This window comes from Hakea prostrata, chromosome 2 (genome assembly GCF_041222555.1).
Source record: "Hakea prostrata isolate BN-2017 chromosome 2, UWA_Hpros_2, whole genome shotgun sequence".
In the NCBI taxonomy this organism is placed as follows: domain Eukaryota; kingdom Viridiplantae; phylum Streptophyta; class Magnoliopsida; order Proteales; family Proteaceae; genus Hakea; species Hakea prostrata.
Window position 1 is genome coordinate 2,478,628 of NC_142601.1, and position 65,398 is coordinate 2,544,025.

The window sequence follows — 65,398 nt, forward strand, 5'->3', positions numbered from 1 at the left end:
ATAGGCATCGATCCATATAAGGGATTGAGGAACCCATCCTGAAGATAAGGATTGGGGCAAGCAAAGGGTAGCACTTTGTGGGTGTGAAAGTGGTGTGAGGTTTCCTGGAAATAGTGAAACTATTTTTCTCTCTAGTAGACGTAGGCATGGTTTTGCCGAACCACGTTAAACTCTCCTTGTGTGCTTTGCTTGTGTTCTTCTCCGTTCATGGTTATGCATCCATTATCCCTAACACTTTGTTTACCTGGCTAGTCCAACATGGGTTTAACTTTAGTGTTGCACACCATGCTGCCAACAGTCGAGATTGATTTCAATCCAGACCGTCCATCTCACTTTCAATCACGTGCGAGATGAACGATCAAGATTGAAATCTCAGTCGAGATTTCGATCTCGACAGTTGGTAGCAGATGTTGCGTATTAAATGCATAGCATTCAAGTCTCACTCGCAAACATGGGCTAATTCATATAAATTTGGGCTTCAATTCCCGAAGAATAAACTTTACAAATAAAGCCCGAGGATTGGCACTCCATTATTGTTATTTCATGTTGCTTACACGGAACTCAATTTCTACGGTAAAATGCTAAAATTGTTTGGAATTGCTCAACACCTGCAGCAACAGTCAAGATCGAGATTTTGATCTCAATCATCTATTTTCATAAAGTATTATCATACTTATGTGAAACGAATGATCAAAATCAAAATCGAAATCTCAACCTTTCGCAGCACTGAAGTCGACCTAGTGAAATGCTTACTCTTAATTCTTATCCACCACTAAAAGGGAAGGGAGGGACAGTTGAATTCAAAGCTTCACCAAAATTACGACTGGTTCCTTCTATAGAAATTAGAAAGTGAATCCAAACCCCACCACTTAAATTCTCTGGGAGTTTTTCTTTTTCTTTAATTTCTTCATGCTTGTCTCTTTCTTCCGTTTGGTCACCCATCACTTAGGTATACCATACGATGAAGTCAAGACCCAATCGAAGACCACAAAACCCACCCTCGAGTCTTGGTTTGGTGTCTGTGGTTACGCCGAGAGATGTGGACCTGAACCCTATAGTCAGCATCAAACCCACCCTCACACGCACACACGTAGATCTTGTAGGTTAAGAATTAGTAAGTAAAGTTGCAAGTACATGTTGGATAAGAGAATTCGGTCTACATGTGGTACAGGTTTTGTGAGACTTTGTGGTTTTTGTCTTTCTTTTCGGTTTTGGATTTTGACTTCACCAACACCTCCACCTACAACAACAACAACCATATTCTGAGAATAGATTTAAACTAAAATATATTTTCGATTAAGGGTGATTTAGGGCTAATAAGATGATTTAGGAATTTTATTTATAATTGCATACTAGGGTATTTGTGTTATTTGCAAATTCTCCCTCAAACAAGAAGCAAGAGATAAGGTTTATAATCAATTTTTGGATTATACATTACTCTAATAGTGGACACTCATTTCGCCTCATTTCTCGTCAAAACATAGGTTCCACATCAAAAGAATGTTACTTTCTCCTTTTAAAATGAAGACAAAACAATGTTTCTTATAATAACTAATTCTCATTGACTTAACTATAAAGAAGTAGTCTATGTCCGAAAATAAGGTTTGTATCAATGTTAAAGCTCCAAGTGTTTATATATCTACACTACGGAAGTAGTCTCTAGTTTTCATGTTTTTTTATTAGGCAAAAAATACGGTAATTATTCATATTCTTTATTTGGGGAGAAATAGATATACATGAAAAACACCAACGTGAGACACGATCATTGGGAGAAAATTTCTTTAATGTTAGTCCCCCACTTCATCTAGGTTTTAATTATTTTTTTGACATCCATTTAGGACACTTGGTACAATCTCAAAAACCTAAGATATGTCCAAAAAACAAAAAACCTTCTTATGTTTGAATTTCTTCATTTATTATCTTAAATTGTTATTGACTAGCATGTTCAACAACAATGTAACCAACATCCCCCCCACCTCCTCATAAATAAAAATAAAAAGAATACACCATGTAACATTGTCATAACAAAAGATAACACGACAATTTGTAGTATATATTAAAAGATAAACACGACAATTTGTAGTATTTATTGGTCTCAAATCTCAAAAACTTCTGGGTACATGTCAAGGCATGTCCACATTTGTCCGTGCATATTTTGGTACTCAAAAAATTTCTATTTCAACCTCATATGAAGTACTACATTATAGAAATAGATCTACAACTTAAATACTTATTAGATTGTTGGAATTCTTTTCTTCATTTATTGTGCTACTTTAGAGTTGTTTTAAGCATTTATATAATTTTATCTAGTAATTTTTATCAGGTTGTTTTTATATTTATGTTAATTTATTACACATTTTTTTTAAGTGTTGACCTATTATGTCTTTAAAAAATAATAATAATAATAATAATAATAATAATAATAATAATAATAATTAATTAAATCTCAATTTTCAAATGCCCATCTTCCTTAGACCTCCTGACCACTCCTTATAATTATTGTTTATCATATTCTTCAAGAACATTACATGCACCTATGACTTAATGGACCATCAACTTGTGTTTTGTTCTTATTTTCTCATCAAATTTATATTAAAATTTTGGGTATGATTTGCACGATGTCTCTTCCTAATAGGCTTCACATTAGTACACTTTAATTCTAATAATGAAGCATCTACACATAAGAGTTCAAATTCTGATCAACTACATGCAATCACGATTTACATGCAGAAGGATTCTTCTCACACATAATAATAGCTCAATATGAATTTTATCAAAACAAATTAGAATAATTTGAATTTAAATACCAAAACAAATTAGATCCATTTCGATTCAAATTTGTAATTCAGGTCAGATTATTTTTGTTGTTGAAATCGTCAGACCAAATGCAACAAAATCATATTAGCTTTTAAGGATTTAGTCAACATAGATGAGAGTGATGATACATTCTACTTCATTTTAATGATTTTAACTTTTGAAAAGAAGGCTGGTTAGAAAGAAGGGTTCAATGGTTGATTTCTTTTCGGGTTAGGGTAGTTCAGTAATTATATAAAAAGAAAAGGGTTTTCATAAAATAGTTTCCTATAAATAAATGAGACATTTTTGTTTTGTTTCAGAATAAATAGGACACTTCCGCACGGTTTTGGTAGGTTTTATTTGTTTATCAAAATCCTCTTGAACAAAGCAGGAAGGCTTCTTTTCGGAGGGATAAGAGAATCGATTGTTTCAATTTTCGTTTCTGTTACAAATTTTCTCATAATCAGAGAGTGAGAGAAAGAGTAGCAGGGCAAAAAAAAGCTTCCATTTGTAGGAAATCGGTCCCAGAGATTAGGATTTCTGAAGAAGAATGACTCGAAGAAGAAGAAGCAAAGATGTCCCCGAACAGAGAAACCAGTCAGGACCCATTCAAATCATGGAAGATTTTCACTTCCACGGCAGATAGAAGCGGCGGCGAGATTTCATGTTTGCTCATAAAAGCAGCCCTTTTCGTCTTTCTCTTCGCTTCGATCTATCTCGCCTTCTTTTCTGCTTTCACCAATCAGACAAGTTGGTTCAGATGCCCCGAATGCGACGGCTTCCTCCGGAATTTCGGTCGGAAAGCCAAAATTCCTGTGAAGCTCGTCGTCGACGACCACCACCAAGGAAACGAACCCACCAACATTTCTCACATTCAATTCGGAATTGGAGGTTCGGTTAAGTCATGGAAGGATCGCCGGCATTATAGCGAGTTATGGTGGAAACCCAACATCACACGTGGCTTCGTCTGGTTGGACCAGCCGTGGCCGGAGAACGAAACTTGGCTGGACTCTTCGCCGCCGTATCAAGTGTCGGAGGACTCGTCGAGATTCAAGTACACCAGTTGGTACGGCACCCGTTCCGCCGTTCGAATCGCTCGAATCGTTCTGGAGAGTTTCCGGTTAGGATTAGACAATGTGAGATGGTTCGTGATGGGAGATGATGATACGGTGTTTTTCGTGGAGAATCTGGTGACTGTGCTGTCCAAGTACGATCACCGTCAGATGTATTACATCGGAGGAAATTCGGAAAGTGTGGAGCAAGATGTGATTCACTCTTACGGCATGGCTTACGGTGGTGGTGGTTTTGCCATCAGTTACCCTCTCGCTGCTGAGCTCGTTAGGGTTCTTGACGGTTGCATTGACCGTTACGCCTCTTTCTACGGTTCTGATCAAAAGATTCAAGCTTGTTTGACTGAAATTGGTGTCCCTGTTACCAGGGAACCTGGTTTCCATCAGGTTTTTCCCTCTTTCCCCTCTCTTTCCCCTCTCTTTCTCTCTCTCTCTCTCTTATATAGGATAGGATTCTCGTCGGTTTCTGTTCGAAATTTCAGGTTCTTTTCTGTGATATGCGCTGCCTGCGTGTAGCATCTGCTTTTTCAAATCTCGTGCTAAACTCCGCTGGCATCATCTTATTGGCCGATGCTTTCCACGTGTCTGCAATTTTGAATTGAAATCTTGTACGAGATGATTGTGGGTGGCAGTGGAGGACACGTGGTTGGCATGCGAGACATAGTGATTTGGGAAGTGGGGGATATGGAACCCGGAAAATCTGAAATATCATTATGGCGAATCTAACTTTTATTAATTGATGATTCCAATCTAACGGTGTGTAAAAATGACAGGTTGATATTAGAGGAGATCCGTACGGTATACTAGCGGCGCACCCGATGGTGCCGTTGGTGTCGTTGCACCACTTGGACTACGTGAAGCCGTTGTTTCCAGAGGAGCAACTGATGAAGCTGAAAGACAAGAAGGGGAGAAGGAGTCAAGTAGAGTCATTGAAAAAGCTGAGAGAAGCTTACGAGGTGGACCCAGGGAGGACATTGCAACAGAGCATATGTTACGATCTGGAACGGAATTGGTCATTGTCTATCGGTTGGGGTTTCACGGCACAACTGTATCCGACATTGGTGACGGCGAAGGAATTGCAGACGACGATACAGACCTTTCAAACGTGGAGGAGCTGGAGTAGTGAGCCATTCACTTTCAACACCAGGAAATTGAGTTCCGATCAATGTGAACGACCACTGTTCTACTTCTTTGATGAGGTCGAACTGGAATCTGTTGATCGGACCTTAACCACTTACGACAGGTTCGTTTCCGATCCGAAACAGGAATGCACCAAACCCCACTACGCGTCCGTCTTGGGTGTGCAGTCCATCAAAGTTTTGGCTTCCAGATTGAATCCTAACCATTGGAAAAAGGTACGCTTCTCTTCCATCCTTTCTGCTACAATATATTCTCAAAACTACATCTGGTCGGGTCAAATTGGCTTTCCGTTTTTTTAGTCTTCTCCTTTTGGATTCCCATTTCGTTTTTTTCATGAATCGTGATGCTCATGTTCCTCCGGTAATCGCGGCTGCATTACAAGGGTGCTTTTGTAAATTACTACTTGATCAAGAGTTAGCTTAGAACTTAAGAGTTGGAACCCCCTAAGTGGTTCAATGTATTGTTGACCCACCAAATTTTAATTTCAAACCATTGTGCTGCCAAGTGTTGAAACTTCGACCGAGATTTCCATCTCAATCATTTAATTAAAACTTTGATACTCGATCTCGATCTCGATCGTTCATTGGCAAGATGGATGAATCGATATTTTGAGATTTCGATCATAACCATTGGCAGTAGGCGCTACATAATTAATACGTGGCATTTAAGTGTCGCCCTATTTTGCTAGGTTTTGTTAGATTTATTTTTCTGACTTAGTCTGCTACACAAAATTACACCCTACTAGTATAGCGAATTACCGTTATTGATAAGTTATAGAAAGAAACGGTTACCGGTCACCGACAACCATGTCCCACGCGCGCTTGAAGTGGAAGAAGTGCTACCCATATTGGGTTGGTTTGGTGGACGGTGACAGAATAAACACGTGTGCATAGGATGAAAAGTGGATGTTACCGTCGGGATTGACGGGTCCTTGTCAAGAATAGTGTGAAGTCACTGGTTCTTCCTCTATATTGTTGAAATGTTGGTGCGCTTTGCTTTTTATTTTTTATTATTTTTGTAATTCCTTTTAGTTGTTTGGTGTGTCTGTGTGGATGTTTTTATCTGTTGGTAAAGGTAGGCTAACCGGTCTTGACGAGCGTGAAAAATGAATATTTGTGAAACAGGCGCCACGAAGACAGTGCTGCGATATAATGAAGGTGGGGAACGTTCTGGAAGCGAGGATCAGAAGCTGTTATGCAGGAGAGTCTGTTACGCCACATTAAAAGGGAGGACATTATTGACCATTCACACTCACTCTGAATATCTGATGAAGTGATGATGTGTAAGGGACTCTACGACACGACAACAACAACAACACACAAAATATAGAACCCGTCAGAGGCTCCATTCCAAGCCCACAATCACACGTTCTCTGCCACTTTTTGTAAATATTTTTTCTTCTAATAACTTATATGACAGTAGAGTAGAGGGGGAACTTATGGCGAGCGAGAGAGAGAGAAATTCCGGGTTTTGATCCGAGTAGCATGACACGTGGAATCTCATGTGGATTCACATGTAGTAGCTTTTATTACCATTTTCTTTTACACGAAAATAAAAAAATAAACATAGCTTTTTATGTAATTTTTTTTTATTTTTAAACAAATGATTTTTAATATGTTTGAATGGTGGTATATATTATCACGCAGAATTTAATCTAGGGGTCTCAATTTGTAGGAGGTCAGAGTTCGAATCCCCTCGAGGCCAGGGACGAAGCCCCGCCTATATTAATTATATAAAAAGCGCCTTGAAGATGTAGTCGTGGTGCGCACAAGCTAGTCCGGATGAACTTCATTTCCACAAAAAAAAAAAAAAAAAAAAAATTCAAACTAGTCCAAACAAAACATTAATGGGAGATGGAGCTTGCATCAATCTGAGAATAAACTGCAACATGTTACAATTGGTTTTGTAGTTTTACGTTAAATACTTTTTGAATCATTATACTACCACTAGGTAGTTGGTATAGATAATTAGAAAAATTAAATATGAATTCAAATATTAAAAGTCATTTTACTACTTTAAGGGATAATTAGAAGGATTAAGTATGAATGTATTAAGTTTATTTAATTTTTTTGGTAAATTAAGTTTGTTTAAATTGAGTAAATATTTGTCCACTCTAGAGGTTTTTATTTTGCATATCAAACTAAGTACACATACAAAAAATAAACGATTTTCATAGAAGGGAAAAAAAAACTACATTCTCACATTACAGAACTTAATTTCAAGACAATCAATCATAACACAAAATAGAATTTAAAAGCGTTTTGGTTTAAGGATTTGTTTTTAGAGGCTATAGAGCCAGGAATGAGCTTGCAGTCTCTATGTTACTATTTACTATCTAAGTTCTTGATTTCTATAGGGTGTGTGGGTTTTTTACAACTTGGAATGACTTTTAATTTTTTTTAATAGAAATTGACTAATAGCAATTTTGCTTTGTATGGAATTTTGGCTTTATAGTAGGATGCTCAATTGTTTTGTTTTGTTCTTTTTCTTGCACACCACAAACCATAAGTCCAAACTATTAGCCAATCCGAGTCTAAGTCGTTAACTCAAACCGGTAGTAAGCCCGAACCCAAACTGCACCAAACCGAAACCAGCTCGAAACCGTTATTTTGCGAAGCCATATTTCGGCTAGGTGTTTTTTAACACGAAACAGTTAGACTCAACCCGAAACCACACCAAACTACACCGTTGACACCCCTAATCCAACCTTTAATATTTTCACCAAGAGGTGTTGATCTTACCAACCGTACAGTCTTGCAATTCTCTTTTTTAGACTCCTTATGTCAAAATCTCTACGTTCTCAATTTTTGCATGGTTTACAAATTCTGATTTTGTTTGAATAATCTGGCAAGGTTAAGTAATGCTTGACACTAGGGGCACAAGTTCGAACTCAATAGTTTAACCACGTTCAAACCCCCCTTAAGCCCAAACAAGAATCGGGTTTGCTAAGACCTTGTTGAGGAATCTGTACAAACACTTGAAAGGTTGTTGTACTCACGAACTTGATCAGAGCAAAAAAGTACCAGAGCTACTTTCATTAAGGTATTTAGACACCTTGATTTATGCAATACGGTTACCAAATGTGTCTTCACCCCAAGGTCAATTAGCCCAAACTTTTAAGATTGTACCTCAAAAAGATTACTTTAGGTGTAATCAGGTTGTTTTTACTGCTTAACAGAAAGACAACAGGGAATGAGAGAAGAAAATTCATTGTAAAAAATGAACTCGAAAATTGGTTTATATAGAACTCTAAAGGCTGTGGGTAAAAGGGTAAGGTCACCTCCATTTGTGAAGGTACCTATCAGTTGACCTCCCTAAGAAAAAGTGTCTCTCTAATGGCATCTCCACACTTCCACCCAGTGGGCTTTTCAAATTAGGGTCCATGACAAAATGGGCTTTTCGAATCAAGACCTATGACCCACGACCCAAGTCACATGAAAATTTTAATATTAATTAATATATAACTATACAACTTTGGTTGGGTCACACCAGAGTTTAGGCTTGCTTCACGTCGCACATCGGTTTGCATTGTACTGCATAAGTACAATCCTTAACCCCAAAGATGTATTACATAGGTGTTTACTATAAATAAACAAGATAAATAACTCCTTTCTTTTTGATGTGTGACTAAATTTTTGATTATAGAAATCATAAAATAAAAGACATTATTAAAAACATATATATTTAAATAAAAAATAATATACATAAATTTTAAACATTTTACAATAGGATGAATGCCTAGTCAAGGTAACTAAGGTTGGTTTGACTCGAACATTGAATTTAGCATTTTGTAAGTTATTCTTGATAAAAGTAAGACAATAATATAGAATTATACATTATTTATTTATTTTATGATGAGGATCAAGCTAAAGAGTCTTATGGGCATGACCCGACTCAATCCTGTCGGTTCAGGGTTAATATTGGAGTCAAACTAGGAAATTTTCCTTAGGACTTGAAAAGCCTAGCTCAATGCAACTTTTTTATTGGAAAATGGCTCTTTTTTGGGTAAAAAAATCATTTTATTCAACCTGACAAGAGGAGGAAGCAAAAGAACAAAAACGCAACCAAGAGAGGAGATAGGCAAAACAGTTTGAGTCAGAATATAGGGAAAAAGCAGCTTCATTACAACCCCACTTGAAAATTAGACCAAACCAGCCACATTTTTACTTAATTAATTCCCTTTGTAGTTTGTTTTTTCTCATTTTCAGTATCATTCCTCACCTTCAATGACAAAGGAAGTAGTTGAGGTACAGCTGGTATAGTGATGACAGCCTCAATCAAGAACGTCGTAAGTTTGAACCTTCATCCCTTCACCCCTTCACCTCTCCCCCTTCCAGACCAACTAATGTCTAATACCCAAACAAATTTCTATTTTAATTTTTCATGATGAGAATGTTATTCCAAGGTGGGCTTAATTGTCTGGTAACCATTGTTTAATGTCCATTAATATTTCCCCAAAATAAAAAAGTCTAATATCTATTAATGAAAATAAATTTTCAATTCTAAATTTGAATCCAACTCAATTTATTTTTTTGGGTGCAGTCCACCTCAATATGAGATCATGTAATATCAAAAACAAAACTCCTTTGTGAAGGATCATTTTACTGTTCTTTCGATAGCTAGACTGAAAGATCAAAAGCCCATATCTATGCTACTATTTCATCATCGCTGCAACCCCTAATTCTGACATCTACCATGTTCAAGTCAACAAACTGCTCAATATCACAGCATTCCCTTCTTCCAACCTGCAGAACAGTGATGCAAGAGTGATGAAGTTAACATATAGTGGATAATCCAATTGCATGCCTACCTCCATTAAAGGTAGCTAGAAGAGAAGGTTCTCTCACCCATTTAAGTCTCTTCACAGGAGAGAAGACCCGAATCTCTGAGATGGAGTCCACAGAATGATTCCCACTGGCCAAACAAGTTGGTAGGTTCCGGGGCCATCGCCGAGTATATCTTGTAATGACCTGGGTTCCATTTGTTCTTTCTATAGATGCAAGGAAGAAGACATGAGGAGCTTCACAAGGGTTGTTAGAGAGTGGTCTGGTGTTAAACATGAAAGCAGGTCTAGCTCTCTTAGACCAAGGTAAGAATGTCTGAAGTGGTCTCCGAAGAAAATATGGAGGGTGAATTTTCTCATAAATTTGAGCAGAGTAACCCCAAGAGATGGAGAAAGACCAGTTGTTCTTCTTGTGGTAACAGATGGTTTGTTGCAACAGACGGGAGGAATCAATTTTTGCGACTTTCATCAGGTGATTCAGAGATTGATGGCGATCCATGGATGGGAAGATGGGGTCAACTACATCAATGTGGTGGAGGGAGATCAATGGCTCCTGTGGATGAGCTGATAAAAATCCTGATATGTCTCCGAGCAGATCAATCTGTGATGAACAACAGATATCAATGAAATTCTGTTGATGAGAAGGTGATTACATAAATTAATCTACAAAGGTCTTCACACACACACACACACACATCCATCGAACCAAAACCCATAAAACTACTGAGAGTCATGAAGTGGAGACAACTCCTGAAGTACACAAAAGCAAGGAACCAAAACAAAACAGGGAACTAAACGTATAGCCTCAGAATACATGGCTCCACGCATAGATGGACAATCTGCTTCTGGGGTGGAGCCTGGATTTAACATTAAGAGAGACCAAGTACTGATATTTCATACAGAACACAATGAATTTTCTACTCATAATCTTTATCATTAGAAATTTTTACTAATCCGAGCCCAAGTACTGATATTCCACACATGAAAAGAGGGTTAGAGGAAAATTTTCAAAATTTTGAGAAGGGAGTGAGGGAAATTTCAAAGCTAAAGTTATGTGAAGTCATCAAGTACTTAAACAAAGCAATGTGACGCTGCAAACTATCAAGAAGGCACAGCACCTCAAGTACTTGAAGGTGGGAAGGAAGAAAAAGAAGAAGAAATGGTGCAGAGAAGAGAAAGCTTACCTGATGAAATCCTCTTTCATGAGTGAGTGAACCACCAATCTCAATGATACAGACCTCTAAGATATGATCACTGCCAAACAAGGTGGGATATCTCTTGATACACTCGTCTAAGTGAGTGACTAAAGCCTTTGCAAGTGGGTAACTCAAAGCATAGCCAGCTCCACCAAATGCCATTTCAAATGAGTTCACCTCATTTGCTGCAACGGATTCTGAGTTTGCCCCAATGTAATAGTAATTGTTGTGATCATACCGAGCAAGAAGCTCCACCAGATTGTCCACAAGAACTACTGTATCATCATCAACCATCACATACCATCTAAAACTTGCATTAGACTCCCTAAATGTCTCCAAGATCACACGGGTCATTCGAATCGCATGTGGCATCCCATGTTTGTCGAAACCTTTGAAAGCTCTTTTGGTGTCTGTGGAAACTCTGTAAGGGGGAGAAGATGGAGACCATGGGAAGAAGTCTGATGGAGTTCTATCCATCCAGACAAATCCCCTCGTTATGTTGGGCTGCCACCATGCTTCAATATAATGCCTTCTGGTTTTCCATGTACTCACACTACCTGCTACACCAAACACAACATGGCTAATGTTAGTAGCAGAAGCATTTGAAGAACTACGAAGAACATACGGATCCCATCTATGGCGTATTGAGGACGAGAAATTTGGAGACTGATTGACAAAGAAAATGTAGAATAAGAAGAAGGATAATCCCATAATTAACATTGGTTTCAATAGGACTCCAGATTTATCGAAGAGGGATTTCAATTTTGTCCAGACTTCACTAATTTCCACCATTCCTAAGGCCATTGTGTTTGATGGAAGATACTAAGAAGCCTACAGATCTGATTGAGTTAATTGTCTGAGCTGAGAAGTAAGGAATTCAGAAAAGTTTTAAGTAGCTGTATTCTTTCCAAAGTAGCAAATTTGGTTTAATGGCTACTTAGCTGTTTCTGATCTATAATAAAGTTAGGTTTTGCATTTAATACAGATGAGGACAAGCGTTTTACATGCCTCAGGCGAAGGCTTGAAACTGTAGAAAACATGCAGGTAAAGGCAATTCCATGGAGAGTATCCTGTCCATTATCAAGTTCTTCTCGTGACATACAAATCGTACAACTCATGCTAAGTTTTACGTTGCCCCCAGAAATTCTTGCTTTCATGGGGGGCCAAATCTAAATAATAACAAAAGAATTTAAAAGAAACCCAGAGGCTCCCACATGGATCACACTCAAATTTATGGTGAAAGAAGCGTCAAGGGAGGACATACAGCTCTTGTGACGGGGAGGTGATCCGGACTCCGAAGGTTGAACATCATTTCAGTACTTTCAGTTTTCACTTTGTCCATCTTGACTTTCCTCACTTTCCTCCTCTGCGGAACTTTATTATTCCTCATTTCCTTTGATGTCTTAGTTCTTCAAGAGCAGCACTAGACATTTCGAGGTCCACCCAAATCAAAGAAAAAGTGAAACAGTCAGCAAAAGGGTTTGTTTGGTATATAATCGAGATTTCACGGCTGAAGCGAGTACCCTTTGGAGGAAAACCAGGTTTGAACGAGTCATCTTTCCTAAAAATGTGAATCTATAGATTATGGGTATGAAATAGTCAAAAGGGTTTGTTTGGTTATATAAATCCAGAGATTTCACGGATTCTTGAATGCGAGATTTATACCCATTTGGATGTGAAAATCCATGGATTTATGAAATCTAGAGATTCATCTTTTTACACTAAAAATGTGAATCTATAGATTATGGGTATGGGGGTGAGATTTCACCTCTATTATAAAAGCACTAAACATTTGTGTATTCACAAAAATCAAGTCGACCAAATAGTTTTTCAGGATGAATTGATAGATTTCATTCCACAAATTCAGATTAAGCAAACAATTAATTTTATGAATTATGACTCCATAGATTTGAAATCTATAAATACTATATGTACCTGTATATGTGCTAAGAATGGGGGAAAAAAATAAATGAAAAGTGTTAAAAATGGAATGAAATTAATACACATTAACTTTGAGAGTAAATCATCTTGAAAAGAGGATTTATATACAAGATCATTTACCCTTTTTGTTTTTGTTTTTTGGTTTTTATTTTGAAGCCGAAGAATTTTTTGGGGGAATATTACTAATATAAAGAGGATTTATATACAAGATTAGTTACCTATTATACAACAATAAGGAGAAGAAGTCTGACTATATGGATTATTGTCTTCCAATCAGCCCTGTTTAATGCAGGAATTCAAGTCGACCAAATAGTTTTTCAGGATGAATTGATAGATTTAATTGTTAGCTATTATGTAAATAGGAATGTAGGAAATGAAATTACCACACACACTAAAAATGTAAAGAAATAAAAATGGATCGAAATATTCATTACCATAGACTGTAAATGATCTTGAAAAGAGGATTTATATATAAAACTAGTAACCTAGCTATTATAAAATGAAGAAGAAGAAGAAGAAGCCTTGTCCCAACTAGGAATGTATGGGCCGTTAACATGCATTAGTAGCCATCATAGCGATGGCATTGCTGCCTCAACTAAATAGGAATGAGAGATGAAGTGTTCCTTGTTCACGACAAATGTTCCAAAATATAAAACTGGATCCAAGAATTCCATTGACTGCAAAATTATCTTGAAAAGAAGATTTATATACTTAACTTTTTGGGCAATTGTGGCAAACATAGAATTACAACAAAGCTAGTAAGCGTTCTAGAGAGGAAGATGAAGGAAAATAAAGCCCTTGACCAATAGTAGCATGAGGTCCCTAAAGGGGGATTTTTTTTTTTGAGCCTTAAAGTCATGGGCAGATTGCCTCCGTCAACTAAAGAATGAGAGATGGTATTTTTGTTTAGTAGCCTTCCAAAATATAAAACAACTTTCAAGAAAGATGCAATATCATGTGTTAAATTTTTTTGTCATTGGGCAATTGTCTCAGTCAGAATTACAATAAGCTTAGCGCTTCTAGAGAAGAAGATGAGGGAAAATAAAGCCCTTGACCAATAGAAGCCTTGAGGTATCTAAGGAGGGATTTTTATTTGCTACAATTGCTGCAACCAGCTACGAGCCATTAAGATCTTGCCGTGTGTACAAAAATAAATCTGACGTTTGTGAGAGAAAATGCAAGGGTACATATGTAAATATGAGTTTTTGTTTTTACATTCAAAGGTTTAATATTTTCTAAATTTGCAAAATAAAATCCCTGGGCTCTACCCCCACTCAATCCCCCAATTTCCCTTGAGAGGCGGCTTAGGTTCAAGCCTGAGGCTCAAGGGGCTAACCAAGCCATACAATTCGACACTTTTTTAGGGCTCACAATCAATTCTAATCTTTCTAATATGGATCTAATCACGGAAAAAGAAAACTGATTCTAATACAAATCTAGATCCAGGGTGACTAAACCTTGATCTAGAATATTGGAGAATCTTGGTTGGGTAGTGCCACTACGTGATGGTTCTTGTGGTACCCACCATGGGATGGATGCCATATGAATTTTATTAAATTCTAGACACTCAAAACACAATGTGCTCTTATAACCAAAGTAAGTGAAAAAAGCCGGCTTCCTTTAAAGTAAAACCAAACCATTTTCTACCAAAAAAAAAAACCAAACCATGCTTTGAACGGCTTAAATTTAATAAAATTTTGCACCACCATGTCAGCGAAAGAACCCAAGCAAAATCAGATGATACCAAAAACCTTCTAAACTTTAGTTGATTTTAGATTTTTCAGTAGAAATCCCCTGGATTAGAAAACAGTGAAAAGAGAATTTTCAAGCCCCCAAGGCCCAAACTACCAAGAAAAAGGGATAAGCAGAACTGGTATGTCAATTTTAAACACACATTCATATCTAATTCACTTCCCAGTTCCTTGCGTCTGGTCTCTGATTCTCTGTTGTGGATAATCGCAAATGACATGTAAATCTCCCATTGGACAACACTTCGAGTCTCCTCATCCAGTGATCCCCAGTTACAATTTGCAAATGACATGTAAACCTCTCGTTTTCCTTGGCTGGAACTCCCGCAGACTTGGGTGAACAAGTAACAGAGCTGCTCTTTCCTTCCAAGTCTCATTGAATCATGGCTCCTACCCTCACCTCCAATTCATTCATTCTCAGAACAACACCTCGTTCCAGGTCGAGGGTCAATCTCAAGAACCCTAAATTCACCATACTTGCAGAGATCCAAACAGGAGGAGGAGGAGGCGGCGCTAAAAAGCTCGGAGACCTGCTGCAATTTCTCAATCTGGAAAAAATAGCTGATGTCAGGTCTCTGGTGCCAGTGGTTACTTCGAACCCTTCTTCTGCTCTCTCTTTTGGTAACAGGAGACGAAAGGATCCTGGCACTGTCTACGTTTCAGGTGCTACTGGTCAAGCTGGAGTTCGTATTGCACAAACCCTCCTCCGTCAAGGCTTCACTGTTAGAGCCGGTGTGCCTGAGCTTGCTGCCGCCCAAGACCTAGCTCGTGTTGCTTCACAATACCAAGTTAGTAGAATTGCTCTGTTTTGTTACCAGCTCTGTTTTTCATTACCAAAAAATGAAATTTTTAAACATTGATATCCCAAATCATGAATACAGATCATATCCCCACAAGAATCGAGACGGTTAAACGCAGTTCAATCCACCTATGAAGATGCTGAAAGCATCGCCAAGGCGATTGGTAACGCCAGCAAAGTGGTGGTGACTATTGGACCTAGAGAGAACGGTCCGGCGAAGGAGGTGACGACTTTCGACGCTTTGCAGGTCATTCGTGGAGCCAAGTTGGCCGGAGTTGGCCATGTCGCCATAGTATACGATGGTAGATCAATTTCGGGGCCATCGTCGACTTACAAAGTTTTGGACGGCATTTCATCGTTCTTCGGAAACATATTTTCCCCCCAGTCGCAGCCATTGACGGTGGCAGAGTTCTTGCAAGAGGTGGTTCAGACGGACGTTGCTTATACCCTAATCAAGACTAGCCTCACAGAGGATTTCTCCCCTGAGAGTTCCTACAATCTCGTCGTCTCACCCGAAGGGGTCTCCGGCGCCAACGACCTCAAAGTAATGTAATAAACATGGAATTTATAATCGTTTTTGCTTCTTTTTTTTCTTCTGTAAAATGTATATGCATCATCTCTGCTAATAGAGTAATGTTTGGTCCAGTAGGTAGCCAAGTCACAGATAGCATTGCTTATAGCTGATGTATTATCCAATACAGCCATGGCGGAGAATAAGGTAAAGTGTTGAGACACATGGGTTTGATTTCCACTTTCAAAGGATTGGATTGCTTGAGCTAATTCAGATTAGTTTTCAGGTGGTTCAAGTGTCTACAGATCCATCAGCGCCACAGAAATCCACAGCTGAGCTGTTGGGTGCGATACCTGAGGATGGAAGGAGGAAAGCGTATGCAGAAGCTTTGGCAAAGGCCAAGGCAGAGGAAGAGGCGATATTGGCGAGTGAAAAGGCACGAGAAGCTGCAGAGGCTGCAAAGAAGCTGCAAGATGAGGTGAAGAAGTTGTCGCAGCAGGAAGCAGTGGCGGCAAACCTTGCGAAAGAAGCACGACAGAAGGCAGAGGTTGCAGGGACTTCTGTGGATACCCTTTTGGGAAAGGCAAAGGATATCGGTTCTGGGTTGTCTTGGCAAAAGCTGAGTTCACAGTTGGCCTCGGCTGTTCAGAAAAAACCTGATGAGGATGAAATTGAGCAGAAGCCAAATGTGCAAATAGCCACCATCAGGGGACAGGCCAAAGCCCGAACCTTGCCGCCTCAGAAGGCGGTTCTCAAACCAAGAACCCCTAAACCACCTCCGCCATCAAAACCCAAGGTAGAGAAAACGGCTGAAGCGAAGCCAGAGGTGAGGAAGGTCTTTGGTGGGCTATTTCAGCAAGAGACCATCTATGTTGATGATTGAGATTTTCCCCCCTCTCTGAGAAATAAAAGTTCAGAACCATGGAAAAGCATCAGAATTCAGTCAGAATTAATCAAATCTTCCTGATTCTCATTGATTATTAAAGACCACTCACCAGAAGAGTTATGTATATGTTGCATATGATGATGGTAAAGAACCCAAAACCCTTACTCTCATTGATTTTTATTTTTTTTATTTTTTTTTGGCAAAAAAAAAACTTCAGGAGGATGAATTAGTTGATGTTGGCAGCAAAAAATTTCTGCTTTTTCCTTTTTTGGGGTAGGAGGTGAGCAGCAGAGTCATCAGGCTTCATAAGGCCAAACACAACATGAAATTGACCTGCTTTTTCATACACGAATTCAGCCTAAATCTTCTATCTCTAAAAAATCCCACAAATTTAATCTGAATATATAACTATACATAACATGATGGGGGTTGGTTTGATTAGGAGACAATTGACTAGGCTTCTCCTCAATCATCATAACAGAGCCGCAACAGACCTCCGATCCTCTCCTAAGTATTTGAGCTTTCAATCTATTACCAGGATTCCCTGGTCTATAGCATCACTATATTTGACTAGTCACTCTGGTTCAACATGAGAAGGAAAGTTTTGCCTCGCACATCCACACATTTTCCTTCTGCAAGTTCACTCAAAGTGGCAAATTGGTTATCACAGAAACCTACAGGGTGGAATATGATGCCAAGAAACATGAAAACAGAAAAAGTACTATTCTGGGATTCAGATGGGATGCAAAATCTGTTACTCTCTTCAGAAGCATCACTGCCATGCAATAGTGTTACATCAACTCCAATATTACCAAGTTAATTAAATCAGCACTGATGAAATGAGAAGAAGCATAGTCTCAACGTTGTCCATCAGCTAGTAAACATTGTTCCGGATGTTATAGCCCTTCAGATGCCTGCAATTTATTTTGATTAACTTGAACATATGCTATTTATTGGCTCTTCAGATTTTGCCCTCCACCTTCATGACAAGTAGACCGAGTACAAATTTGTATTGTATGCTCAAGGAATTGACAACAAGCCAAATTAGGTTAAAATCAAGTTGCGAAATTTCGCTGACATTTCAGGTGTCAATGGCTGGTGAAACCACCAAAACCCCCAAATATCGGCGGGCAGGGTTTCGGTGAAAAATTGCCCTTAGTTTTGAAGGGTATTTAGGGTGATTTTTGTCTAAATTTTGTTGTCTAGCCTAATTTGAGGCAAATAAACACACTGAGGGCATTATTTTCGCTAAAAACATTACCTAAACTAATGTTCCTGATCTACACATGCTCGGCTGTATGCGAGCAAAACTGAAAGTCTGGAAAACTCATAGACCAATGTAAAGATGCAAAGAGAACACAAGTACACAACTAGTGAAGAGAAGTACTAAAGTCTACAATTCATTATACAAATATACAATTAGTAAAGTTAGCCTTATTGGTACAAGATACAACAGAACTACAAAAGTATACCAATGTAGGCAAGTACATAGAGTCATCCAATCATCTCAAATCTCAATACCAAGTATTATGCCTAGGTGGATCCATCTCCTGACTCTCTGATGTCAAACCCATTGTGGAAAGCATCCTCTCCTACAATTACATACTCATTCCATCCCATCCCATTTGATACTGATAGTTGTTTAGGAAATAGGCAAAATTTGAATAAAAAAGTGGCTAAATTCAGTTATGTATCGCTGAATTTCTCACGATATGGCAAGAAATCAACAATATATGGCTGTAATCTCAAAAAAATGACATTTCGGTGATATATCTCCGAACTTTGGCATATCTCATATCGGTCTCTCTTTTCATGTCAGTACCTATCAACAAAGAGAAATATTGCCAACTTTCGGCGATGTTTCATCGACATTTCATACCATGGTTATGATTGGGTTGTTGCAGGTTCAAAACTTGGAAACATCCTCTCTTGAAAGCAGAAGTAAAAGTATATTTGCCTCTCCCAGACCTGCAGTAGCAGGAACTTGTGTACTGGGATGCACAAATTTGTTCCAGGGGCATTAACATCTTGATTTCAGTCTGATAATGTCACCAAAAGTTTATGAGCTCATCCAATCAAAGTCATCAATAAGGACAAAAGGACGGCTCAAAACTTTGATTTCCATATATATTTTGTTACTGGTGTTCTCAAACAACTCTAAAAGGAGACCAAAATGAAATTACTAATGATGCAAGGCTATAATGATCTAGACACACCTCAAATTGTAGAATTGCACCTTAAGAGTCAAGCTAGTCGGTTGTGTCTCAGTTCCATGACCCAAGTGTTGTGTGGGGACCTTCAGCAAGATTCTGGTGAAATAACCACAGCATAGTTTACTGCAAGCACTCATGTGAGTGAGGATTGGTGGCCATACATCCAACAAAATGCTTAGAGATGCAACTGCAACAGGATTTGCTAGGATCTACCAAAGAAATCAGAAATAGTACACATAAGCCATCGATTTGGAGATGGATATTTGATAGTTATGTCCAGTGCTTTTAATCCAAAGTTTAAATTCCAACTCACCCGCATCCCTCACACACACACACACACAACACAATCACTCCACACAAAAAAACATAAATAAAGCAAGCCTGGAAATGATGATCTAAGACTTAAAACAGATGCTAAAGTGGGAAACTCCAGGAGGATATCTTAAAATTTTGGGATTTTCAAGTATGGGAATTCCTAGGTATATCATCTTGAGAGTTTGAAGGACGCAAAGGGATTAAGAGCATGTAATGGAAATTGATTTCAGTATGACTGAAACTGAATACCAAGGTGTTGTAATGCCATTAACTATCATTATAGCCATGGTTTTTCTTCTTCACTGTTATCCAGTTTTCTTCTCATATAGACAACCACTGAATAATCCATTTATACCATGAAATCCGCCACCAGAGGTTAATCTAATCATAACTGTGGACATTCGAAGTATCATAATTATGTTCCTCTTTGGACTGACATTACTACTTGCAGTTGCTCCATATCTTACTCTTGACTAACATCACCTAGAAAATATGTCCGGGGATCATGCCTTGAATTGAGATTTCTAGGTGTGATATATACTGCTAAACTCTAAAATGCCCAAGTAATCTGCAATTAGGTCTCCAAACTTGGAAACTGACCACCTCTGATTACACTGGTTTTCCATAAGGGCTTTAAATGATTCTTGCTATTGGTATTATTGATGACCACTGGCTTGCATATGTGTCAAAAATGTTTGTGACAAGTCACAAGATAGACCTGAGCCACCCATGTTCATGATTTATCCTATCTAAACCATCTGTTTCTGCTCAAAGATAGAGGATGCACAATAAAGACAGAGAAGTTGAGGATGGAGCTGAACCATCCATTCATGGTTTTTCCCATATAAACCATCAGTTCCTGATCAGGGAGAAGAGAATACACAGGATGTTCCAGATACTCGAAGTTTTACACATGGTTAGTCTAAAACTTATCCTCTCAAACCAGCTATTAGACTTGACACCAACTGTCCACATCACAGAATGGGTGTCTCATGATGTTTGGAATAAGGTTACTGCCCCTATGATAATAAAATCATACCATTTTACTATATTTTCATTTTGGCGAATGAAAATTGTAATAAAATAAGAAGAATAATATATATATATATATATATATATATATATATATATATATATATATATATATATATATATATATATATATATATATATATATATGCAGAGCGATACCCAAAAAAGCTAAACAAAGATCCAACAAGGTAACACAAATCACACCATATTTGTTTCATATTATTTTGTATTCTATCAATTTTCTCATCATTGTTACTATTATTCATACATAGAATTTCCGGGAGTACTACATTGGCTTGATTTGTGGAAAAGTGACAGTAGGGCTGATGTGAACCAAATTCTAAGGTTTAGATATTGGAAATATTCCCTAGAATTAATCGCACTCCAGGACCCTCTCTCTTGGGAACCAGCAGTCTTCGAGGGCTGGGAATGCCTTCAGTGGTTGGTGTTTGGATGGTCTTTGGGTCGACAATTGACAGGGGTCAGCTATAGGCCTAGAAGCATTCAGCCAAGCTTAGGGTTAAAGGATTTTGGATTTTGAAGCTTGGAACCTTACTGTAATTTAATTTCCAGAATCAAATTTCAGTTCTAGGGTTTAGGAAATTAGGGTTCTTAAGAATTTAGGATTTCGAGGGTTTGGATCAGGCAAGAGTTTAGGTCAGCATGTCACCTGGGGTTTAATGAATCTAATCCTAAAAGGGTTCAAGGTTTAGATGAAAGGTTCAAGAGATTTAAGAAATTGAAAATTCTAGAATGAAGGAGGATGCAATTTGCAGAATTTTGGGGTTTTACTTTAGGGGAAGGGGTGGGTTGGGATCAAGTGTGAGTAAGGGGGTGGGAAAGCTAATCCTAAAAGGGTGAAGGGCTAGGAGTTAGGGTTTATTAGAAGATATAGTTATTCTAGGGTTATGTTTAAATCTCTTTTTCTGGGTTTACTAAGCTGCCACAGGTTAAAGGAGAGGAAAAGAAGAATAAAGGGCAAAGGGGAGGGCCTGGAACTAAGGTTAAGGGCTAAGGGAGGGTAGGGGTTTACATAGAAGTGAAGGGAGAGGGATCCTAAGGGTGCCGCAGGGTTGGGAAGGGGTTGAGGAAAGTCTGCGATAAATCATAAAATTCATGAAAGAAAGACTATTTACTACCATGTCACAAGAAAGAAAAAAAAATTCTTTGTTTCAATTTCCTCACTTAGTGCTTCAGGTTATCTTGGTAGGGTTCTCTCTTATTCTTCTTGTGGAATTGGGAAAGGGAGTTGGGAAAGTCAATGATGAATCATAAAATTCATGAAAGAAAGACTATTAACTACCATATCACAAGGAAAAAAATATCTCTAAGTTTCAGTTTCCTCACTTAGTGCTTCAGGTTATCTTGGTAGGGTTCTCTCTTATTCTTCTTGTGGAATTGGGAAAGGGAGTTGGGAAAGTCAATGATGAATCATAAAATTCATGAAAGAAAGACTATTAACTACCATATCACAAGGGAAAAATATCTCTAAGTTTCAGTTTCCTCACTTAGTGCTTCAGGTTATCTTGGTAGGGTTCTCTCTTATTCTTCTTTTGGTATTGGGAGAGGGGGTTTTTTTTTCCCATTTCTTTGGAAGTTGGGGATGTGAGGGTGTAGGCTTCTATATTTGGTTTACACTATCCATGTTGTCATCTTTATTATTTATTTATTAGTGAGGTCTTGGGTGGATTGTCCTTGGTTGAGGATGCAAATCATACATATCCTTGTCAACACAGTGAAATTTTAATTTGCTTCCTAAGATTGTTTATATGCCACTGGACATTAATTTGGTCTATATTAGTTTCACATCAAATGGTTTTTCTATTCATGATTCATTGAACTCACAACTTATGTAAGTCTACCACTACATCTGTCATCATAGTCCTTACTCTTAAATTGTCATCACAGTGATCAATTACAACTTTACAATTGAACCTCCCATTTTGACACCCTTTTTACCCTTTTAAGTGATTGAATACAACATTACAACTTAACCTCCCATTTTGACGCATCTTATTACCATTTCAAGGGATTGTCAAGTTCCAAGGTGTGCCTATGATACTGCTGGCTAATGGACAGATGTATTGCATAACACCAAAATTCTCTTGCTGATTTTGACAATTTTTTAACCTCATCCTTTATAAATCTGACTAGAAACAAAATTTAAATTGGATTTCGAAAGGAATTGCTTGTTCATTGATAATATTTTCATGGTTGGAAGTCCATCAGCAAGTGAAAATACTTGTAATGAAAACAAAATTAAAGTAATTTCTACTACTTAAAAGGATGGATATGCATAGTCTAGGCCTTGTATCTAGCATGGCCTCAAACAGAACTGATTGGAAGACAAGAATCCATGTGGCCTACCCCATTTAGTTGGGACAAAGCTTCTTGTTGTTGTTGTTGTGAATGATCGATATGCTATTAGCAGGTTAAATTTTCTGCTGAAACAGCATCGAATATATAACTAAGTGGGGCCTACAATAATGATTGAGCCTTATCCCAAGTAAATGGGGTAGCCTACAAGGATTATTACCCTTAGTCAGCTCTATGTGAAGTCATACTTGATTCAAGACCTAAGCTGTATTGTTAAGCTGTATTGAGCTTTGCCCTCACCACTTCTCCTAAGTTCATTTTTGGACTACATCTGGCTCTTTTAGTTCCTTCAATTATTCTGAATAGAATCACTTCTCAGTACATGATAACCCAAAGGTCTTCGATGAACATGGGCATGCCATCTGAACCAACTCTCTTGTAGCTTAACATCCACTTGGGCCACCCCTAAATCAGCTCTATCATGATCATTTTTATTTTGCTCTGCCTTGTTTTGCCACTCATCCATCTCAACATCCAATCTCTATTATTCTAAGAAACCTCATCAACAAATATCATACACCAAGAAACCTCATCTTAAATGCCTTTGGTTAGGCTATCCATGATAAAGGAGAACAATAAGTACTTCAAAACTTATCCTTGATATAACCCAATTGTAATTACCTTGCCATCCCCTCCCCCCCCCCAGTTGTTCTTATGCTTGTCACTACACCCTCACATATTTTTAATTATGTTCATACATCTACCTGAAAAACTTCTCCACTAGATCATATGGAAATCCTTCTAGGAATCTCTACATCTTTCCATGAGTACCATTAGTAAATAGCTTCTTTCAAGGATCTTCCTAGCATAAAACTGACTTGGGTTTTGGGATATTAGTTTATTGTCTCTTGTGAGTTTAAATAGCCCTCTTCTATATTTTCATAGCATGAGAATATAGAATCAAATAAACAACCATGATTTCTTCCAAAATAAATAAATAAATAACCATGATTGTTAACACCAATGAAACCATATCAAACCAATCACATCTCCATAAGCCTACATTCTAAAGCAAGCTTCTTAAGAGACTACCACCTAGATGAACTGAAACCTTCACTATATTCTCACATCCAGTAGAAAAGAATATTAAAAACAAAGCTTACAATATTTGCATGTTCACTCACTGGTTTTGGCATAACAAAGAATAACAAAAGAAGAAACCCAATTTTTTCATGTACTTTCAGATAAGTAGATTCAAGAGATCCAAATCTCCAACTTCAAATTTAGACAGTTCTTCCCTCATTCATCTTTTCTATAAATTACAGCAACAATTACTCACCCTGTTTCCCAACTTAATAGGGTCGGCTCCTCTTTTCTACAAAATATAATATAAAACAAGTTGACAACATAATTGAGAAAGAGGGCTAGGAAAAACACAAAAAGGAACATGTAGTAGTTTAATGAAACACAAAGTAGTATATATATGCACCAGAGTAATACTTAACAACAACAACATCATCAGACTCGCTCTGAAAACAAGAGTTGGAATAAAAACAAAAAAGTGTCAAACTGCTTGTATCTTACAGGGATATCACATGATGAACATCCAAGAAAACCAAGAGTAATAAACAAGAAGTAAGAAATATGAAAGAGATTTCACTTATCAGTTCTCTCTTGCTCCTCTCTCTCTTTCTCTCTCTCTTTCTGTCTGTGGGTGTTAGTCTGTTACGTGTCACAGGTGTTGTCGAAGTGTTTCAATAAGACGGAGGTGGCCGTGGACCAGCCCAATAAACGTCCTGCTGCATCTGACCGTTGTGTAGTAGATTCGGTGGCAAATTGTAGATGGGCATGGCAGACGCATCAGCTAAACCACCTCCACCACCACCAATGGTCGCTGAATTGACTCCTGAAGTTTGCCTTCCTTCTCCAGCATCTGCTGGCTCGTCTTCCAGCGGCAGCCGCTCGTAAGTCGCATTAGCAAAGGTCGCTACAACCACCATGACTGGCCCGGCAGCAACCAATGCACCCAAAACAGTCCCACCCATCACCTGCCCCTGCCCACCTGATAGATACACTGTCAGCCCCGACGCCCCAGGTGGCGAAGGCGCCGGCAAAAATGCTCCACACAGAGAGAGTATTTCAAAGCGTCCAGGTAGGGTTACTACAGCTCCAGGCGCGGCTGGTTGTCTAAGAGTCACATTGGTAACCACACCACTACCACTTAAGATACAGACTCCGCGCTGTCGCCGGCGAGCGAATGTGCTGATGCTCTCGGCGATATCGCTGCCACTGCTGATTTCGAGGACATGGCTTCGAAGAGCGTTGGGGCTTTCTCTTGTGATGATTACTGGAGGCTTCGGCTTGTTCTTGGACCCCGGTGGCCGCCCCCGTGGTCTTCTCCCGCTACCGCCTTCTACCACTTCATGGCTGCCGCCGCCTGCACTTTGGTCTTCGGTATCTGGGTCATTGTTGTCTCTGCTCTCATCGTCTTCAGGATTGTTGTTGGGGCTGCTATTGCTACCATTGCCGTTGGTGATGGTGGTGGTGGTGTCGACGAGCTCCTGCTCTCTTTTGGTCGCTTCACGCGAACCCAAACCGCCATGGTCATCGCCAGGGTTACAGAGGCGAAGAGATGGAGCCGAATCGACTCCTCCCAACGCTATGTTTCCAGCCCACCACCGATTTGCCAGCTTCTTGTATGTTTGGTACCCAAACCCTCTTCCTCTTATTTGCTATAAAAAGAAACTCGTCTGTGATGGATGAACAACACTCCAAAACCCAGATGGAGAAAATCCAAAATCTTATCTGATGGGCGAGGTTACCTTCTCTATTTATTTATGCATGAAATCCTAATCCATAGATAATGAGAATGAGTGAGTTCAAAAAACAAGCTTGAAGGGCGAAAAAAGACAAAGAAGACAGGCTCGAGTCTGGCTATCAATCTGAACGCATCATAACAGAAACAGTGTAGCGGGGTATCTCATTTTTACACACAATTGATTCAACTCCTTTGTTGCTTCCCCTGCACTTCGGCTCCAGACTTAGAGTGTTTCTTACACTAAATCTCTTATTGTCTCTGGATTTGTTTGTTCGTTAACCCAAGAAGTCCTATCTAATCCACAACACTGCCTTTCTTCTTTCTTCGCTAGCACTTCAGCCCATCCATCAACCACGAGCTGTTACGTGTATGAACTATGAACCTCATAATATAGTTGCGATGAGGGAAGAGAGAGACAGAGAGAGAGAGAACCGGTGTCTGAGATCCCTTACTTGCTGTTCAGGCTTTGATAGCTACAAAAAACAATCTTGTCTCTCTCTCTCTCTGTCTGTAAAGTCACTGCTACTTGTTTTAGTGTAACTGGACATAGAAGCAGGAAGGAAAGGAGTGCTATATTGGCTATTAGGCTTTGCTTGCACTTCCAGATACGACAAGTACAGCACGGTTTCTGAGACTACTCTGAACGAAGGGTTTACGATAACGAACAAAACACAAACTTGGCGTACGATAGAGAGACCCAGACTGAATTACTAGAACAACAGTAGTACTATTGCAGTGATGATGAAGAAGAAGAAGACTGAAATAAAGAGGAAACCGTTACCATTGCCATCACTAACATTCTTACGTCTTTCAGAGCTATTAACAAAATGGGTTTCGCCAGATTTTCTCTCTGAAATTTTTCCTCTTTTTTTTCCCTTTTTTTCTTGCTTTGTTAGCTGAGGAGGGTTGGTTGGGCGCTTTTCTATTTTTTCTATGCTTTTGGGTCTGATACTACTGGGGAAGGTTTGGACATTTTGGTCTCCACCGGCAACTTGGAAGTATAAAAAAAAGGTTATACCTTGCTTCTGGAATTGTAATTTGTCTCTCAGCAGCAGAGGCGAAACCTGTCATTTGCAGACCACAAAAAGAGAGAGAGAGAGAGAAGCAATGTCAATGTGGGGGCTGGTGGTGATGGAGGAAATAAAAAGAAGAGGGAGAGGGTAAGAAGAGGTAGAGAACGAAAAAAAAAACAAAGGAAGAGGCAGAAGCAAGGGGTGGGGTCTGGGGTGTGTGGGGTTGGAAGTAGGAGAGGAACAGTTTAGTAGAAAATATTGACTGTGGCGTAACGTGCGCATGAGGAAATGTGCAAGTGGGAACCCATCTGAACACGTCAGTGTCTCTGGTACCAAAGCCAGGGTCGGAGAACCCAAGTACAACTAAACATAAATCTTCTAGTTATTTTCCCAACAAAGAAATTCTTTTAGTTATTTAATTGCATACATTTTTAGAAATTTTCAAACCCACCCCCAGAGTTATCTAGCATATTCCTTAACAGGGTTTTATGGTGAAGCTGGTATGATGGAGACCCTAGAGCTAGATTAGGAGCATTCTAGCCACCATGTGGTAGATCATGATGGTCTTTGTATTTGATCTTATATTGAAATCTCATAGGCATCCTCATAACAACCAAGAGAGTTATATTCAAAGGAGAGTGTGATTCAGATCCTACCATAGTATACCTGTGTCCCTAGACACATCCATACAAATCCAAAATTTTCATATTTACAAGGAATGTACAAAGACCCTTAAATTTTGGAGTAAAACCACTTTCAAAAATGCATCAAATGAGATCTCTAGACTTGCCCATCTTCTTGAGACCTGCTAGGAAAACCTCCTTCAAATTCTTCAGCCCAAGAAGAGATAGAACTATAGAGACAACTAGAACAACAATTATTGGCTGAAGAGACACTTTGTTGTCAAAGATCTAGAGTGCTCTAGCTGTTTGAGGGGGATAGAGACTCTCAATTCTTTCATGCCTCAATAGCACAAAGGAGACAGGATAGTTTTGGACATTGGTTGACTAAAGAAAACCAAATCCAGAATGCGATCAATACACACTTATCTTCTTTATTCACCTCTTCCTTCCCCTCCCCTCCTCATTATTTTCTTTTGAGTACTTCACTATGCATTTCAGCTTCATATAATAATGCTTTGTATGCCCCTTTCTCATCTGAAGAGACTAAGAAAACACTTCCAAATGAAGGGTACCAAGGCCCCAAGAATAGATGGTTTGTTTGCTAGGTTTTTCTCCAAAAACATTGACACCATAGGGGATGATTTAGTTCAAGGGGTTCAGCATTTCTCTACAGGGGGTTTTATGCTCAAGAGTCTGAACAAATTTGCCATTTCCCTTATCCCTAAAAACGGTAACCAGGAGTTGCCTCCCATTTTAGACCCATTATTAGTCTCTATATCCAAGTGAAACTCAAGTTTTGACCAGGTAGAAATGGGAAACCTTGGTGGAAACTTGAGAAATTTAGAGGAAATTTGGGACTTTTTTTAGCAAGTTTCGATAGGTTTTAGGGAGTATTTTAGGGTGAGACTCTGCATTTAAGCCATTAGAGTATAAGGAACACATTGGCAAATGCATTTTGCTAAAGGACATTGGGGCATCCAAGCACATTGCAATCCCCTCTCGCTAGATGAATCTTCAGTCGAGTTGCCCCACCTGATCCAATCTTTTTCAAACAATATTTACTCTGACTTCTTCTTGTCATCCATCAGAGGCCTACCATGCTGCCAAGCTATGTCTGCATAAGGTGTCTAACTCAAAAGTTTGCACTGATACAAACATACATAATAATCATTATTAAAACACAAACCCAACATTTTAATTTTAGCCTAAAAACCCTAAACACATATTATTTATAAACTTAAGGTATTCACAAACACTTTGAATTTTTTTCCTAAGTTAAAAATATTTTATTATAGTTATAATACTTTTTATTATAACTATTAAATACAAGAAAATTAGAAAACATAGTAGAACACTTCAAAAATCAAATTCAATCAATTATATATGTAAATCTATCTATTAAAAGATAACACATAATAATTTCAATTAAATCCAACATTGTTTGAGCAAGAAACAAATAAAAATAATATAAATTTTAGGTTTTTTTAAAATCAGAAAAATAAAAATAAAACTAGTAGAACACTTCAAAAATCAGATTCAATCAATTAAATTTTTAACTATACTTATTAGAAACAAGTCAGACAACACATAATAAATTCAACTCAATCTAACATCGTTTGAGCATGAAACAAAGAAAAATGTTAAATTTTAAGTATTTTTTTAAATCAGAAAAAAATTTAAAAAAAATAATAATAGAACACTTCAAAGATCGAATCCAACAACATACACATGTAAATCTACCTACTAGAGACCATAGGAAAAAATTTCAAAACAATCCAACACCATTTGACCATGATATAAAAGAAAAAATCAAAAATTTGGGAAACTTAGGTTATTTTGCAACAAAGCTTGGAAACACTTGAAATGATCCACCAAAAATGGCCAAAATCAACAAAGGAGTCCTTAAAAGTGCTTGAAATCATCCAAAAACATGCAAGGATGGTCGAAAATTGGGGGAAATGAGCTTGAAACCTGGTGCTTCGCTCTCTATATCGCACTCAAAACTCTACAAAATGTAGAGTTTCATGTGATAAAAGGGACTTTATAAAAATGAATTGGCTGGTCCAGCCGGTTTGGCTCAAGTTTCGACCTAGCTTCAACCCGATTGGGATTTTTTTGAGGTTTCAACTAGTTTCATCGAAATTTCCCTAGTTTTGATCAAAACCTGGAACTTTTTTTGCTCCCCGTGGTTTTGTTTTGAGGTTCTCAAAATGCAAAATTTCAATCAAAAATTTGATGATTTTGATCAAATTTTGTACGATGTTTGTACCTCCTTACAAAGTCACAATGAAATGCTTGGCTAATAGGTTAATGCCCATCTTGAGGTCCATTATTATTCAAACCCAAAGCGCCTTCATTCTTGGTTGTGCCATATCTGATAATGTTTATTTGGCACATGAGTACATGTACTTTCTAAAGAAATCTCAGTCCAAAACTGGATACATAGCTTTGAAAATTGACATGTGTAAGACCTATGACAAATTAGAGTAGTCTTTTATTGAGGGCACATTGAGACATCTTGGGTTTGTTGATCAGTGGGTGCAATGGATTATGCAGTATATCATCATTGTGAGTCTATGACTTTCCAAAGCAAAATCAATGGTGCATTATCCAAACGAATTGATCCTTAGAGAGGAATCAAACAAAGTTGCACCCTAGACCCATACATCTTTATCCTATGCCAGGAAAGTTTTGACTCCTATCAAATATAGGTATCCCAAGATTACTAGGATTTAAGTTGTCCCACCAAGCCCCAAAAATAAGCCATATTTTCTTTACCGATGATTGTATGTTTTTTTCTCATGCCTCTCTTCAAAATGCAAATCACATATCCTCCTTGCTATAGGAATATGAATAAGTGTATGGATTTCACATCAATACTAACAAATTATTTGTTCTTTTCAACTCTAAGACACCGCACAATACTACTGTGGATGTAGTTTCCATTTTAGGTAAGAAGGAAGTCCAATCCCATGGTACCTATCTTGGCCTTCCCTCTTCCATAGGTAAGTCTAAGGTTCAAACATTTTCTTCATTTTAAACAAACTTAGATCAAGACTTACCGGATGGAGAGGGAAACTTCTAACCCCTATCGAAAAAGAAGTTCTTATAAAAACGGTGGCATTAGCTTTATTGATGTATGTCATGTCATGTCATGTTTCCTTATTCCCAATAAACTTTGTCAATTGATGACCAAAAAATTAGGCAGTTCTAGTGAAAAACTAACCAAGGTAGTGGAATACATTGGGAAAAATGGGAAAGACTTTGCACCAATAAGAGGGAGAGTGATCTAGGTTTCAAGGACATCCAATGCTTCAATAAGCATTGTTGGCCAAACAAAACTGGAGGCTATTAACTAACACTGACTCATTGTGGGCCCAGGTTATGTTAGCAAAATGCCTCAAAGGTAAATCCTTATTGGAGGCAGAAATCCCTAACCCTTGTTCCTGGGGATGAAGAAGTGTTTTACAAGGGAAGAGAGGTGCTTAAAACAAGGTTTGATTAGACGAGCAATGGACAACAAATTGAGATTTACAAGGACCAATGGATACCTTCTTTACCTTTCAAATGCATCTTCAACCACCCACTTTCACAAGGACCAAGGTTTGTGCATGAGTTAATTGATTGGCCAAACATAATACGGAATAGGGATATGTCAAATCAGCATATGACCAATGTTTGGCAATGGTTTGGCAATGGTAGACTCTCAAGGCAATATAGCTTCCTCTTCTTCTCCATCTTTTTGCTAGAAAAGAATTTGGAATATTCCCACCTTACCCAAGGTGAAGCATTTCTTGTGGCGCATCTCATATGCGGCTTTGGCAATAGGTAATTCTCTTTTCCACCGTAACAGTGCTTTTACTCCTTTCAAGTTTGGTATGTGGCAGTGAAATAGAGAGTATAGGGCATGCTTTTTTTCTTTTGCACACATGCTAAAGAGTGTTGGAGAATGTCACCTCTTAGAATTGATACATCCTATTTCCATGGGAAATCATTGCATAACTGGATCAGCTTCGTATCTTATAGATTCAAAGATTACGAAAACATAGATATGTTGGATCAGATTTGGAGCACTCTCTTGTGGTGTATATGGAACACAAGGAACTCAGCCATATACAAAGTAATGAACCCCTCTATTGTGTATACTCTAACTACATTCTATTCATGGTGTGCAGAAATACAGAATTATTGTGTTAATATTTCACACAGAGAAGAAGCACAACAAATTCTGCAGATTTATACAAGGTATATCTGCAGCTGTTATGGAATTGCAAGCGATTCGAGATGGATTGTTACTGGCTAAGTCCCTAGGGATATCAGATATCCAAGTAAACTCAGATTTCAAGCCGGCTGTTGAAGCTCTTTTAGGGAATGCTTCCTCTTTAGATTGGATCAGTAACAGTCTTGCAAGTGAGATTCTGAAGCTATCTCATGACTTTAATTGTGTTTTGTTTAGTTATATTTCTAGGTCCCTCAACACTTTTGCAGACTTTCTTGCCAAGGGAAAGCTCTTTTTAAGTTAGTTAGACATTGGTGAGGTATTCCACCTGCCTTCATTGTAACTCCATCACTTTTATCTTCTTGGTCTGTGACCTTGGAGATGTTTTGTTAATGGAATTATCTTGCTTTCAACCACACACACACACAAATTATCTCGTAATATTAATGCTATTCTTTTAGTTATTTAATTTATCAGTCAAACTTCTTATTATTAACATGGTTAGTCTCAATTAGTTTTATTCGATTATTCTCACATATTAAGTTTAAAAACACTAATCATAAACCATATCTTCCAAACTTTATGAAGATTTACGATTAGGAGAGACAAAATTGCAGGTGGTAAAGAAAGATAAAATCAGTTGAGGATAAGGTTTTCCATCCAAGATTATTCTTGTTTGTTTAGAAAGTTTAGTTTGCTTACATCAACATTTACCTGTGTTTTCCTAACAATGGTGGATGTCATTGGTATATTTCACCCTATATGGATTTGCTTATTAAATTGACAATGCAAGGTTGCTCGATTGGTAAGACCAACACCTCTTAATGAAGAGGTCATGGTTCTACTCTTGCTAACGGCATATATAATATCCCCAATTGACCATCCCCTATATAAGGGTGTCATTCGGTACATTTTCGGCACGATCAACTTTGAATACTGAAAACCAAAATCGTATCATACCGAATTTACACGGTACAGTATGGTTTCAGTATTTGCAAAAACAATTCGGTGTGGTTTTGGTATTAAATCGGTGCGAAAAAACGGTTTAAACACGGTATCTAGTGCGCTACAATTTTTGTACGAACAAACCCATGTCACTTCTGTTATTAGTTCATTAAGATTCTAATGAAATTGCGATCAGACAATTGATAAATCTAATATTAACAGAGAGACAAAATGTAAAACGGACCGCAAACTATAGAGCACGTGCTATAGAAAGACATTGGCTGTGGAAGTAAATCTAATTAATAGAGACAAAACAAGTAAATCTAAGAAGAGGGGTGAAAGACGACACGAAAAACTAAAACAGGGAATTAGGGATAGGGTTAAGGTAAAGTGTTTTAATTGTAAAATTATATTTATATCCCTTAATTTGGTACGATACCAATTCGGTACGATTTTGGTACATACTGACAGTATGAATACCTAAAACTGGAACCGTACCGAAAAAAACTCGGTTTTGGTACGTACCATACGGAATTTTGAACTATGCAGTACGGTGTTGTTTTAGACAACGTGGTTAAACGGTTTTGGTACGCAATTGACATCCTTACCTATATATAGAAAGCTCTCTTGTACCCAAAAAGATAAATAAAAGCTTTCACCAAAAAAAAATCTCCTTTTATTAAAATATTTAATTGCATCATGTAATTACTAAGGACCTTTAAAATATCAATTCTTATTATCAATTTTTTACACAAAATTATTTTTATTATTATTTTATTTGATTTATAAATCCTATTATTGTTCATAGTTCATCAAAAGATGGAAAATCATAATGAAGGAAGTTGGAACACTATATTATGGGTTATGGCAAAGAATCTATTTTCAACAGTTACGCGGGAGATATTTAATGAGCTCATGCACATGAGCTTCAAAACTGAGGGTAAAAGACATATTTGATTTTTGAGGATTTTATTTTAGAAATGCTACCTTCCAATCCTAGCTAAAGTTTGGCCTTCAAACCATCTTCCTCAAATATCTTATAGGAGCAGCATCGAAATCTATCTTTTCAGAAGTAATACATTGGCATTTTGAGAGCACTGACATCGCCATCCTTGAACTTACTACCTTTAAGTAGGAGGCTGTCACCACTCTGCTAGAAATATGTTCACACAAAATTCAAATTCTAAACAGTGACGCATATTATTTTCAAAAATATATTCACCATCATCACGATAACAAATTACATCAAAATACTAAAGCCATTTAGATGCACCACCCCCCCCTCTTAATAGCGAGGCTTAGACGTGGGAAGTCTTTACCTAATCACGAAGGTCCACTATACGAACAAGATACAGACCATTTTCAATAGTATTCCAAATTGACATGCATTAGCAAGATCAGAATTTTATGATCCTTAGGTTTTTACCAAGGACTGTCTCACACCGAAAAATAGTTTTAGTGTTTCTTGGTTGAAGAAGCTGAAAAATAGGGTGAAAACAGTTTTGTTTTGCATGATTTATACAACATAAATTGAAATTATGAAAGAAAAAAATCTTTGAGAAATACTTTCGACACAACACCTACTTCTTGTTGCGTCTATTTCTCAAAGAGAATTTGGATGTGGATTGGGTTTATGTGACACAATTTTAGAAGGGGCATCTATGAAATTTAGCACTATAAACATGACAATGGCAAATTTCATAAATTTGATTAAAATTTTTAAATTTTCTATTTCCATAAGCAAGTTTTATCAAACACCTAAAAAGGTATTTCTGCTTCTAGCAATGGTTCTGAGCGTTTCTACTTCCTTGACGATTTACCAAATGGGTCCTAAATTGATTTTTACACATTTCTTCATCAATAATACTTTTTAATCATCAATTCATAGGAAAACATCATCCGTTATGCACAAGTCTCTGTTGTGCACAGCAATGCACATATATACTAAATAATTGGTTGAGAAAACAAAATAAATACAAGACTATTGAGGATTTTGAGATTTTAAAATTAAACTTTTAATTTCAGTTAATCATTTAGTACAAAAATGCACTGTTGTGCACAACAGAAGATTTTTTTCCTCAATTCATACCACTAAACAATGAAAACAATTGATATAGTCAATCTAACATTGACTCTTCAAATCATACTATAGATAACTTTGAGGATTTGTTCAATTGACAAAAGACCAATGCCTCTCATGATATAAAATCAAAAGCTCGATATCACCTCAAGGTCAAGGACAAAATCACATCTTAGATTTAAATTATACGTAAAAGCTTCCCCTAAATAGTCATGGTGCACATAAACTCTTTGTCAAAATCCAAATAGTTTACACGAAATGTAGTTCTAACCACCCTAGCTAACTTGTCAGCAAAATAAACAACATCCTTTGAATGTCAAACCAAAAACCCATCTTCCAGAGAAAATTATCTTCACCAGCTTCACAATCACTCCAGATGACAACAAAATGAGCATCAACATGTCGCCTCCACATCCCTTACTCTGGCTTCAGGTTCTTATGAGCTTCCTCAAGAAATCAACTAGCATTATTCCTTTTTTCAGTTAAAGTCATACTGTGTTTCTCCATTTATAAGCAATTGGAATACTCTTTCCATAATATTCTGGGTTTAAAAAAAAAATCACATCACAAGTTTAAAATATTATTTGAAATTTCAAAAAGAATATTACTAGTCATAACTCATAAGTCATCCCTTCACAATTCACTATATCCAAAACCGTGAGTCACATTCCACCTTTCACCATAGGGGACAAATCCACTAATGGAAAAATTCACCTGTCTATTCTTTGATCTCTTATCACCAACACATCAATCCTTTCTTCTCCCCCAATACCAGGGGCTAAGTTTCTCACCACTAAAATCAACCGTGGAAAGAGAACCAACATCACCCTTCAGAATCATCTGATTTGATGGATGCACAAGCAATCCACAGCACTGCCAGTGGTGGATGTACATGAGGACCTTGCTTTAGTCATACGCATTTAATGTACAGGACCCTTACGCGAAACTCTTCGGTGTGTCGGATCAAAATCTCGACCGAAATTTCAAATCCGACAGATCAAAATCTCACTTGACCGACATACGCATTAAATGCACATAACTGCAACAATTTCAGTACACTACGACACTACATTACAAGAACTATACCAACTCACATCTAGAAATTATATGTGAATAAATGTTAAATTAAACATGCAAGGGAAATATAAGAAGGAAATTGTATCTTATGTCTTTAAACCCCACCACCACCCACCACCCTCTCCCGAAAAGAAAAAAGAAAAAAATTGTATCTTATACCTAAATGGTATCAATTAAGAAACATTGAGATTTCTAATCCAAAAAATCCATCTGGGCTCAGAAAGACTAATACCCAAAATTCCAGATTGGTAGGTCAAAAACTTATGACCCATCTTTTTTAGGTTGAACAATAGAATAGAATATAATTATGGGTCATTTTATTCGTTTGTTAGTAAGGAATACATTATGACTGGCAAACAATTTGCTCTCCAAAAAGTGAAGGCGAGGTAAATCTCAGGAATCTATAGGCTTGCCTCACAGGAATTTATAGGCTTTTAACCTAATAGTTTTGTCTTGAAAGGTATTGGATATAGCATCCTACACTTTATGGGGTCGACTTGTGAAAAACAAATATTGCAAAGTCACTCCATTTCGAATTTCCCATTTTATTTGAAAGGTATGTATCGTAAACTACCTATTGGAGCTCTTTGAGGCTCTTTTTTGTATCAATTCTCGTTCTCTATTATGCCTATTTAAAAAAAAAAATACAAGAATTTATTAAAAATGATTTCGTGAATTTTGTCAAAAACAAATTATGAATGAAATATAAGTTTGGTGTCAAAATAAAAAATTGTTCGAAAATGGTGTCTGTCTCAGGTTGATATTGAAGGTTCACTTCCGTCATCTCAAGTGAGCTTTGTAATATGGAGAGGAATCCAACACTATGGATGGTAAACCACTAGTGAAGGCCAAACCAAAACATACCACCCTGACTTTATGGTAAGAGCCAAAAGCAGATACACTTAAAATCAATGAAGGAAAAATCGCTAGTATGTTACGGAGGTGCCACCATCAAAGTAACATGTTCTGTTTTGGAAGAGGGTTTTAATAGTAGAAGCACTTGCCATGCAACAAGCTTTGATCTGGACAAAGGATTTTAAGTTGCAAAGCATTGAAGTTGAAAGTGAAACTCAAGCTCTAATTGAGATTTTGAAGAGTAACCCAGCAGATTCAGCATGAAGGCCTGCCCTTTACCATTATCATAGAAATCATATCACTTGCCAATATTTTTTATTTCATAAGAAAACAATAATCATCCATAGAAGAGTAATATCTATAAAATTTATTATTTAAGAGAGACATAAAAGAGATCTATTACTCATATTCAGTAGGGCAGTGTAAGAATCATTGTCTAAACTGAAATCATAGAGAAAAATAATATGTGGAAGGCTATGAGACCTCGATGTGGGTGAACTCAGCTCAAACCCTAGGTACATGAACTAGGATTTTTGCCTGTTTGCCAAAAAGATGGAACCCATGGGCTTTAGTCAAGGATAATATATCGGACCTGTCAACAACCTAAGTATACTTTTATTCAATTATTACAACCTCCCATATAATATTTTGAAAACCACAGAGACACTGGTTTAAAATCTCACCCTGGTATGGTAGCATAATTAAACAAAATTTATAGACCGAAATTTCAGACCTGCATGCGAATGGGAATCTATTAGCCTATTTGAGGGACACACTGAAATCCTAAATAAGTTAGAAATCAATACCAAGTTAATTTATTCTTCTGATTTGGAAGTGCCACGGTCAATATAAACATTAATGGGGCAGTCAAATTTGAATTCCACGGAGAAAAGAGCAGGCAAGGTTTAATGCGGCCACCACAACTTTCAAATGTTAACACATAACCCAAACCAAATGAAAACTACAAACAAAGCTAGAACAAGAAGATCTAACAAAGCAAGCTAAAACAACCAGAACTAAACAAAACCAGACCAGACGATAACGATCCCCAAAAATACTGGGTCCGTTTGTGATGTGCTGGGATTCGATCGGGACACTAAGCGATGGAGCTTGGAGTGGAAGAACTTCAAGAAACTGAAAGCTAACCCATAAACCATGTGATCAACTCAAATGTTGAAGAAAAAAAAGGCATTTTCATTCCAACACCAGAGAACAACCCCAGAGAATAGAAATCAAAAGAGACGATATTTGCATCCTGTAGCATTCAGAAAAGACTAACTAAAGATGCACCATCACACTCTTAATCATTTCAATTTCATTACTTCAATTTAACCAGATCTTGTACAAGGGTATGTACAAACAACCTGACATTAGAAACAACCTTCCTAGCTCCCTTTTTTGGGATCCACAGATGAGACATGCAACATTTCATAGTTTTTTCAGGATTAAAATTACTTAGTCAAACCCTACGAGTCCAAATGAGAATTACCTTCAAACGCCATTAATGTTAAATCAGATTTTAACTCAATTAATAGGAGGAGCCAGATATGGTTGCAGTCTCACCTGCTCAAATCAAATAGTAAAACACATTTTAAACCTCATCATACTGCATTAACATGCTGATAAAAATTCACAAGACAAAACAAACAAAAACAAAAATCAACAAGGGCTATCCGAGTGTTCATGAAACAGGGCCTATCCAACCTCCAAACTACACATCGTTCCACTCCATGCTGCTTAAGACTAATATGCAATGGCCGGATCAACTTAACTGGAGCAAAATTAAGTGATCAACCAGCATTAAATAAGCGATCCAAACCACGGTATTTTGTCCAGTATGTTAAGTTCACATGAATTTGTGATACTGGATAACAAGAAAATTGCAGCAGCAGCAGCAACAAATGGTGGCAAAAATATTAAATACCAAGCCCCTTTTGTTTGGGTGAAAAGAGTAACTATACAATGCACACCCAACACAATCATAGAACAAAACGCAGATCACAAGACATAAAAATCAATACGTAGTAGAGCACATTACTAACTTGAGGCAAAGTGAACTCTAAGCTTAACAAGATTGGGTACACAGCCTCACGTGAAATTGTATAACCAACTTAGAGCACACATTAAATCATACCAAAATTCAAAAAAAAATGTCTCATAGACCAGCAACTGATAGACCAGCAACTGCTATATATTCAAGAAAATAAGAACCCACCTAGGCATCCGCTTGAAACACTTTCAGCACAAACACATTCCAATTAAGCTAGTAAAACAAGTAGGAGAGTTCTCCACAATTTACAAGTACAGCTTTTTGCTGCCTCTCACCTAAGTTTCTGAGATGTCACCACCCTTTTTTACCCCATAAAAAAATTTTCCTCCTAGGACTGTTACTACTGTGTATTCCCTAGAGAATTCTATGTGGATTCTTGGGATGGTTCAGATATCAGAATACGCCTCATTGGTAGGTAATATCGCCTGCATATCTCAAATGGCTTTGGGTTTATTCCTCAGAAATCAGAAACCAGCCTCATCACTCAAAATCAGGAGGTAGCTCTTCCAAACCATTAGGCAAACTGTTGCCAAGTCTGAGGTTCAGTAAGCAACCCAAGGGCAAAGCCTCCCACCTCCATGCCAGTAGAAAGAGTGGGAGACAGAAACCATGAGAGATAAAGAGTTCCACCAGACGCCTTATCTCAACAGAGCTTAGTCTTTTCTCTACACAGGCCAGGTCTACTTAACTCTTGCTAGAGGTCTTGCATTTCTCACTCATCAAACCAAGTTGAAACTGACTTCCCCATCATACAAATTTGACATCTCAAACATAACATAACATGATATTTTACATTTTTTATTAATAGCATAAACTTGACTACAATGTTCAAATATCATGGAGTAACTTTAAGAGTCTGATTAAGAAAAAAAATTAAGGGGGAAATGGCGAAACAGGACTCATGGGTCAAGACTTGTCATCTCGGGACAATGCAGGTAAATAATTTAAATACCCCAAAGTGTAGCTCAGTTGGCAATGACCAATGCCTGACAATCTGGAATTCATGAGTTCCGCTGTTTTCATACTATTGGTAGCTGTGGGCTTCATTAGACTCGTATGACAGATTTTTCTGCACTAACTAAATCCTTTCAGCATCTCTCTGTAGTTCCATTTTCCCCCAATACACCATTATGGGATACAGAATGACTTCGACACTCAATGCTCCAGTAGCAGCATGCCTGTGCCAGTGTCTAAAAATTCCAGATAGAACCATTCATGATCGGTGAGAAATCCACTGGTAACAGAGGAACAATGACCTACTTGGTTTTCATTAAAGGATTATCCCAATTCTAGAACCCTTGCTTGGATTAAATTTATGCTTCCAAACATATGAAATTCCGCACCACAGTACTGTTCCACCACTACCAACTCCTCACACACTACACAAAATTTCTGGTTGTTTTGAAATATAGTGGCATTCATTAGTACAATCTTGGTTCACCTAGGATATTCACCCGAAGAAAAAGAAAATTTCTTCACCACTGAAACTTCCACATCCATCTATAGGAGCTCTATACTCCGTTTTCCATTCAATCCCCCAACCCCCAAAAAAAAAGGGAAAAAAAAAGTTGTTTTAACTCAGATAAATTTACATACGACACAATCACACCTTTATGTCACACTGTTCCATAAAATTAGGGAAGTGTCTACAGGGCTTCAAAGGCATTTTTCTATACACAAAAAATATAAATGTCAAATCAGACACGAGACTCTCATCAAAACAAATCAAGGGGCTAAATTGAAATGCGCCAATGGGAATTTCTCAGGAGACATTCCTCTATACCCTTTCTTGGGAAATCCTAACCACACCCTCTACCTGTGAACCAAAACTTGCCACTATATTTCTTACATGGTATTCCTCCACATCCAGTTCATATACTAATTCATGCTACTCAAAGGCATCTTGCATAATCTCACAAGGACATATTGACATACGCTTTTGCATGGAAAATTCAACTCCAAAAAGCATCACCCCTTCAGCCCTAATTCAACTTGTCAGTGCTCAAAAAATTCCCGAAATTTTCTAGATTCCCCTGGTAGTTCATGCAGAAAACTCGCTTGCTATATATTCTGTAAATCCAGGAAGTCACAAACTACGTTCCAACCAGAATTTCCTTGTCTCGGGGCCTTTCAGAGAAATTATAAGTATGAAATTGACATTTATTTTTATGGTTTCTAGATTATCACACAAATTCTAGTTCCAATACGTAATAATCAAACAGTATCCAGTCTCATTTCCCACTATAATGTAGCCCATGAGATTAACCTCCATTGGTAAATATTTATCATAGAGTGGAAGAATCCTTAACTCTGCCAGTGTTTTGCTGCCGGTCCCAAGCCCGGGTAAAGGAGGGTTGGTGCGTCAGGTCGGCAGCCGGCACAAAAAAAAATCTAGCCAAACCATTTTCATGGATTCGACCTTATATGATAATAGCTATGCTAAGGCGTTCCCCGACAAAGAAGCAACGCGCTACACTATGGCCCGGGTGTAATGATAAGTGGGCAAGGATTAGCTAGGGCATCCCCTGTAAGCAACGCGTCGCATCGGCGCCTGGATGCAGTGATAAGTAGGCAAGGGTTCCCGCGCCGTGAACGAGTGTGGGTAAAGAAGCTAGTCTAAAAACGTAGGATTAGATTGGCATCTTGGAACATAGGATCTTTAACAAGTAAAAGCTTAGAATTGATAGATGTTATGAAGAAAAAAATGATTAATATAGCTTGCATTCAAGAGACTAAATGGATGGGTAAAAAAGCTAAAGAGTTGGATGACTTTAAACTTTGGTATACTGAGGATAAAACTAATATATATGGAGTAAGTATAATAGTGGATAAAGATTTAAAAAATGATGTGGTGGATGTTAAAAGAGTGGGTGACTATTGCTATCAAGCTTGTAATGGAGAAAGAGTTTGTAAATATAATTTGTGCATATGCACCTCAAGTAGGATTAGATGAAAGTCTAAAGCTAGAATTTTAGGAAAATATGGATGGATTAATGCAAGGAATTCGTCAAGGAGCAAAGATTATCATTGGAAGTGATCTAAATTGACATATTGGAATAGATCAAAGAGGCTATGAGAGTGTACATGAAGGATATGGTTTTGGAGAGAGGAATGAGGAAGGAATTTCAATTTTAGATTTTGCTATTGCTTTTGATCTATCTATTATAAATACTTACTTCAAAAAAAATAGATGAACATTTAATTACCTTCAAAAGTGGACATCATAGAAGCCAAATATATTTCTTACTAACTAGAAGGACTGATAGATTGTTGTGCAAGGATTGCAAGGTGATACCAGGAGAAAGCTTAACTGCACAACATAGACTTGTGGTCTTAGATATGTGCTTAACCCCAAAAACTCATAAAGGGTCAAATCCTTCGTCAATGAAGTAGTCAAACAAGGAAAGTGGGATTTTAAGGGGAAATACTAATGCAATGTGGAATGAGATGATTGTGTATCAAGAAGGTGGCTAAAAATGTCCTAGGTGAATCAAAAGGAAAGCTCCATTCTTATAGAGAGACTCGGTGCTAGGATAGTGAGGTTCAAGCTGCCATTAGGAATAAGAAAACTAGTTTTAAGACATGGCAAAGAACTAAGGATGTTGAGGATCTTCAAAGGTATAGGTTGGATAGAAATGAAGCAAAGAAAATTACGGGAAAAGCAAGGGAAAAGAAGTATGAAAAGTTATACAATAAGTTGGGCACGAAGGGAGGGAAAAATCTATTTATAAGATAGCTAAGATGAGGGATAGGAAGAGTAGAGATCTTGACCATGTTAGATGTATTAAAAATGGAGATGGTATAGTATTAGTATGTGATGAGAAAATCAAGAAAAAATGGGAAATCTATTTCTCTAGTCTACTAAATGAGCATACTTCAAGCACTTATGATTCGGACGATTACACCTTTCACCAAGGCACCAATTTTCAAACTTATATACGTAGAATTTCAATGTCCGAAGTAAAAGAAGCACTAAGGAGGATGAAACTTGGCAAGACACAAGGTCCTGATGAAATCCCAATAGAAGTATGGAAGAGCTTAGGAACCCATGGACTAATTTGGTTGACTAAGTTGTTTAATAAGATTATGAGCACAGGGAAAATGCCAGATGAGTGGAGGAGAAGCATCGTGGTTCCAATTTACAAAAATAAAGGAGATATTCAAAGCTGTAATAACTATAGGGGGCATTAAATTGATGAATCATACTATGAAATTATGGGAGAGAATAATTGAAACCCGTTTAAGACACTTAACTACAATTACGGAGAACCAGTTTGGGTTTATGCCGGGAAGATCTACAACGGAGGCTATTTACCTAATTAGGAGACTTATGGAAAGGTATAGAGAATGTAGGAAAGACCTTCATATGGTATTTATTGACCTAGAAAAAGCTTATGAAAGAGTCCCTAGAGCACTAATTTGGCAAGTACTAAAGAAAAAGGTTTTGCAAGTAAATATGTAGATATAGTTAAGGATATGTAAGATGGTTCAGTGACAAGTGTAAGAACAGTGGGGGGGCAAAGTAATGAATTCCTGATTACAGTTGGGCTACATCAAAGATCAACTTTAAGCCCATATCTATTTGCACTTGTAATGGACGAATTAATCAAAGACATTCAAGATGAGGTCCCCTGGTGTATGCTTTTTGCTGATGATATTGTGTTGATTGATGAGACTCAACTCTCAAGTGGGAATTAACACCAAATTAGAATCATGGAGAGTAGCTTTGGAAACAAAAGGCTTTAAACTAAGTAGAAAGAAGACAGAATATCTAGTTTGTAACTTTAGTCATGATCGGGCAGACAATAAGGTGGTGATATTTGACGATAAAGAGATTCCTCAGAGTGATTGTTTTAGGTACCTAAGTTCAATCATAAGTAAAAGAGGTGATTTAGAGGATGATGTTTCCCAAATAATTAAAATAGGGTGGATGAAGTGAAGAGGTGCGTCCGAAGTCCTATGTGATCGGCGTATTCCATTAAAGCTTAAAGGAAAATTTTATAAGACCGTTGTTCGACCAGCTATGAAGTACGGTGCAGAGTGTTGGACTGTTAAAAAGAATCATATGGATAAGCTCAATGTAGCAGAAATGAGGATGCTAAAATGGATGAGTGGCAAAACTAAGATTGATAAGATAAGGAATGATCATATTAGAGTTGGTTTGGGAGTTGCTCACATAAGTGATAAGCTTCGAAAAAGTCATTTTAAATGGCATGGCCACATTCAACGGAGACCTATAAATGCCCCTGTACGGAGAAGTGATATAATCCAGATTAAAGGAACTAGAAGAGCTAAGGGTATACCTAAGTTGACCTTAAGAGAAGTGGTGAGAACTGATATGCATAGCTTAGGCCTTGTATCTAGCATGGCCTTGAACAGAACTGATTGGAAGGCAAGAATCCATGTAGCCAACCCCATTTAGTTGGGACAAGGCTTATTGTTGTTGTTGTAGTGGAAGAATCCTTGGCTGATGGACAAGGGGACACAATCATGCACTCACCAACTCAGTATTTGTAGCTAAAAGGGACACAGATCCTTCTAAAGCCAAAACACAAATAGAAACATAAAAGACAAGAACACGACAAACGGACTATTCCCACCAAATGGATCAGCTACAAGGATCGTAGCCCAATCAGCTCAATTCAGGACCAAAACTATGCATGCTTTTCCTCGTTTCATGCCACTACAAGGGTAACTAGAGGCATGCTCCTAGTTCTTTTAGCGCCTGTTTGGTTACATGAATCTAGGGATTTGAAATGAAATGGGACTTCAAACCTATGGATTCATGGTTCAAAAAATAAACTGTTTGGTAAGCCTCAAATCTATCGAAGTTCGTTAAGTACCATTAGGCTACTCCACATGGATCCACAAATTTCATCCATTTTACACTTAGGGTGGAATCCATGGATTTCACCCAATCCCCAAGAATGGCTTAATTCATGTTTTTAGGCAAAAAGGTGAAATCCAGGGATGTTTTACAACCAAACAAGTATAAATTTCCGATTCATGAATCCAGGGATTTGAAACATGGATTCAGATAACCAAACAGGCCCTTAGCACATCAATCAAAATCAACTCATTCCGCTCAACTAGAGCATTGCAAGGCCTCCATTTAACATGGCCATGCCAACCACAAAAATTGACTTTCCACTAACTAATCATCAAGGCTGCCTTCCAAATCAGCTCTAATGTGGTCACTCCTTGTAAGGAATACAATGAAAATAATAAACCCTCACATGGACAAATCATAAACATAATGGCACAGTGTCCCCTTGCACTAAGTTGATAAGCATTTTTATAGCAAAGTCTCTTAATTCTACCAAAGCCAACTGCATGGATCAATACTTCACTGCATAACCTGAACTTACCACTTTCTAAGACAACAGAGAAAAAGATCACAGCGTAGTTATGCCTCTATACCAGGCCAAGTCTGACAAGGCAACAGAGTTTAGGCCATGGCCTCTGTAGAAATCATGTCAGCAACTACCATATCAAATTCCAGATACTTATCAAGAGTAAAACAGGAACAGTTCAAAAGAGGACAAAATAGAAAAAGGAAAGGAAGATAATAATAAATTGCAAGGAACCAAATAAATTATGAAAATGTTTATTTCTTAAATCAAGTAAAGGATGTGCCAAATAAGAATTTTACATCCAAATTTGTTCAGTAAGACACCACTATATCACCACTGCACTCATCAACAGGAGGGGAGGAGTGAGGGAATGAAAACAAACATGCATGGCAAGTATCAGCACTATCAACTTCAAAATTCAGTGAAGAACAAGTTTGATATACTTTCTACAAATTCACCAACATTTATACATACACTGTGATGATCTCCGCAGTAAGTTAAGACTGGGATCAAGATAGGATGACTTGGAAGCCTATATCAGCTTGGTGAATATTAAAAACAAAGTCCCCAGCACTGTCAAGCTGCCAACCAGACAGAGGTTAAACCACAGTATAATACAATATGATACAATAAAATACAAAGCTACTCTATTAACATGACGTCTAGCCAATAGATATTGGAGCCTTCCGTCTAAAAATCGGATAAAAGCACATATGACATATCACCTGATCTGATGTACAAAGACTGGTTCTGCACAAAGCCCTGCTCAACCAAAGCATCTAGTTGACAGTATTCTCATCTATCAATCAACCACAAAGCTGATTTAGTATTCACCTCATAGTAGATAAATCTTCCAAGACCTCTAGGTTTTATTTCTCTAGTTACAAGCAATCTGATCGACCCTGTGACTTGATTCATATATTTATTTCTTTTAACTTTCAAGCGCAGCATATAGTTCAATGTCACTACAGGATATTTTTCCCCTTTTCGGGTAGAATGCTACAGGAAGTTCTGCATATCAAACAAAATAATAGTATATAGTGCCAAAATATTATTATAAAGTGACAATCGTAGTATATAGTGATCAACTACAAGAAATACGGATCCCTCAGCTTGTTGAGATGTTATCATATCCATAAAGTAACTCCTAGAAAATAAAAATAAAAATAAAAACCAAATTCCCATCAGAGGGAAGGCAAATATTACCAGAAAATCTAGGAGCAAGTTCTTCACAAAGTTGCACATCTAGTATAGCTCAGGAATCTTCATTTATCCAGTAAAGCTGTCAGCAGTAAACACAGACTGCATTAAACAACTAAGCCACAAATTTCCCATCTTTAGCAAATACTTCCTAGTACTAAAAGTTAACAAATACTCTGAACAGGAAAATAAAATTGCAACATGATCCAAAACAAGAACAAATTTAGTTATTGATGCCCTTCTTAGCTCTTAGTGATTCAAGAGCCTTCTTTCTGAGCTCAATTTCAAGCTTTTTCTGCTCTGACTGTGTCTCCTCAGTGTCACTTGGATTTGAATCTTTCCTGGGATCAGCCTCACGTTCTGAATCATCAGCATCATTTCGGAGTTTTTCAAAATCTGAAGGTGGAGTGACTGTGTCCACTGACTTGTCTTTTAGCTTGTTTGAGCGGCGTTCTTCTCTTCTACGATGTCGTTCTTCACGTCGTCGTCGCCTTTCCTCTTTCCGCAATCTCTTTTCTTCCTTCTTTCTTCTCTTGGCCTCCTTCCTCTCATGAATTACAGAATCATCAGATGCATTATCATCTGAAGTCAATTCAGGCCTACTTGACCTCTTATGCTTTCTCTTTTCCGTGTAATCAGTTCTGGATTTCTCTTTTTCATCTGACTCAGAATCGGAGTCACCATGGCGACTCTTTGTATCAATATCTTTCACTGATTTCTGTACAACTGCTGTCTTTTCCTGCCGGTCCCAGTCTTTAGCCTTGCTTGAATGAGAATGCTTTCCCTCCTCTGCTTTATTACCTTCTCTGGAGGATGATTTCCGTACTCTTTCCCTTAATGAAGGTGAATCTCTTCCATGTTTATTAGCCAATTGCCGTCCATCCTGAACATCATTTGGTACAAAGCTTCCACCGTCTGGTCTTCCAGGTGCATACTCAATACCACCAAAAGTAGGAGATTCTTGTTGAATGGGACTCTCAGATAGACCACTCCCCATTGAAGCTTTCAAACTGCTGCACAAAAGTCAAGACCAACATTATTTCTTGCAGATTTCATACAACTGCAACTTAGTGAGATGATAGCATACCTCTTTTTGTCCTGATATTTCTTTCTTATATCTGTGTTATATTGATGACCCCCAGCTTCAGCAGACTGAGAACCACCCACTTTTTCAGGGGAGTACCCTTCCTGCTGAGAACCCTTCACAGAAGAATGTTTCCTGTTGCTAGGTGTGGGTGAACGCCTGTCTGAAGAATTATCCCTATAATTCTCCTCCTCACTGAAATACAGAATTCAAGCATAATAAATTACACATACACTGAAAATGATATCTTAATTCCAAAAACCAATGCAGCAAATGGTCATTGTGATATTCAACCTGACATGACTGTGCTCTTCCACAAAACTTGCATCGGAGCTATCATGACGAACTGCTGGTCTTCTTGGCTGCCTCACAGGACTCACAGTGCCAAGACGACTGACCCGTTCTTTCCCTTGCCTTGGAGGACTCTCAGATGAGCCACGGACCCTTTAGTAGTACATTAAAGCAAGCAGTAGCCATGATCAGAAAAAAGAACAGAAAGAAAACAATGCTATAAAGCCCATTACACAGTTTATCAAAATCATGAAACAAACCTATCCTCATGAGGACTTAATTTCCCCGCGTGTGGTGAAGAATCTGATGGACTTTGAGAAAATTCTTGTGAACGAGCCAAAGCAGGCCTTTTCTGAACGGCAATCCTCCGGTCACTAGGATCCCGTTGTGGTGACCTCAATGAAATCGGTGGCTGGCGAGACTCTGTGTCCAATCCCCTTCGTCCCTGACCCAATCGCTCAACCTCCCTTGGAGTAGCATGACGAACAGGAGACAGTTTCCCATGGGCCCTGTTACAGGTTTTATGAGATCATACAAGATAATGTAATGGTTCCCTGTAAAAGGAGTAAAATAACTGCGTTGATATCAAACAAAAACCTATCCAGGACAATATGGCAGCAGTTACCTTTGAGAGACATCCACATCACGTGTACTTCTGGGTTCCACGCCATTAGTTCTAGCATCACGATCCCTACTCAAGCTTCTACGACTCCTATATGCAGGACTGCGGCTTCTGTAAGGACTACGACTCCTGCACAAGCACCATTTAATTGATGGACTCTCTTGGGGAGAAAACTTTGACAAATTGAATTACAGGTACCTATATCTCATTCTTGGTGATACCACTGGTGACCTCCTCCTTTGTCTTGGGGACCTACGAGGAGATCTCCTCCTCAATGGTGAGGGTGACCTGTGCCGAACTGGTGATGGAGAATTCCACCTAGGAGGAGGAGATCGACGTCGTGAAGGAGTTCGTGACCTCCTGCGGATGCCAACTGGAGATCTATGTGGTCGACGCCGCACAGGAGAAGGAGACCTACGCCGCACTGGAGAAGGAGACCTACGCCGCACTGGAGAAGGAGACCTACGCCGCACAGGGGAAGGAGACCTACGCCGCATAGGAGGAGGAGATCTACGCCGCACAGGGGAAGGAGATCTACGCCTTGATGGAGAGGCCATTCTACGCCGCACAGGAGAAGGAGATCTACGCTGTGAATATGATGATGATCTATGTCTAGAATTATGTAATCTGCTCCTTAAAGGAGAACGCGGTTTACGCAGTGAAGGCCGATGACGAGGAGAAACAGAACGCCTCCTAGGAGACTGAAACCGCCTTCCAGGGGAAACAAAACGCCCCCGTGGTTGGGGAGAACCAGATAAGCTCCTGGACCTGTTCCTTTCCCTGAGATAGGTACAACATTGAGTCAAGTAAAATTAAATAATGAAAATAGAATCAGAAGAATGAATTACAGTATAGGTACTCAGTATCTCCAGATGTGCTATATTGACACATCAAACATCAAATAATGCAACCTGGATGTACTTAACTGAACTATAGAAAGTCTAACCAAATTTCATGGCTGGATAAAAGAAAACATACTCCGAATAACTCCTTGAATTCGAAAATGAATTGCTGACAGACTTGGAAGGAGAGCTGCAGCAGAAAAAACACATGATTTCATCATGTAAAGGAAGTCACTGAGTGGGAACATAACAACGATCACCGAGTACAAGATAAGATCACATACCGATTAAAGGGGGAACGGTCCACTGAATGTGGAGATTTGGATGCCCTGTTAAAATAAACATGAAAAATATTTCAAACCCAGGACTAGATAAGTTTAAACATGTATAAAATAAGCCAGTTCTACTTGACACCTATTTCCATCTCAGCATAAAATAAAAAATAAATAAATAACACATAGAATAGCAGTCAATGCCCAACCCACCAACAGAATGGGGTAAAAATCATAATAATAACACTAATCAGGCAATAATGTCACAAAAAAAATTTACCAATTAATTCAATAAGGCTAAATAATAATGAACAGTAAAAAAAAATTGTTTTTTGTAATCTCAGGCTGGCAGCCAACTTCCAAGCTACAGACAGCTGATTTGGTTGCTCCAATTCTTGGTTAGAAAGGAATCTTCTGGTTGAGATACGTCACCTACATTTGAAAGAGATCCATCTCCAACATATAGCTCACCACCTTGTCATAATCTGATGAATAAATAGTACTGTAAACCAAGCATTGTAACCCTGGCTCATTTGCAAATACTTCAATAAGGTTAATTTCAACCAAACACTACAAATCAACTTCATGGATGCTTCTTTCTTTCTCTCTTCTTTTTTTTTGGGTTAATTTGTTCATTGTGTACCAAACTAGATTCTATTGCATCCAACAAGCATAACAATCCACCACCATCTAATACTTATGTGCACATAACAGAATTCTATAAAACAACAACCCGTTGTGATGGAGAGCTGGTTAAGAGAATAATAGAAACCTGAGAAAAATTGCATTGGGGGGAGCACAGATGCACGGCCAAACAGACCACTCAAAACTCCATTATATTCTATCTATCTTAAAAGATGGGGGGAATATCCAAAATAGAAGACTCCAAAAAATAAAGACCAACTCTCTAACTAGAAACTTATTCAAATAAAGGACCTAAGAACAATTAAAACCAAAAACCTTAAGTAGCTAACTTCTAAAATAAACTAAATCAGTGTTTCCCCAATGACATGCAAGCTAAAATCCTAGAGAATCCAAACCTAAAACTGGATCTGCATCTTCATCTGGACACCCAGTTGTGTTTGGGTTGGTCCAAGGCAGTGTAGTAACACCTAATTCACCGATGTTGAGAAAATCGCATCCACAAGTTCTGTAAATTGAGAGAATCAGCAGAACTCGATAGGTATGCACAAACATCAGCTTTTATGAGTTCATGATTTAGCATACCTCTTGATCAACCACTAAAATCTTCAAATGATTGTTAGCACAAGCGGTCCCATTTATGAGAATTTTAACATAGTTTAACAACTACCATCAGAGTATTGTTAAATTCTTCAATTCCAAACTTGATTGGATCATTCGCTTCAGCCTGATTGTCACATTTGTTGGCTGCCTCTGTTATTATTCTCAGGGATCCTATCATGATTAACATATCATCATAGAAGCAATACTTATGATTGGCAAGCTCCTGAAACCACGTCTCCAAATTGGTTTTCTTTTTCTTTTCTCTTTTTTTTTTTTTTTGGTCTGAAGTTTTTCAGAAGCATCACTAATCAAGAGTAGATCATACTGATCAGCCTCCATGATCCAGAGGGTTTATGATAACAATCGCAGAGTTGTAAATTTTTTGGACTGCAAAATAAAGAAAAGAAAGAAGCATAGTGCAAAGATGCGTGGGGGACTGGGGGGTGGGGTTGGAGCAAGTTCGGAAAGGTAAAGAAGAATAAGAATAGTAAGGAAGGGACACTAGAGAGGTATAATGGGGGGAGAGAGAAGTTTAGGAATAGAAAAAATAAAGAACAAAAGAGAAGAAGCAAAATGAGTGGTTGAAAGGTGGGGCCTGGGGTTACTGAATGACTTTTTTTTCTTTTTTGGGTTGCTTCAGTTTTCTGCCTTTACTTCTCGACTTCTTCCCCTGGATCCCTGTTGCTTGCTCTTTCTTACAGTCTAGCTCCTAATTTTGTTTCTGCTAGCTAGCAGAACACAAGGAAGAGGGAAAATCGATCAAACCTGCAGGAGCCAGAAAAAATAAATAAAGGGTGCTGCAGTCTGTGGACTGGATCTTAACGAAGTTAGGTTTCAATTGGAAAGTGGGTTGGGGAAAGAAGAGATGGAAATAAAACAGTGATGACTTAAGCTAGAGAAAACCTTTTTTTTTTAACATGACCCTATGGAATGAAATCACTGGTGTGGAATGTGGATTGTATGTATCAGGTTTCCTGTAGAATCGAAAAGGGACTGTTGGATCTCAATTAGAATCAAAGTCACAGGGAAAGGGGTAGGGAAGGAGAGATATGGAGTACAACAGAATCCCGAGAAGAATCAAAGTTGCAGAGATAGAGAGAAACTACGGCATAAGAAGAAGGAAAAAGGGTAAGCAGCTCCAGTTTTCTATTTATTTTAACAATCCTGGCAATGTGTGGCAGCTATGGTAACATGAAAAAAAGATTTGGGAAGAGGTATAACCTGAGAGAGACCAACAAGTAAAGGAATGAAAGATTGTAGGGGAAGGATACAGATCTATTGGCTATAATACCATATTGATGGAGGGCCGACTAAGAGAAGAGGAAAACCTTGAGAAGAATAATAGTTCCAGGGGAGAGAAAGAAATCACATAATATGTAGGGGGAGAAGAACGCAAACACACAGCAACACCAACTAAACTCAGACCATAACTCCTCTATTCTACTTAATATGTCTCCAACAATGGCTTTCTCATTATCATCTACCGCCCTTTCTTTCCTCCCGGTTATTCACCCATGAAGATCGCCGTATGTATGCTCGACTTCGGTTGCCGGTGCTATAGGTAGGAGGGGACTACAGAAAGAAAGGGGAATAACCGGGCTAATGATAGATAATTGAATCAAATATGAAAAGAAGAGTTAATATCAGAGACAACTCAAAAGTTTTGCTCTAAAGCAGACACCAAGAGATGTAAAAATGGCATATGTCCACTACACTGTTAGAACCATTAGGTCTAAATTGGAAAACACCCAGCTATCCCTTTTTTATTACTTTTCTTCTTCCTTATTTTTTTCCCTTGTTCTTCAATGACCACAATGGTGTTCCATAACCATGTCTGAATTTGATTCTATAATAGAAAACAAAAGGTCTCCACATTTTTCCCCCTTTTCACAGAAGCCAATGACGAGCAAGGAATTTTATACCTAAGACACTCTGTTAGTATTCCCTTCATCTCCCTCTTCTTCTCCTCCTTTTTTGGGTCTTCTTTACTAATTCACCCTCGATCAGTGGCAGAGCAAGAGAGAGAATGACAAGTGAGCAAATGAGGGGTGAGGAGAGTAGCTAGAATGCAGATGAGATAACTCTAGAATCAACTCAGCCACCATCCTAACCAGCAACTAGAAGTTCAAAAAATACTCAGAAACATAATATTGAAGAACATAGCTGCCAGCTATGATTCAATTTCAGATTCAGATTAGGTTCTCACAGCGGAGGAGCTATAGGAAATGAGATTAACTAATTATTGCATTAATGGAGTGAACAAGTTCTCAGAAATAAGGCTGAATAATATGGCAGAGAGAAGAGCCTGAGACTGGACTTGAACCTAAGTCATCTCAAATAAAAGAAGAAGAAAAAAAGAACCCTGTTGATCCTCAACCTCAACTTTCTTTCTCTTTTTCTCTTTTGTTGCCTTTCTACTTCCCTCACCTCTTGTAATTCACAAAATTCTAGAAGGAAAAACAAGAGAAAGTATGAAAAACAATAAGAAGCTACGCTGAAATAAAAAAGAAAGCCACAAAAGTATCTCAATACAAGGCCAGAGGGCAGGCCAGTTGAATTCAAACTAGAATGTCTCTCTCCTCTCTAACAATGACAGTCAAGTGTGATAGAGGAGCAAATAGTTGGACATCTGAACAGTAACACTGACACAGATGATGATGACATAAGGAGAGAACTTTTACAATAAAGACGCAAGAAGGGTGAATTTGAAAATGATGCAGGCACAGTTGTGATCACCGAAGGAGTAGCTGAGAAAGATACTTCGGTTATTTTTGGATGTTTTAGGTCAGGCCATCATAGCATAAAGGTATAATTTAAGTGAGCACTTACGAGTGTCTATGTCACTTCTGCATTTTCACAGGATGATTGTGCTTCAGGGCAAACTTTTTTGGGGAGTTTCCGATATTAAAAATACCTTTAAATTTATTTTCTAAAAAATGACAAACTGTCTAACAAGGAAACTAAGTATCAATAATTGGAAACCAATTATCACACATGGCTATCTTCTAAATAAACTAATAGACAATATTTCTCCAAGTAACATAGTAAAATCCTACAAAATACAAAACTCAAACTAGTCGTGGTTCTTCTTTGTATGGATTCCCAACTGGGTTCGAGTCACATCTGCATCAATTTGCCCCTTCAGAATAATAATAAAAAAATAAAAATCGGAAACATTCTAATCACTATATCAAGCCCCTGTGCTGTGTACAAAGTTGCTCTTTGACTCCACAGTTGCACACAACAAATTTAGTACAGAACAAATCAAAGAATTCAAGACAGAGAATTATAAAGACATTTAATTTTCAATAACTAAAATAATGCAGGAAAAGCAATACTCTCAGCTCTAACCTGTTCATCTTCCTTGAGCCATTCCTCTCGTCGGCTTCTTTCTCTTCACTGGAGCCTCTGGCAAGAGCACGCCTTGATATTGGATTAGATACAGCATCATTGATCCTCTTGTCATCGTTAACGCCGTCCTACAGTAGTTTGAGGCAAAGAAGGACATGAACCCAAATAATTGCAGAAGCAAGCTGAATGCCAGAACAAACGTAAACGGGGTTAAAACCAAAAGCCATAGTTCTGTAAAAGCTTAATATGGCATATAATGGACTAGTTACCATCTTCTTCAGGTTCTCTAGCTCCAACTCCCTTCCTTCTTTCTCTTTCCTCTTTTGAATTTCGTTGGTAATTCGATCAGCTTCCGCCTAAAGTAATCATGTACAAATGTTAGACAAGATATAAAATATTATTTAATACAGTCGGGAATACCAATGATGAAACGAATTCACATAAGGTCAAACCTTCTTCTTTCTAAGTTCCTCGTCTGTGGCATCCAATATCTGTTGAGGGATACCGCTGGCGTTGTTCTGCGCGCTCAAGAGGAGGGTCCAAAGTTCTTTCATGAATTTCCCTGTGTTTTTCTCCATAAATCCAGTGAGATCGATTTGAACCTCCTTCCCGTTCACCTCCTGCAAAGAGATTAGAATAAAAAAACAGTAATCAAAATCCAAGTTTAACGTGATGCATCCTACATGTGGAAGTTGGATGTAGAAATGCACATAAACTAAATTTTAACCTTTTTATCCAGCAACTCATAAATGAAATTGATCAGAACTTCGTCTTCGAATCCCAAAAGCTCAGTTACCCTCTTAGCTATCCAGGGTTTGATCGTGTCTATCTTCACCTTGGTCATGTCAACCTAGACACACGAGCTTAGAGAATGAAACAGATTTTAAAATAAAAATTAAAAATTGCTTTGCGTACAATAAAGAAAAATCTTGTTTTGACAAACCCTAGCTTCAATGGCATTAAACATAATACAACAAAGACGAACCAGATGCTCCAATTCGGGAGCGAACTTCTGAGATTTCAACAGCTTCGCCTGTTTATTCGAGAAGCGAGTATCTTGATCTGCCGAGGTGCCCTAAAATCCAAATCCGATAAACAGTTCATCAAGCCATATTTCTAAGAACGAAACTCGCAACACCAATGGGCCAATAAACTTACGAATTTTACAGAAATGATACAGTAATAGAGATTCTTACCCGGAAGAATCCGCCGGACATCTTCGATGGATATTAGCAAATCTTGCAGATTTCCGTTTGAAAAAGGGAAATATAGCTTCTGAGGAAGAGAGAGATAGGGAGAGTAAAGTAAGCCGCTCTGAGTCACAATTCAGCGCTTTTCTCACTTTACGCCATTGTTGCTGCAAGCGGCAAGGGAGAACTTCACTTTCAGAAGAAACGAATGAAATCCTATAATGCCTTTCTATCTCATCCAAAATCTAAACCTGAGACACTGTTTAGTGCCGAGCATTTTATTCTCTTACCTCACCACCCTAGTTAATGTGAGGTTGAAGATTACGGATCTATCCACTGCCATATGCCCACTTAGACGTTGGCTTGGATGGGTAAAAGAGTCTTTTTCTGGACCTCGACCGAAACTGCGAAACATGAGCCTAGGGTTACCGTGGAAAAAATGACTTACGAGATTTCATACGGCCTTCTTAGTTCTACCCGAATAAAAACAAGGGGAAAAAAATTTTGGTGATAAAAGAGAAATTGGATAAAAATTGCCTCATTACAAGTAGACCCTTTTTTTGGGTCTAAGATTCATCCGGCCAGCTTGTGCCTTGTGCGCACTGAAGTATGAATCTTAGCACTCTACCAACCCTGCATTTGACATTATGTCTTGTTGTCAAACTTAGTACACAATCTCTTATTGTATCATGTTTTAAATTACAAACTTCTAACTTGGATGTAATTGGTATCATTATCTCCAAAATAAGAAAAAGGGTGGGAGATTGTTGGTTTATCTGCTTATGCTTAGATATTTCTCTAGAGTTTTGTCACACCAAATGTATTATAGATGTACATCATTTTTTGGGGCATTTTGTATCACTATCCTTATGCTTTCTAATAAGTACTTCAAAAGTTGTCTTGTTGGGGCCCTTCTTTGTTGTAATTCCATAATGATTTCATTTTGAAGCAGTCTTATCACCTATGCTCCACCTGTCTCCAGTTGGTTCAACAGATACACTTACACACATAAGTGTTGGTGAGTTTCAAAATTGTTTTCTAAGAGCAAATATTTGAAACAATTAGTCGATGATGTTATTCCATTATTTGTCATGTCAATATGTTTTGGGAACAAATTTTAGTCCCTAAGCCGTCTATTTACGTTATTTAGAAGTTGAGATGGATTAAGATCTTTATTATTAATAAGTTTTGCATTTCTTTCTAACCAAATGAAATAATAGCATGTGATTATAAAATTAGAGAATAACCAGATCTTAGTGTGTTTATCTTGGTAATGCTCATTTATAAAAGAAATGCACAAGTTAAGAAATGAGTTGTTGCTAATGAATTATGTTTGCAATCCCAGAGCTCCCTGCCCATATTATTTTTGTCCAATTGCACGAGATGAAGATATGCCAAGTCATTTCTTCTAAGTTGTTGCATAAGGTACAAGTCTAATTTGTTTTCCATCCATTTGGAGAGGGTCTTCTTTTGTTGGTAGTCCTGCATTTAATAGACATCAAAAAAATATTTTAAATTTTGGATGTATTAGTAACTTCCAAAGGAACCTCCACCATTGAGTTGATGTTTGTAATGGATCATGGCTATTCATCTTTGACAATGCAATTCTTGCTAGTTTTGCAAAGAATTAATCTGTTGTCAATAAAAGAGATACCCATGAGTCCAGTGTTGGGGATGGGTTAATTAAAATAATTGACTATGATAAAAGTGAGGGTAGTTGGTTTGTGTGATTCTAATTGTTTAAATCTTTGTTGCTTTGTTGGTAATTCTAGTAGACTTCTCTTACAGTAGATTGTCGTTGTCCTAAGAGGGGGTTTTATTTACCTACCATATGGTATGTTGTTGATCCTACCCACGGGTCAAATCAGAAGTATGTGTTTTTCCCATCACCAATTTTCCTTTGTACGGTTGTACCATTATTTAGAGCATGGGGATGATGCTGAATACTCTTCCACATCCATGATTATTTTTGTTTTTCACTTTGGGATCAAAGATAGATAATTTGGAGAAGTATCATGCTTAGAGAATTTCCCCCCATAGAAAATTTTTGTTGTTGAGTCACCATCATTGCTTAAGTAACAGGGCACTATTAACCTGCTCCATTCGCTTAAATCCTAGTCATCCTTGTTGTCTGGGTTTGCAGCATCGCTCCCAAAAGATGAGTGTCAGTTGTTTGTTTTTGTTGGGTTTTCCCAACCAAAAAATTTGATAAACTGTATCCAATGCCTTGCATATAGTTTTGGGAAAGTGAAACCATTGCATTAGATATATAGATTGTAATTGAAGGACAGATTTCATGAGTATTTCCCTTATTGCATAGGATAATGTTGAGGCTTTCCATGTAGCCAACTTGTTTCTCATTATGGTAAGAAGATGTTCAAAGTTTTTTGTTTTTGCTCTAGCATGGAACAATGGAGTTCCTAGGTAGGATGCATTATTTTTAATATTCCTGGATGCCTAAAACTAACAAGATTGCTCATTTGTTACGTTGATCCACATTTTTGGAAAAATAAGCACCACTTTTTTCGAAATTGATTTGTTGTCCTGTGATGTTAGAGAATAAGTCAATGGTAGCTTGTAAGGATAGTACATTTGCCTTTGTTGCTCTACATGATAGAAACGTGTCATCTGCAAGCAAGCGATTTAAGACTTCCGGAACATTTATAGCAATTTTGGTACCTTTGAAGAGATTGAGATTCTTGTATTCCATAAAAGTCTAGAGAGGACTTTCATAATGATAAGGAAAAGATAAAGGCTTAGGGGACATCCTTGCCTAAGGCCTCCGATTCCCATAAACCAATGGTAGGGGCAACCATTGAATTTAACAGAGTAGGATGCATAAGATAATAGGGTTTTGACCATGTTACACAAATGGGTATCAAAACCCCAAAGTTGAAATAAATGGGAGATAACATCCCATTCAACCCTATCATAGGCCTTTGACATATCCAATTTGAGTGCAACAAAACCAAATTTTGCTATTGTTGTTCTCATGTAATGGAAGATCTCATATGCAATCATTATGTTATCATAGATTTGCCTATTGGGAACAAAAGCCTATTGACAAGGTGAGATTAGGTTTTGTAGGCATGGTTTCAATTTCTAGCCTTCTACTTAGGATTTTAGCCATAAGCTTATAACTAACAATGGAGAGACTGATGGACCAGAAGTCCGACACTTTCTTTAGAGTTTCAATTTTTAGAATAAAGCACAGCAGGCTGTGATTTTCACCAAAGGGTAGGTCAAGGTTAAGAAAAAAATTCATCGCAAAGGAGCATAGCCCAAAATGAATCAGATCCCAATTTTTCTGATAGAAGTAGGCATTAAACCCATCAATCCCTAGTGCTATATGTGGACCCAATGAGAAAAAGGTAGAGTTGATTTCCTCAGTAGATGGTGGTTGGGAAATGGCATGTGGGATTAGATTTTGGTCCAGAGGGGGGAAGAGTGCTTCAACAAAATTGGGGTCCAAAGGATTAGAAGAGGTGAGAAGACTTTTCATGACGTTTGCAAAAGCTATTGCAATCTCAACATTACCTTTAATGGTTTGATCTTCATACTACAAAATTTCAATTTTCTTCTTATGACAATGGATTTTTTTAGGCTAGATGGTTGTATATCGATGTTTCTGTCTCCATTAGAAATGTATTTCTCTCTCGATTTTTAAACCAGAATTGTTCTTCAGTTTGCAAATCCCATTTAATGGTGTGGATTTTTTTATTGATAAGATTTGGATCTGAGCTGTTGTTGGCTTGTAGATCATCAATTTTAGCGAGAGATTAGTGAAAAAAGATTGTCAATATTCCCAATGACTGACATGTTCCAATTTTGGAGGTATCTTGATAGATTTGCCAGCTTGATGTGTAATCCCTTGTCAATATCATTTGCCCAAGCTCTTTTGATAGTATAAACAAAATTTGGGATGTTGATACCATGCATTTTGGAAGTGGAATAATTTATTTTCAAAGTGATTTGGGGGTTCAGTATTAAGAAGTAGAGGGTAGTGATTAGATCCAATTCTAGGTAGGGTTTGGAGTGAAGCATTGGGAAAGAAAGAAATCCAAATAGGGCTTGCAAAAGCATAGTCTAGTTTTTTCTTTTACCAGGTTAAGTGGTTATTGCATATTTGACCAAGTGAATGGGTTCCCAGATCCTAAGACTTAGTTAAGAGAAAAGTTTGTGCATATTTGGGAAAGAAGATGCAGAGAGGGTGATGCTTTCTATGGCATTCCTATCTTGTCTTCAAATTTTAAGACCTAATTGAAATCTCCTATGATAAGGAAGGGATAGAGAGTGCTTCTCAATAAAACTATGAAGTTGCTCCCAAACTAGTTTTCTTTAGAGTAATGGGGTGGAGCATAGATGGCAATAATTATCCAATTAAATTTGTTTAAAGAACACATGAAATCAATGAAAGATTGATGTATCTAAATGAGAGAGGTTTCAATGTTTGGATTCTTAAGAATGCATAGTCCTCCTTTAAGTCTTCTTTTCCCATAACTATTTGAGAAAGCTATCTCTAGATTTCTAAAAGTTCTTTCATGGTTTTGGCATTTAGTTTCACATAAGAAGACTAAATCAACATCCTATTTCTTGATGATTTTGGATAGACATTGGGTGATGAAAGTTCCATTTAAGCCTCTTACATTCAATGAAAGGATTTTCATTGTGATCAAGGCAAGCAAAGATTCTTGGGGACACAAAGCAGAAGTAATAAATATACCTTCTCCCGAAATCCTCAAGCAAGTGTATAGAAACATACAATAAAGACAAGACAACAAAGAGAATACAAATATAAACCAAAAGGAAAAGACAACACAAAAAGTGCTAGATTAAAGAGAACACACTTAACAGAGTAAGTAAATATCATACAAGATAAAGATTAAACATAAACTTTCACAAAAGACAGGGTAAAGTAAGGTGCAGATGCATCAAGGTTAAGCATGATACCCATTCTTTACAAAAAAAAAAAAAAACATGATACCCATTCCACCTAAAAGAGAATACTAAAGACACAGATATATTGGGTAATACAACTGTCAAATAAATCACTATAGAGATGATAAGGAAAGACTTGGGGGGCTTCGACAACTTGGTTCTAGCTTGCATTCTGGGACTATGAGACTGGATAGTGGTTGATTATTGTTCATCATTGATTGCATCATGTGATTATGCAAAATGAAATTGTTAAAAATAGCCTCAATTCCCATATTGTAGTGTTGAAAGATGTCCCAGGGTTGTGAGCAGGTGGCTAGCACAGAATCAAGATTGTTGTTGAGGATGTCAATAGGGTATGGTGAAGGTAGGGATTTACCCACTCTTCTTCTCTTTTAGTTCTGATGGTTGTCAAGGTTTAGGTTAGGAAGTAGGTCCCCCCCCCCCCCCCCCCCTTGGGCTGAAGGCAATAGTTTTTGTGGACTAGATTTGATAGGATCCATGCACACATGAACAATAAAAGTTGACACTGTGTGCAGTAACAAAATTGTTGAAGATCCCTCCAATCTTCTCAAACTTTCTCATAAATCTCCTGGGATTTGCCTCCCTGGCTTGTTCTTCATAGTGGATCATATTTGTTCCTTTTATCTGTTGTTGTTTTGATGTAGTTTGCCTCCTCTTCATGCTTTTTTTGTTGTCTTCCAATATTGTTTTCTTCTATATTTTCCTTTTGCACCTTCTTGAGTTTTATTGTAACATGAGTCAAGTCTTGTTGCCTCTTCAATTTATGCTTCTTCTCTGATTCTTTCACTTTAATTTTTTTCTCTTCTTTTGAAAAGAGTTGTTCTTGATTTTTCTTTTCCCTTTTCTAACTGAGTTGTTGTAGCATTCTCTGGGTCTTCTTCCTCATCTGAATTTGCTTCTTCTTCTTCTTCTTCTTCTTCTTCTGTCTCTTCATCTGCTTCTTCATAATCTTCTTCCTCAAACTATGTTGCCTCTATTTCAGTTGTTGTTTCTATTGCTTTTCCTTTTCCGTTTTCTTTTTCTTTTTCATTTTCTCTCTCAATTTGATTTTCACGTTCAGCTGCTTCTTTCCCTTTTCCTTCTGTTGTTGCTGTTCTAGCTAATGTGATGTAGTAAGTAGGATTCTCCTTTGGTCGATATTTTCCAATTTCTTCAGTTTTTGCAGCTTATGCAGATTTGGTTGCATTGTGAACTTGACTTGTTAGTGCTTCTCTATCTTTAGTTTCTTTTGCTGCTCCATAAATTTTGTTGTGTACGTTTCCTCTCTTTGAATTTTCTTTATTTGTAGGTTATTGTGCTCCTACTGTTGCTTATTCATATCTTCTTATTTTAGATCCCTTTGTCGCATCAACATCTGCAATTTCACAAGAGTTTGTGAACTAGTCTTTTGTCCCCCAAGTCCTTACACCATCATCCCCACCATCAAAGATGGCCATATCATTAGGCCTACAAGTGGTGGGGGATTTTGCAGCATAATCACCCCCTTGTTTGTGAAGCTTACTTGTGCTTATATTAGGTTGCACAAGAGATGATTTAACAGGGGGGAGAGATCACTTTGCACTTGGAGACAGTGTTGTTGATTGGTGAAAGTTTCAAAAGCTCCAATAGAGAAACTCTCGGTGTTGTTGATAACCTATGTATTAAGATATAGATTCAAACAATCATTGATTCCCTTATCATTAGTAGAAGAATTATAGGGAGGGTTACCACTCTTTAGAGGAACACATCTTCCAAATTCATTGGAGGTGAGGTATTGAAGTTCAAAGCTAAGAGTAAAGACATCATCTTTTCAAGGTCTCTAGTAGTGTGGAATATAAAGAGCCCCCCTTGAATAGGTTCATTTTGTAGCTCCTTGAAGAAAAATCGATTAATCCCCAAGTTCTGGTGAAAAGCTTGACCATGAAATGCTAGTTAAAACGGAGAATTTGCCATATATCGTCAATTTTTGGTGAGGTGGCATATCTTACCACATTGAAACAAAGCAGTATATTACCAACACTTTGTAAGGTCACGGTTGCACTCATGTCCTATAGAAATATTTAATGCCAACTTGAAACCAACTTTATTATTTACTATCGAATGGGAGCATAGGACCCTAGCAAAGTTGCTAGGTAGACCAAGTTCAATAGGGTTGAGATGAATTTCTACCACTCTACCAATAACAAGTGCGAAAGTATCTCTATGGACAAATTAGAGGATAACTGAGAGATAAAAGGTTGTTGATTCTGAGGTTACCCCCAATTGAATCCACACTGCTATAGGTGGAAGAGTCTCATTCGATCTAAATTCAGGTATGGGCTTGAAAGATAAATGCATAAGTGAAGTTCTAAGCCGCCATGGGGATAGAGAGTATACTTGGTTCCTCATCTCTTGAGACAAATGTAGTTTTAAATGAGTCAATTCCAACATAAAACACTTGCAGAGCTCTTGGGGGAGCCCCCAAGGTAGTAAGTTTTTTACCAATAGCCAAGATTGACTTAGCTTGGAGACCAATAGCATACCCATATAAAATTTTGTTGTCCTCAATCATCGAAGGAATAGGTATGTCATTGCAAGATGCCCAAGAACCTTGGAGACTCACTTCCTTCCAAGAGAGAGCCCTGCCTTTTTTCTTGTCATTGTGAGATAGAGAGCGTCCATTACCAGCCACAGGGGGAGAAGGTGTTGTTGTGAAGAGTGGGGTGAGTTTGCCCAGGATGAAGGCCTCACCTTTCTTCAGCACCAATGGAAGGGGGATAGGCAAAATGGATTGAAGCTTGCCAACAACAGCAAGCCTTCGGGTGATAAGGTAAACAATATAGATGGTATAAAAGGTGAGACATCCTTTCGGAAATGGGAAATTTGTGGTAGGTGTTCGTACAGACTTTTAAGAGCATCAAATTCGGATTTGAAACAACCCTTTTGAGAGTAATTTTTGGATCTTACAAGTTGTTGTTTCAGAGTTTGAAATGATGCTTCTCAAAGGCATTGTTTGTGATGGGATGGTCACGCACAATATGAATAGAGAGGTGTCTCATCTACATAATACTTGAGACAACTTACCATCAGGGTATGCATCTCATAATTTAGCCCAAGGACCCAAGGCCTAGCCCCCTAGTAGAGATCTAAGCTACGTGATTTCCATCAGTAATAAAGAACCATCATAACATTATATACAAAGAAACAGCTCATGATGAGGGAGTATGTTGAGAGGAAATAGGGAGAGTTCGGTTGAGAGAAATTTAAGGGGATAAATGATGTAGCAGAAAGAAAACGTGAAGTATAGATCTTAGAACATAGCAGGCTAGATCTTAGTATAGAGAAAGACCTCAAAAGATCTGAAAGATCACTTAGAATAAGAAGAAACACCTGCTACGAAATATCAAAGAAAGTAAGAGAAAAAAACATGATGAACACTGCTCTTGGATTTTCAGGATCTTCCTCCCAGAGTCATGTTTTGCTTGTCGATTTAACGGATAGAAACTATAGAGTTACAGAAAGGGGCATGGGGGAGAGAAGGAAGTGAAAGGGAATCTGGAGCAAGCCACTGCCCAAACTCTTACTAATTTCAAATTTGATCAAGAACAATAGAAAAAAAAAAAAAAAAAAAAAAATGGTAACCTTCTTCCCAAAAATAAAAGCTAAACTTTGGCCATTTTATATTTTTGGTATAAGGCCCATTAAACTTTGGCTTAAAGGGCAACAAAGCTTTTAAATGGGCTTACGGTTACCGTCGAAAAGGAAAGGACAAGCGTTTAGATTTGTGTTTGATTGGCACGAAATTATAAGAAAATAACAACTAATTCAGAAATACATTATGTTCTCTTTGGTATGATTTCATTTTTTATTTTACCTATTTTTAAAGGACAGGCGTTTGGATTTGTGTTTGATTGGCACGAAATTATAAGAAAATAATAAAGAATTCATAAATACATTAGGCTCTCTTTGGTATGATTTCATGTTTTATTTTACCTATTTTTAAAAATAAGTACTAAAAATTAATGCGGGTCAAAATGAAAAAAAAAATCGTCGATGGCTAAGTAAAGTACCGTGCTTTAGCTTAGATATACCCATTATTTGTGGTTATAGAGGCAACAACATCTTGTTTGTTGCCATTTGGGGGGCGGGGGCATTTTCATTTGGATGAAAATAACATTATTTGGGATCATGTTGTCCTTTCTCTCTTTCAAGGTGATATTTTATGGCTAACTTGTTATGCTTCTTCATTGTTTCTTTGTTATTTGATATTGATACATTCTTAATATAATTTCACCTTCTTATTCGAATGGCTGGGAGTGAGGGAGTCTTGTAAGAATAGATTTTTTGATACTATGTTGAGTGGATATCTTCTTCATATACAGAACTACACTAAGTTTATTTATATGAACAATATTGCCAATAAAGCATTCAAATGACAAAGTAGCTTCGACGAGGATGTAAGGTGCAAATGTACGCCAACTATAGACAACTTTTATTGTTCTTTTGATCTTTCAGAGCCGAATAATAGATTAGAGGAGTTTGATAAGACGATTAATTATTATGTTCCTTGAGAAATAACTGGCAAGAAAATTGGTTTCTTCAAGAATGCCTTTTGCAAAGCACGTAAGACATAGTTTTTACCGAAGGACAAAAACGAAACTCATTAAAGTGTCCCAATAAAACCTACATTGAGCCAACAACCTGGAGAAGGTTTGAAACTCTACAAATCCAATGTCTCCTTCATGGTAATCTTCCTTAAGTCCTAGTTCTTACTCTCCTTAACGCTTGTTATGGAGGGAATGATGGTATAAGGAGGAAGAAGGATAAAATCATTTATTAGATGAATTGTACATGACTGACTATAACAAAGTTAAAACAATCTTTTTTTTCTTTTGTTGAACTGAGGTTCACAGAGCCTGAGCTTCTTTGGAGCCCACGATTTATTTCCTCATAAAGGAGGGAGCTTTTATATTAATACCACTGAGTGGGTGCAAACCCAATACCTCACTTAGGGAAGTTGGGTCTTTAACCACTTTAACATATCACCTTTGTTTCTCCAGACTTCTAAATTAACATTGTTAATTTAAGAATATAGCTGTAATTTCATAAAAAAATGAGAATGACATGATATCAAATCATATCTTATGTACCATACTACCATGTAACTTATTTATCCAGTTTTGAGAATAAAATAGTAAATATCAAAATCAAACCATATAAAAATGATTATGACTCTGATTCTTTCTTATTTGACTTGATTTTGACCCCAACCAAATTGTTATATTGGTTAGATATGAATAACGAAAGACAATTTAGAGAAAGGCTAAATTTAGGTATGGTTTCTCAAAGTTTTTTGCTAAAAGAAATCTAGGTATGTTTTGGTTTTCTTTTTGGTAATATTGGTCTAGATTGGTTTTGGGGTTGAAATTTTTTCTTTTTTTTTGGGGGTAAACTTGTGGTTGAAACTTAAAGCCTATTCAGTGTTGTACTGTTGTTTAAGAGCTGTCATGCTTCAGTCCAGCACATTTAATATGTAGGCGGTCAACAGGTACATTTTGATTTGTCGGATTGAGATTTTGTCAAGATTTTGATCTCGACCATTGAG

The 65,398-nt window shown here is 37.7% G+C and overlaps 5 protein-coding genes across 8 annotated transcripts; 2 read left to right on the top strand and 3 right to left on the bottom strand.

Annotated features, from left to right (window-relative positions):
- Window positions 1-3,133: 3,133 nt before the first annotated feature.
- LOC149023252 (glycosyltransferase (DUF604)) lies at window positions 3,134-6,557 on the top strand. The gene is made up of 3 exons (XM_089143807.1): window positions 3,134-4,253; window positions 4,640-5,221; window positions 6,131-6,557. The coding sequence occupies exons 1-3, from the start codon at window positions 3,372-3,374 to the stop codon at window positions 6,227-6,229; spliced, it is 1,563 nt and encodes a 520-aa protein (XP_088999933.1). The 5' UTR covers window positions 3,134-3,371; the 3' UTR covers window positions 6,230-6,557.
- A 3,095-nt stretch (window positions 6,558-9,652) lies between these two features.
- LOC149023253 (fringe-like protein (DUF604)) lies at window positions 9,653-14,967 on the bottom strand. Its single transcript, XM_089142721.1, has 4 exons — window positions 14,821-14,967; window positions 10,974-11,651; window positions 9,854-10,390; window positions 9,653-9,751 (listed from the first exon to the last, which is right to left on the bottom strand). Exons 1-4 carry the CDS (start codon window positions 14,965-14,967, stop codon window positions 9,653-9,655), a joined length of 1,461 nt encoding a protein of 486 aa, XP_088998847.1.
- On the top strand, window positions 14,896-17,040 carry PTAC16 (plastid transcriptionally active 16). The gene is made up of 4 exons (XM_089143808.1): window positions 14,896-15,462; window positions 15,556-16,017; window positions 16,123-16,191; window positions 16,271-17,040. Exons 1-4 carry the CDS (start codon window positions 15,058-15,060, stop codon window positions 16,865-16,867), a joined length of 1,533 nt encoding a protein of 510 aa, XP_088999934.1. The 5' UTR covers window positions 14,896-15,057; the 3' UTR covers window positions 16,868-17,040.
- Window positions 17,041-23,479: 6,439 nt separating this feature from the next.
- LOC149023255 (AT-hook motif nuclear-localized protein 15-like) lies at window positions 23,480-33,474 on the bottom strand. The gene is made up of 2 exons (XM_089142722.1): window positions 33,385-33,474; window positions 23,480-25,478 (listed from the first exon to the last, which is right to left on the bottom strand). The coding sequence occupies exons 1-2, from the start codon at window positions 33,472-33,474 to the stop codon at window positions 24,501-24,503; spliced, it is 1,068 nt and encodes a 355-aa protein (XP_088998848.1). The 3' UTR covers window positions 23,480-24,500.
- Window positions 33,475-35,969: 2,495 nt separating this feature from the next.
- LOC149023256 (splicing factor PWI domain-containing protein) lies at window positions 35,970-55,137 on the bottom strand. 4 transcript variants are annotated; one of them, XM_089143810.1, is made up of 18 exons: window positions 54,883-55,137; window positions 54,672-54,761; window positions 54,414-54,536; window positions 54,139-54,306; window positions 53,956-54,042; window positions 53,687-53,814; window positions 49,103-49,147; window positions 48,955-49,008; window positions 48,175-48,756; window positions 47,980-48,105; window positions 47,615-47,863; window positions 47,358-47,507; window positions 47,067-47,258; window positions 45,986-46,992; window positions 45,505-45,578; window positions 45,254-45,360; window positions 37,866-37,939; window positions 35,977-37,109 (listed from the first exon to the last, which is right to left on the bottom strand). In XM_089143810.1, the coding sequence occupies exons 1-14, from the start codon at window positions 54,901-54,903 to the stop codon at window positions 46,203-46,205; spliced, it is 2,805 nt and encodes a 934-aa protein (XP_088999936.1). In that variant the 5' UTR covers window positions 54,904-55,137; the 3' UTR covers window positions 35,977-37,109; window positions 37,866-37,939; window positions 45,254-45,360; window positions 45,505-45,578; window positions 45,986-46,202. The 4 variants fall into 4 exon arrangements, with proteins under 4 accessions (XP_088999937.1, XP_088999938.1, XP_088999935.1 ...); XM_089143811.1 differs by having other exon boundaries at window positions 35,970-37,939; window positions 45,505-45,790; XM_089143812.1 differs by having other exon boundaries at window positions 35,972-37,939; window positions 45,986-46,989.
- Window positions 55,138-65,398: the final 10,261 nt, after the last annotated feature.

Coding starts and splice junctions, on each gene's coding strand:
- LOC149023252 (XM_089143807.1), top strand. CDS start 3,372: ATGTCCCCGAACAGAGAAACCAGTCAGGACCCATTCAAATCATGGAAG. Junction 4,254..4,639: donor GGGAACCTGGTTTCCATCAG/GTTTTTCCCTCT, acceptor TAAAAATGACAG/GTTGATATTAGAGGAGATCC. Junction 5,222..6,130: donor ATCCTAACCATTGGAAAAAG/GTACGCTTCTCT, acceptor TTTGTGAAACAG/GCGCCACGAAGACAGTGCTG.
- LOC149023253 (XM_089142721.1), bottom strand. CDS start 14,967: ATGTCATTTGCAAATTGTAACTGGGGATCACTGGATGAGGAGACTCGA. Junction 11,652..14,820: donor GAAGTGAATTAGATATGAAT/GTGTGTTTAAAA, acceptor TTTGTCAATCAG/TCTCCAAATTTCTCGTCCTC. Junction 10,391..10,973: donor ATGAAAGAGGATTTCATCAG/GTAAGCTTTCTC, acceptor TGTTCATCACAG/ATTGATCTGCTCGGAGACAT.
- PTAC16 (XM_089143808.1), top strand. CDS start 15,058: ATGGCTCCTACCCTCACCTCCAATTCATTCATTCTCAGAACAACACCT. Junction 16,018..16,122: donor CCGGCGCCAACGACCTCAAA/GTAATGTAATAA, acceptor TTGGTCCAGTAG/GTAGCCAAGTCACAGATAGC. Junction 16,192..16,270: donor CAGCCATGGCGGAGAATAAG/GTAAAGTGTTGA, acceptor ATTAGTTTTCAG/GTGGTTCAAGTGTCTACAGA.
- LOC149023255 (XM_089142722.1), bottom strand. CDS start 33,474: ATGGCGATGTCAGTGCTCTCAAAATGCCAATGTATTACTTCTGAAAAG. Junction 25,479..33,384: donor TAAGATATTTGAGGAAGATG/GTTTGAAGGCCA, acceptor TTCTTTTTATAG/CAAATAAGAGGAAGAGGGTT.
- LOC149023256 (XM_089143811.1), bottom strand. CDS start 54,903: ATGTCCGGCGGATTCTTCCGG. Junction 54,762..54,882: donor TGTCCGGCGGATTCTTCCGG/GTAAGAATCTCT, acceptor TTTGGATTTTAG/GGCACCTCGGCAGATCAAGA. Junction 49,148..53,686: donor GGCTCAAGGAAGATGAACAG/GTTAGAGCTGAG, acceptor TTATTTTAACAG/GGCATCCAAATCTCCACATT.